At 36.0% G+C, this 72,089-nt stretch overlaps 1 non-coding gene and 1 pseudogene across 1 annotated transcript; both read right to left on the bottom strand.

The window, feature by feature from the left end:
- Positions 1–14,713: 14,713 nt before the first annotated feature.
- Positions 14,714–27,192, bottom strand: LOC131893815 (transmembrane emp24 domain-containing protein 10-like; annotated as a pseudogene).
- A 34,974-nt stretch (positions 27,193–62,166) lies between these two features.
- Positions 62,167–62,273, bottom strand: LOC131894000 (U6 spliceosomal RNA). The gene has a single exon (XR_009374791.1). It is a non-coding gene; the product is annotated as a U6 spliceosomal RNA (small nuclear RNA).
- Positions 62,274–72,089: the final 9,816 nt, after the last annotated feature.

Below are 72,089 nucleotides of genomic sequence, written 5' to 3'. Positions count from 1 at the left end.
AGTATGCTTAGAAAACCCAAGAAACCACAATGTCTGGGAGGTTTCAGTTTGATTGAACAGGAAGCTTTTAGGCTGGCCAATATCCTTGGTTTTGTATGTTTTGAGCAGGTGGTAGAAATGGTAAAAATTAGTTTATACTATCTCCAGATTCACTGGCAGCTTTAAATCAAGAGTTCAAGGAGCAGCAGGCCAGTAAAGTGCTTCTCATTAGCCCTCCACAAATGTTGCTCAGAGGTTTATTAAAATTGCAAAGGTGTCCAGCAGGGAAAGAAAATGGATTGATCTTGTCAGCTTTCAGCAGTATAATTGGATTATAGATTGAGCCTATGTCTTAACTAGTCACGGAATTAGGGAATCTTACCATAAAATTTAGGATGATTTCAAGAGGCAACAGCAAAGTCAGATGATGGGGAGATGGTATGTGATTGGCTGGCAGGAAAATCAGAACCGTCCATTGTATCATCTATATATTGGATCAGTTCCTGTGCTCATAAATGGCCATCAAACTATTTTTAAAATGATTTGTCTTTCTTTTTAAGCCACAAGAAAAGGTTAAATAAATTAAGATCACTCATCCTCTTCATTGGCTGCCATTTAATATCCTTCAGTAATTCTAACCATTTTAAACTGTAGATAAGAAATATAGAAAATATTTCTCTGTGAGCATCACTGTTTCATTACAATAAAGGTACTAGAATATGTAGAGAAATAAATAACATGTCAGTCTCTATGTAAATTTGCTAAAGCAATATTTACATAATTAGTTCTGGACTAAAAGATGAAAAAGAAAGCATATATGTTTCAGCTCCAGAACTTCCTCAATTTTGCTCCTTCATGGAATTTGACACAAGTTGTCTAGTTTAGCTCTTTGAAAAACATTTTATTAATTATTTGAGAATTCCACTCATTGTATTTTGCTCATGTTTATTTCCTTCAGCCGTGTCCTCCATGATCCATCCCCCACATTCTATACCTTCCCAATTTTATGTTCCCTACATTTTTGAAACCATATTCTTATCTCTTTCCCTGGACAAAACTCAAGCCACTCCCCCCATTAGATCAAGGACATCAACAAAAGACCTGATACCCTAAACATGATAAAAGAGAAAAGGTAGGGAGTATGTTTTGATTTACAGGCACAGGAAAGGACTTTCTGAACAGGAACCTGATAAAACAGACATTAAAACCAACAAATGACAATGTGGACGACAAGGAAGTATAAACCTTTTGTATAGCAAATGATATTGTCATTCAAGTAAAGAGGCAGCCTATAGACTAGAAAAAGTGTATCATATATACATTTGACAGAGGGTTAATATCTAGAATATACAATGAATTTAGTAAACTAAGTATCAAGAAAACAAACAACCCAATTTAAAATTTTAAGCATGGGAACTCAACAAGGAGTTCTCAAAAGATGAAATGCAAATGACTTAAAAATATTTTCAAAGTGTTTGAATCATTAGACATCAAGGAAATGCAAACTAACACTACTTCGAGAATTCAAGTTACCCTTGTCAGAATGGCTAAGACAAAAATTAATAATAAATAATGTTGTCAACATGAGAAAAGAGGAACAATTATTCACTGATGGTGGGTGTGAAAACTGGCGATGCCCATTTAAAAGAAAGCATATATGTTTCTTTTAAATGTGAAATCATTGTGGATGTTCCTCAAAAAGCTAGAATCAGATCTACCAGAGATCCAACTATACCACTCAGGCATATACCTCAAAACTCTATATTCTCTATACAGATAACTCCTAATCCATATTCATTGCTGCTCTACAATATCCAGGAAATAGGAACAGCCTAGATGTCCATGTATAGTTGAATGAATAATTAAGATGTGGTACATTCATATAATAAAGTATTAGTCAGGCCTTAAGAAAAATGAAATTCACTATTAAATAGATGGAGCTAGGAAGAATCATTCTGAGTAGGGTAACTCAGGCCCAGAAAAAAAATTAAATGTTTCCTTTCGTTTGTGGATGTTATGTGTTATTTGGAATATGCAGAAATTAGAATTAATATTGGAATATGCAGAAATTAGAATTAATAGGGGGCCATGGGGAATTCCAAAGACTAGAAATGGAATACAATGATATAAATGGGGAAAGGAGACTAATGGAATAGGAAGGGTTAAATGGAGTGGGCGGTGGGGACAGTAATGAAGGAAAAACAGGGAGACATGACTGACACTAAGACCTGAGGAATTCATATGAGAAACTACTTCTACAAAGCCTTCCTGAAATAATGTATTTAGATTAGTTTAAGACATTTTTGTAATTTTAACTTTAAATGGCAATTTTAAATGCGAAACTATCTAAGCCTACATCTATCTTAACATAGGTCATCATTTGAGATTATGTTCAGTTTCAATATTTTATAATGTATATATATACATAGGATATTATATGATTTTAGTCTTCAAATTTTTTTACTTCAAAATAGTCAAAATCATAGATTATGTTATGTATTTTAGATATGACTTTGTTTCTAATTTTGAAGTATAGTTCTTAATTGATAAGAGTTCTCCATTCATTTTAAAATTTGTTTCAATATTAACATGCATATCAAATGGGAAAACTCAGAGAATCCTCATTAAATGCATATAGTCCATAGCAGATGCACAGAAAATTTAGTTTCATATTCTTTTAAACAAAGAAACTTATTCATAAATATTGCAGAAATTCCTTCACAGCAGTGCAATGCATAAATAACTTTGTAAACACATGAAAATGATGGAAGCTGGAATTTTCACTACTGAAATTGCTTTTTGAGCTTTAAAGTTTATTTCAAATTATTTTTATAAAAGGCATATTTCTAATATTGTTGTCTAATGGCTATCTTAAACTATTAAGAGAATTTTTTTTTCTTAAATGTCCAAATAATGACAAGTATTTTTCATAATCTTCCTTAATTATTTATCCAACAAATATTATTTTGGTCTTCAAATCATTAAAGTTTATTTTCATGAGACGACAACTTCTTATTTGGCCGTAAAGGGGACACAGTCTCATTTAGCCTAGGGTGACCTTGATGTTTCTATGTACCTAGGAACGACCTTCAATTTATTCTCCTTTTGCCTGTATCTTCAGAGCTCTGGGGTTGTAATCATGCACGTGTGGCTTATGGAGTGCTGGTTGAGGAACCTAGGGTTGCGCATGCTAGGCAAGCACTCCACCTATGGAGCTAACTATATACCTGACCCCGAGAGCAAACTTTTAAAAGAGACAAAATAGAAAGGGACATGGGGATATCATGATGGTTTGTGGAAAATATCGATGCTACCTTATACCTTTTTTGATTCAATTCATTTTACTATATTGGCAGAAAATTTAGACAGTCTTCCTAGACCATCACAAATCTACAATATTTGATTAACTCATGTCAAGAATTTTCTGTTTCCCTGGCATTACTGTGAAGTTTGGTGAGCCAACCATTTTCCTGTTCTGGGGATTCTTTCAGTTGCTTGGCACTCCAGGCTCTGTTTTCCATACGTGTGGTGTAGACATCTTTCAGGCCAGAGATTCTCTGTGGGGCTTTGCCATATCACACAACCTTCTCCAGTTAAATGATTCACAATCCGCCATAACACACAACCCTTTCCAATTACAGGTTTCACAAGTTTTCTCCCAGTTCAACTGCCAGAACAGAGCCATGACAATCTGTCCCCTCTTTCTCACTCTGTGAGCTGAAGAAGTATTCTTCATTACATCAAGTTGAAAACATCTTCCTCTCCATTATTCACCTCTGCTTGTTCTGACTAAGGTATTTCAAACCACGTTCTGCATCTTGTTCCTCTGCTAAGTCATCGAATTTAGAATGGAAAAGGCATGGCAATCCACACACTTAATCTCTGTCATTACATCATCTTTATTCTTATGTTTTTTCATGGTGGGCTGATAAAGCCTTTGTCCAAGGAATGAGATGGGTATAAATATGAGAATGAAAAATAATCTCTCATGAAACCTGGACACAGAATTTAAATTTACAAATATTTAAAAAGAAGACATTCAGAAAGCCATTGTAACCTTTGAGGTAGATAATACATTTTGAAGTATTATGATGCAGCTTGATCCGCAAAACAAGAAAGAGCACATTGTATCAAAATAAATATTAGAATTTTTTTAGTCTGTGATTAGTTTTGTTAAAAGATGTAATCAAAAGCTATAAGCAGCTATTTAAATATATTTCTTAGAAAAATGATAATTTAGTACGCAGAAATGCACTGATATTACTACTAATAAAAAATAGAGAGTAAGCCGGGCGGTGGTGGCGCACGCCTTTAATCCCAGCACTCGGGAAGCAGAGCCAGGTGGATCTCTGTGAGTTCAAGTCCAGCCTGGACTACCAAGTGAGTTCCAGGAAAGGCGCAAAGCTACACAGAGAAACCTTGTCTCGAAAAACCAAAAAAAAAAAAAAAAAAAAAAAAAAAATAGAGAGTAAACTAGAATAAAACAACCAAACACAGTGCCAACTAAAATATTTGGCTGACAAATAAAGGTAAGATAACCAAAATAAATATTATTTGAAAAAATATATAATCAAGATGGTGCAAACTTGAAGAAAACAAAAATATAAACTCATTTTGCTAAATTAACACCACATGTTGCGTGTTCTCATGTTTCAGACATTCTGTTAAAGAAAATGCCGAAGATGGTGAAAAATATTGCGCTTTTCAGAGATCTGGCATGTGCAAACAAAGGGGGAAGAAGATGAATTTCTAAAGTGTAGTGAATATTTGATTGATTTAAGGTTCTATTCATATTTCAGAAATCTAATGAAATTCTGCAGTATAAAAATTTTAAAAATAACCACCAAGGATAATGGCAAAACTCAAAATGCAATTCAAATGACAGAAATACGTTTATGAATTTGAGAATGTAACTATACTGAAAGAGTTGAGGTGGAGAAATGAAAATCTAACTCGTGTTTTATTGGAAAATACTCTGGAAAGAGAACACAAAGTGAAAAATGAAGAGTACAAATTTGCTTGCAATAGAGCTTAGATCATATAGTATCCCAGATACTGGTTTCTGATTTTTTTTTTTATCAGAAAAGAAGTGAGAGGTCCTTGGAGAAACAGGGTAATTCCAAACCTCAGAGAAGAAAATTCTTCAAGGAGTCTGAGAAAACGCTAATATATAAATAAGTAATGAACAATGAAGCCTGGGATGTAAAATGAAATGAAACAATAAAATAATGTCACTGTTGATTTATGAACTAGAGAATATTTCATTAGTCTATACTGATACAAACAATAGAATAAATGCCCAAGAATTGACAGACTTCCCTTAAGAAATTATTCAAATATTTAAGTGTTGAAAGTATGAAAGATATTTAAAAATAAAGCCTCCAAAAGACCCGTAGTAATAACTATTTGTAAACAGGCTCATTAATTCAAACAATTTTTAATAATCAGAATATTAAGGAAAATTAGGGTATTTGCAGAGTTATGAATGACTTACTGCAGGATACGATATGCATTTATGCCATTGGGATAATAGTCATTGCTTTAGTGAAGCAACATGACAGAGACCGTGTTAACCAGTAGCTAAGGATGACATCACTATAAGAAGACATTTAACCATGTGATGTTGAAATGCATATATCCCTTCTGTGGTGAATGTGTCAATATAAAAACACAATATAAAAAGATATTTAACAAGTAATGTTATATGGACATATCTCTTTAGTGTTATATATATATCAAAAATTCAAAGCTCTTTATTATATATATAATCACTATATATATCACTATATATATATACATATATATATCAGGGAAGTTGGAATAGGAAAGCATCCTACAAAACATCAGATATGTTGTGCTTCAAAAGTGTCAAGGAAATGGGAGATAAACACTAAGGAACTGTCACAGGTGGGAAGAAGTTAAGAGGAAATGGCCACAAAGCAACATGAAACACAGGTACATATTCCTAAGCAGAATGGGGCATTGATGGAAAAATAAATACAATCTGAAGAGAGCCCAGAGATTAGATAGTAGAGCAGTACCATTGGTGATTTCTTTTTTTAATAAAGGCCATACTGGTATTTTGCTTGACGTCAGTATTAGAGAAGTCAGATACAGAGCACATTGGAACTCTTCTAATTTTTGACAATTATAAATCTAAAATTATTACAGAGTAAGTTAAAGTTTGCGTTAGCATCTTTATCAGTAGAAACGTTTGTTTGGGAAGCAACTCTATGGGAACCTGGTGTCTATTCATATATAAATCATTAATGTAGCATATGTAATGTGTATTTTTGTAAATATCAAATATGTCCTGAGCATCACATGATTATTTTCTGCACCAGAAAGAAAGAAGGTAGAAAGAAATATACTTAGGAATTCTAAGCAAAATTATAGCATTTCTTGATCTAAATGACATATAGAAAGGGAAGCTGATAAAAGTAAAACTGATTTTCAGAGTTTGACTCCTCATAATATACAGATATTAATGGTATCATAAATTATAAGTAAGAATAACTACATCATATAAAACATGAAATTAGTTCAATACCAGAGATATTTATTCAATGCAATTATAGGATATCCAAAAATATCCTAGAGAAACATGAAATATCAGATTATAGTAACAGGAATATATAAAGTTAAGAGTGATTATATCATCCTCACCCAGCTAGAAACTATGGATCAAATTCCATCCAGTTTGTCTAGAGTTAGTAAATGATAATCTCCTATAGTTAATACAGAAACACTAAAACAACATTCCAGATGAATGGGCTGCTTTTCGGTGATGAGCTGGTTACCCCAAATCTACAAAATCTCCAGTAGAATCTACTAAAATACAGGTAATCATATCTACAGGGGACAGCCAATGCCTATTACCCTCCTGCCCAACTAAAAGAATTAGTGACACATGGGTGGAAATAAAAGTTCAATTATATAAGAATACAGTTTCTGTGAACTTTCTAACAAGATATTTTATCTGAAATTAAAGGTTAATTTAATATTTTTCCAGACCTTCACTTTTTCTGGATTGCTATATGCTCTGCCATTATGTATTAGTAGGACTAACAATAGCAGGAGAGTATTAATTTATACCTAATGAATATTATAGCCCTGTCCACATTTACAGAGAGTACCTAGGACCACGATGAAGGTATTTCACAACTTCTAGAAATATAAGTTAGAATGTTTTTTGTTGGAAGAAAAACACAAAGGAAGTCTTGCTTTTTGTTCTAATTAGTATTTTTTTTTTGTCTTAACAATGGATAAGACCCTGTTGAAATGAATTATGACATATTCCCTATGTGTTCAACATTCATGGCTTGAGCCAAGACATTCATTCTCTTTCAACTTCAAACTCAGGTGAAGGCTTCCTCATGGATATTGGGAAAAAAAATATTTTGTCTCTGTTGAAATTATTAAAGTTTCTGAATGGCAACGAGTGGCCTTAGAAAAAAAGATTTTTATGAGGCATGCTGCTTAGAAAATGTTGATATGGCCAGGTGGTGGTGGCGCATGCCTTTAATCACAGCACTCGGGAGGCAGAGCCAGGTGGATCTCTGTGAGTTCGAGGCCAGCCTGGGCTACAGAGCGAGATCCAGGAAAGGCACAAAGCTACACAGAGAAACCCTGTCTCGAAAAATCCAAAAAAAAAAAAAAAAAGAAAGAAAAGAAAAGAAAATGTTGATATGCATCTTTTATTTTAAAATAATGTTGGAAAATATACAGATACAAGGAAGAAAAATATATAAAGAGACAAAAAAGTGAAAATTGCCTAGACCCTCTCTTAAAGGAAGGAGCTTTTTGGTGTCCCTATGTCCCTATCCATTACCATGCAAACTGAGCCCCAAAGTTTAGCAGTACTTAACAGAAGTGAGATGTCACCACTGTATCTTCATTTTTTGGGGGAGGGGGTGTCGAGACAGGTTTCTTTGTGTAGTTTTGGCGCCTGTCCTATATTTAAGTGCTTACACACTTGCATACACATGAGTATGTATGTCACATGTGCACAAAGAAGTAATTTAAAAAATAAAATAGAACCACTTAGGAATAAATGTAGGGAAAAAAAGAAAGCAAAACATACTTTAAACATTATACAACTCAAGGAAAAAATTACAGGAGAATTAAATAATTGGAATAGTACCCAGATCCATCAATCAGAGGGCTGGACATCATGAAAAGGTATATTCCATGGACTGATGTACAGATTCAATGCAAGGCTCCTCATATCCTACATAATGTCTTTACAGAAATTGCCACCTGATACTAAAATTCTTGTGGAATTTAAGGGACTCAGAACAGCCAAAATCATCTTTTAAAAGACCAAGAAAGGGAATAGAACACTTCCTGATTTCAGAACTTGCTCCAAAGTCATAGGGATGAAGAGGGTGGATTTAGGGAAGGGTAAACACACAAGTCATTAGAAGGTGACTAGAGTATCCAGAGAGAAATACTCATATGTTAAGTAATTAATTTTCTTCTCTCTCATTTTTTCAACTTAGCATGCAGAGAAGGGGCTTCTTCGCATCATCTTCAGATAAGCATCACTTTCTTAGATGTCGCTTACTTCCCCCAAATCCTTTCTTGACACCACTCTTCCTGCTCCCTGCTCTCAGAAGCCCACTGTGAGGCTCATGTCACATGTGCTCAGTTGGTTCTTTTCACTGTTCCTCCCATGTTGAGATCTCTTTTTACTTTCTCTTGGCCACCTTTCTAGTGTCGTGACTGACTCTCTCCCTCTCCTCTCCCTCTCTGTCTTTCTCTCTGTCTCTCTGTCTCTCTGTCTCTCTCTCTCTCTCTCACACACACACACACACACACACACACACACAAATGCACACACACACACAATGTTAAATTATAAGAGAAAATAATATACTTGTCTTTTTGACTGTGTCTTAATTTTGCTTGACATAATAAATAAATTCCCAGTTCCACTAATTTCTTGCAAGTGTCATGATCTCATATTTTCTTTGTTTCTAACTAAAATTTTTATTTAATTAAAATTATAATTTGTGGCTAGATAGATGGCTCAGTGGTTAAGAACACCACCAGTTCTTCCAAAAGACCAAAGTTGAATTCCCAACACTCATCTGGTGGCTCAAAACTGTTTGTAACTTCACTTCCAAGATATCTGATTCCCTCTTCTGGTCTCCATGGTTACCAGTTGCGCACATGGTGCATACACACACACATAAACACACAGTGGCAATCATTTTTACACATCAAATAATTAGGCAAATTAAAATATATATAATTATATCACTTCTCTTCCCTTCTTCTCCCTCTAGCTACTCCAGCTACTTCTATGTTTCCTTATTAGCCTCTGTCAAATCAAATTGATATTCTCTTTTTTTAAATTATTTAAATTACATACACATACATATGTGTTAGTGTGTATTACATATTCATATATATACAAATATATATGTAAATATGTATGTATAAAAAATGGGATGTGTTTAACAATATACATATATGTGTAAGTAACAAACATATGTATATATGCATAAATATACAAACACAACCTGCTGTATATATTGAGTATAGGTGGTATGTTCATGATTTCAGGGCTTTGTCAAGATCATATTTTTAAGAGTTGATTAAAATTTCATTGTGCACATTTACCACATTTTCTTTACACATAAGTGATGACACATAGTTGGTTTCCATTTCTTAGCAATTGTGAACAATGCCAAAGTAAATATGGATATAGCAAAAATTAGATTCCTTTGAGAATATCCCCAGGGATGTTATAACTTCTTCATATGTTCAGTTTATTTTTAGCTGTGAGACTTTCACTCTGATTTCCTGCACTGGTTTGTACTTCCACCAGCAGTGAATAAGTCTATCCTTAAGCCTGCTTACATGTCCCATTACATTTATTGATTGTGTATGTTGAAAACACTGTATTCTTGGGATGACCCCAATTTTGTCATAATGTATGATCTTACTGTGTTTTTGAATTCTGTTTGTGTTTTGTTGAGAGCTTTTACATGTATGTTCATCAAAGGACTGGTCAATTTTTGCTATTGTTGTGTATTTAACTGGCTTTCCTATCAGAGTAATAATGGGCTTATAAAATAAGTTGGAAGGAATCCTGTTACATAGAAGACAAAGAAAATATACTTAGAAATCAAGTTACTGGTACATGTCAGAGAATCACCAAAAAAATAAATATTATATTCTAAAATGTGAGATGCCTGTGTACTAACAAGATGTCCTTAGGTAGAGACTAGTTTCAAAAGACAGAAAAATCATTTCCACCACCCGACAAAAAACTGTGTGAGCTGATAAGATATGCTCAGCATGCCACAGTGGCTCAAATTCTGAGAGTAACCAACTTCTTTCTTAACTGGATTTAAGGCCCTCTCTGTAAGACAGAACTCATCCCTGGCACTGTTAATGCAGGTAAGAATCCTTGACTAGATATGTCCTGGGCCATAGGGGGCAACCTATGACTAATATTCTGAAAAATGTACATAGTACTAATCTGCTTCATAAATACTTATATATACACTCATATATTAGTGCCTCTCTCTTCCCTTAGCAGAGAAGATTCTTTTTTGCAAGTTGATGATCAACACAGAGCCGCCACAACCAATCAACGTGTAGAAAATATGAGACTGTAGAGTGTTCAGCAGCAAAAGGGACCCCTTTCCTCAAATCTCAGGGATCATCACAGAAGAAAAGTCTAAAAGATTATAACAGGCAGAGGTAGTAGGTGGCTTGCAGAACTCATGTTTGGGGGACACATTAGGCAGTTGCACATATGAACTCACAATGGCTGTGACTCTGCACATTATAAATTCCCAGCTATAAAAAATAGACAGGACAGGAGTCCTGAAGTCACATCCCAAGCTAAGAAGCTATTGGCGACTATGGTTACTGGGAGAGGAACATCACTTCTCTTCAGCAATGAAGCTATTGAGAAGTTATCCATGCTCCAGGAGACTGTTCTATAAGCATGCACATACACGTAGCTGCTTAATGCTATCATTTGCTACCAACTAATTCTTAATATGTCAGAAAATAAGCATGTCAAAATTGTAAATATAACATATACAATCTGTAAACTCAATGAAGTATTTTCACAAAGTATGCAAGTGAAAGACAGGCCTAATTTCAAACAAATACAGTATTGAATGATATCGTATGTGAATATAATAGATGTCCTAATAACATAGTTAAATTTCATCTGTGCTTAAAGTAACCTTTCCCTTCTTCAGTATAATAATTACTAATTACAAAATAAATCCTTTTAAACTATGTAACACCACAGTGAGTATGCAGAATTTGATGTTCTGTCATGCATGTTTAACTCAAACCTGTAAGAACCTCTTCTATAATGTACCCATGAAGGGAACACCTAGCACATAAGTTTTAGTGGCCAGTACTTTTCTTAAGCATTGGCCACTCTTGAATCACAATACCCTCCTACAAACTCTGTAGGTGCCATTATGGCCTAAGAAAACACAAATTTAGTTCTTTCACTCTGAGTTTTGCTTTTGGGATTATACCAAAAGGAAAACAGTGCCACCTAATGTTAGCTATCATGGCAATAGCTCTGAAAGTTTACGTAATAACAACAAAAAAAGTACACTTTTCAGAAATAGATTTCTCAACAAATTTTATGACCAATTAAACCACAGTTTGAGATTCACATGAAAGGGAAATTTTTTATTTGAGGATATATTTCAGTAACAGTTAGAATGGCTTTAGTGGCATTGTTATCAAGCCATTTGTCTAACATTTGATACAGTTTAACTACTGCATTAAATCCGAGAGTAAAGATGGAGGGCAATTCCCATCCCTTGTCCTGAACAGATATGTTGATTAAACATTTTGTATGTTGAACTTTCCTATATAATATAACTGGTAACACACAGTATTTAAATGACAAACACATTTAAAGATAATAAAATGATCAAAAGAGGAAATAGTCTACTGCTGTTTGTCTTGCTGAGACAAGATTTTATATATTCTAAGCTGTCCTTTTAAAGTCACAGAATTGCAAAGAATGACCATGAACTCCTGACCCTCATGTCTCCACCTCCCAAGTGCTAGAATTACAGACAATGACTGGTGATGGGAATGGAATGTAAGCCAGGGCTTCCGGAATGTGAAGTAACACTCTGAAAATGTAGCCACACCCCCTACCTCAATGCTTCTTTTTACGGTATAAAGAAGATACATCATAATTATAGAAGACTGAAAGACTTTCAAAGAACAGAGGGACAAATAAATGGCATCAATGAAAAATAATTACTGTTCATTTCAAGACCATTTGTTCTTTAAAATTTTTTTATATTCCTGGGTTTTTGCCTTTGGGCATGTATGTGCACCACATGATTGCCTGGTGCCCATGGAGGCCAGAATAAAAGAGTAGATCCCTGAAAAAAATGGAGTTATAAAAAATCCTTAGCTACCATGAGAGTCTGGAAATTGAAAGAAAGTCTTATTGAAGAGCAACCATTGCTCTTACTGCTGGACCATCTCTCCTGTGCCTAGGCTATTTGTTTTCTTAAGACAAAGTCTTCATAGAAAGCATCAACTACCTTCAAACTTGACTCCCCTGCATTCTCCATGTGGAATGCTGCAATTACGGCCAAATATCACCATTGTTTGGTTGTGTTCCTTGCTTCTCTCGTTTATGTGGCAAAATATATGTCAAAACTAAGGGTTTGTTGTGACTAAGAGTTTGGGGATACAGTGTGCCGTGAGAGGGAGGTCATGGTGATTGTAGCATGTGGCAACTGGACACATGGCATCCATAGTAAGGAAGCAGAGTACTGAATGCTGGTGCTCAGCTCACTTGCTCATTTTCATTCACTCCAGAACACAAGCCAATGAGGATATGCACCTCTCATTCAGGGTAACTCTTTCTAGCCACTGCCTCTCACCTCCTAGATGATTCCAGATCAAGTCAAGCTGGCATAGAGATTAACTAACAAACTGGTCTGGTTTGGAACTATTTCTTTAGGAGTTTTTGTAGATGTAGTTTATAATGCTTGATAGATGATTCTGCAAAGTTTACTCTCAATCTCAAAATAGAACTTGTTCTTTTTTCAATCTAGCCATCATAAACATTTACATTTTATTTTAAATTTTTGAGCAGTCATCTACTTGTCTTGTATTTATTCAAATGAAGTAGTGTCTTTGATTTGCCCAGTTCACCTTGTTTGGATACTTAGGATGTATTGCATCTAATATGCTTACACAAGCATATATTTATGGCTGGAGAGATGGCTCAGTAGTTAAGAGCACATGCTGCTCTTCTTGGTGACCTGGGTTCCATTCCCAGAACTTTCACGGTGGTATACAACAACCTCTAACTCTGGTTCTAGAGGTTCTGATGCCCTTTCCTGGCCTCAACATCAAGAATGCATACTGTGCACAGACATACATGCAGGCAAAACACTTATATATGCTAAATAAAAATTAAGAAAACATATTTAATATATAAAATTATACACATAATGATTTTTTTCTGATATATCGTTTGAAATTTTATTGTGTGTGTATGTGTATGTGCATGATGAGTGGGGATGACACATGCAAATATACTATATCACACATGTTGAGGTCAGAGGACAACCTTTTGAAATCCAATTCTCTCCTTCTGGCTTTATGTACATTCTGGAGTTATAACTCCGAGAGCCAAACCTGCACAGCAAACAACTTTACCCCTGAGCTACCCTACCCTATCTTCTTTTAAAATATATTTTTTAGTAAATTTTACATCCGGAGTGAATTCTCCTAATTCTGAAAAGTAGCTGGTGCTTTAAATTGTCCAATTTATAACATTTTCTTCACAAAGTTAAGATAATAGGAAAAAACCCCTCAATATTTGATATGTTTTGAGCACAAACATTTTAATTGTTTAAAATGAGGTTTTCTTTTATCAGATTATCTACAGTTCAAAGCTCACTTTTTTTATGTGTCCCATCTGTGTTCCTTTTAAGAGACACAAAATTATGAAGGACATCAACAGAAGCTATGTAAACATTTCATCTAAGGCAGTGGTTCTCAACCTGTTGGTTGGGACCCCCACAGAGGTTGCCTTTCAGATATCCTGCATATCAGATATTTACATTACAATTCATAACAGTAGCAAAATTTATAAGAAGGAGCAGTGAGATAATTTTGTGGTTGGGGTTCACCACAACATGAGGACCTGTATTAAAGGGTCAAGCATTAGGAAGGTTTAGAACCACTGATCTAAGGGCCAAGAGAAAGTTCAAGATGTTTTTACAAGGAAATGGGAAGAGGACAAATGGTTTGAGACAAGCTGATGACAGTCGTGGGAATCTTAGGAGAAGAGCTATAGTGAAAGACTATGGTGATGAGTAAGTGGGAGAAAGAGAGAAAACAGCTCAAACAGATCCTATGAGGAAACCCAGGAAAAATTCTGGCCTTGTCATTATCTAGGTAACCTCTGTGTTTGTTTGTTTGTTGGTTGGTTGGTTGGTTTCCCATAGGTGACTTTAACAAATTTTTAACAAATTTGTTATAAGATCAGTCCAAATCCTACTACCTTAAAAGGAAGTCCTCATTGAATTGTTGGGTGTAGATGGTGGCCAGTGTTCTCTCACACCAAAAGAAATCAGTTCTGGTAAGAAAACTCTACTATGTTCTGATGGTACCATTGGTAGGACGGCCTTGGGTTAAGCCATGAATGTCCCAGCAATGTTATGCTGGCTGAGATACAAGGGGAAAGAAGACTGGAACCCCATTAGTCTATAAAATTCGTGGACCTGAAGAAGTGACCCAGGTAGAAGAAGACCTGCCTGGTGGCTAGTCCAGTGAGACAGAACATCGAAAAGATGCTAAAGTATAGGACCTGGGTGTCATGTATTCATTGGTGTCACACATCTTCTGCTTCTTTATGTACCCAAAACCATAAATGATTGTTTCTCCAAGATCCTCTAAGCATCGTAACTCCATTTTCAATGGTTTGAGTTTCTTACATTTGAAAACTCTTCCTAATTCTTCATCTCCACTCCATGCTTTATGTCTAGAATCATGAGTTGGTCAGCTATCTGCCCTCTTTCCTTGCTCTCAAAACATAGTAAGGGCAAACTTCTTCATAGTTGCGTCATTCATGATGCACAGAATATGAATAGCAGAATCTGTGATCTTGAATTGAATGTACAAACTGCCAATGCCCCCAGACTGGCCAATGATCTTGTACAGGCACATCTCTGACAAGTCCTTGTGAATCTCCTTGCAGAGACACTTGCACAAGTTCATGGGCAGATGGAAGGAGACAGCAAGAACTGAGCTTGGGCTGACCCAAACAGGAACAAAAAGAGCAAAATGGATGGGCAGGGCCAGGCCAAGATGGTGGGTCAAACAAACCAGACACGGTGCTGGAGCCTCATTCACCACCTGGGGCTTCTAATATTTTATATTTTAATTCAATGAATGTCAGAACCTCCAAGTTCCTATTAATTATTAATCTAATTAGAATGCAGCACTTTGTTTATAAATTGAATGATATCATAATGTGTCTTCCAATGTATTCTTTAAAATATGCTTTAGATTTTCTACATTTTCTTAGAATTGAATATGGCTTGAAAACTTTTGACAGGGTTTGGTTTTATGGTTTAGTTTTAAAGGAAATTTAGCCTTCTTTCATTTTGTACCATAATGAAATAAATTTAAATTAGCATATTGGAAACCTGAATGCCTGCTGCTACTTGATTAAAGGGTATGAACCATTCATTTTCTTAAGACCATCCTTTCCCCCATGGAACTATATGTACTGATCAGAAATACTTCATGAATCGCTTGATGAATTTTCACAAGGTAAAATATATTTCTAGCCAGAAGCTAGTTTGAAAGAGAACAGCATTAGCTATTCAGAACACTCACTCATTCTGAACTCTCTGTTCAGACTTCCTACATAGACTGTTGCTAATCAACCCCCTGAAATATCACACACACACACACACACACACACACACACACACACACACACACACACCACATTCACCAGGGGAAACTATTTTTCTGAATTACAGTACCACAGATGGCCACTTAATTTATAGAATCATACAATTCAAATATTTACATGGCTGGTTTCTTTAAAAGAAATATAAGAGATTCATCCATGTTGATCATGTAGTTATCATCTCTTTGTGGTTTCTAATATCCACTGTTTAAATAAGCAAAATTTATTTATCTATGCCACAGAAAGGGAAAGGAGCTTTTTGACCAACTCCAATAGGTCACCTGTTTTTTCGATCAAACTATATTGAAATACAACTATGCAAACGTATTTACAGATTTTCAAGGCTTGCTTTTACACTATAAAGTCAGAACTGAGTATTTGTGCAGAGACCACATGGCCTACAGAACCTAAATAGTTTACTATCCAATCTCCTTCAAAGGGTGGCTGCTTTTTGCTCTCTCCTGCATGAGATGGGTATTTGGTCTGCTTCAGTTTCTGCCTTTTATGAACAGCATTGCATTAGACATTATTATAGATCTCTTTCGTAAATATATGGACAAGATTCTACTTCACTATTTGTGGATATGTTCAATTATATAAGTATGAACTTTATCAACTTATATTTCCTGCAGCCAAGCAAGAGTGTTCCATTGATATCTCCGTATTGAGGTGGGGTTGGGCATGTCATTTTCATTTGGAACATTTTATTGGGTATGTGATAGTGTTACATTGTGATCTTGGTTCTATGTGTCTTCAATAACTAATAACTAGGGTTTTAGCCTCTCAATTATCTTCCTTTGTAGAGGGCATGTTCTAGTCTTTTATATTTCCTGATTGAGTGATCTTCATTTCCCTTTTTAATGCAAAAAGCATTTGATTCCATCGTAGATGTGTTTATCACAACATATTGTCCCCAAGACTACAACTTTCTTTCTCACTCCATGAATTATATCTGAAAATAATAAAGATAATTAATTTCACTACAGACTTCTTTGCTCAGCTAAGATCACTCAGATATTTGGAAACATTGGTATCCTCTTTAAGAAATGTTTGCCTACTTCAACTTTTTCTAGCAAGACTCTTATACATTTTCCTTTAAGTGGTCTGTATGTTATCTAAGCAAATAGATATCAAATGTACATGAAAGTGAGGGTTACACTCAATGAAAGAAGAAGCGTCATCATTTTACTCAGCATAAAAATTAAATTCATCCAATAGTATTGAATGAAGACAGAATTCTTTCCTCTGATACATTGTGATGTTATCTATACCATGTTCAAGGTTAATTCATTCATTTTACTCATTCATCTTCCTTACATGTGCAGACTGATTTAGGGTCTTTCATAGGTAGCTATTAATTAATTAATTAATTTGTAATTCTGGGGATAGAACCTTGGTCCTTGAACAGGCTGGTGCTCTAATACTGAGCTAAAGCCTCACTCAAAGTTCTCAATTAGATTCAATTGCTACTTACATTAGCTTGATAAATTTTATTACCCATATGGTAAGTAACCTCCCACAATTCCATAAAATGGTCTAAATGTTTCATAAAATAGTATTTTGTTTTGTGTGTGAGTGTTTTGCTTATATGTACGCATGTATACATGTGCACAACTTATATTCCTGGTGCCCAGGAAGACCACATGATGATATCAGAACCCTTGGAATGGAGTGATCAATGGCTGTGAGCCATCACATGGGTCCTGGGATTTGAACCCATGTTCACTAGAAGTACATCAAGCTCTCTTAACTATTGAGCCCTCTCTCCAGCCCCATCTTAGAGGTTTTTATAGAGATATTAATTCCAATGTTTCCTGTACTGATATATATATATATATATATATATATATATATATATATATATATATATATATATACCTCTATGACTCTAGGCAAGGTCATATGACCTGATCTTTGTGATCAGGCTTCAGACTCAATTGTACTTTCTCAGCTAAAGCAATTGAAGAAAAAAGAGAAAAGTATTAGCCAGGCAGTGGTGGCTCACACCTTTAATCCCAGCACTCAGGATGCAGAGCCGGGCAGATCTCTGTGAGTTTGAGCCCAGCCTGGGCTACAGAATGAGTTCCAGGACAAGCACCAAAACTACACAGAGAAACCTTGTCTTGAAAAAAAAAAAGGATAAAAGTATTGTAAGTCTTCCCTTCACCTGTCTTGATTGCAGAGTTGAAGGAACAACAAGCATTTATAAACCTTTATTCCTAAGCCACCCCAAAATACTACCTGGCGTCACCAAACCTAACTGACTTTAAGCACATAAGAAAATGTGAAAGAGGACAAAGATCACCGAGATTTCTTAGAGTAATACAGCTCCCATACCATTATCCTGTGTTCCTTTGACTAATTCAATTATTCCCGGTAGTGATTTATTTCTAAGAGAAAAGTGTCACTATCCATTGAAGTCTAATTATATTCTAGCCAGAAAAGTAGATGCCTTATTTATGACAATAGCTATTTCCCTTCAATAGATTATGCTGTCACTTGTGTGAAAAACCAATGCTGGTAGATAAAGATAATATATGCATAAAGAGCAAATGTACTCAGCTTGTCAGATTTTTTACAAAGTATTATAACATTCATTTCACATAGATGCTCAGGCTTTTAGCACTCCATGAACATCTCTGCCTCAGGGTCCTTGTGACCCCTTGACTGACCATAAATTAGACAGAATCATAGGTAGATATTGCTTGCTATTTCTGCCAGGATATTTTCTTTCCCTTCTCCTGAGTTAATAAAACCCTAATGAACTCAGCATTAGAGTTCTGCACAAATGATTTTCATTGAAATATTCTGTAATCCTCTTGGCCTTCACCATTCACTATCACATCTTCTGCCATATTGAGCAGGATACTCTACAAATAGTCAGAGTTTATTTTTCCTGGGATACTTCTGTTCTTGGCATTCCAGGAACAGTATTGGAAATGTTGTTGAACTCTCACCCATGTATTTTTGTCTTCTTTTTTATATGAAATAGTAATAGTGCACTGGTGGGCTAATTTGGTGAGTCTCACTGTATATAAAAATACTATGCACATCATTCCTTCTAACTACTTTTGGGATAAGAGGAGCTATTGAAGTTCAGAGAATATATTGTTGATCTTAATGTGCTGTGATATGGACCAGTCAAAGAAGCATTAAAATAATTTTGAGGAACAAAGCATCTACCTTCTGCAATCTCTTCTTAATTAATATCAAATATCAGTGTGATTACTAATACTATAATGCCTCTTGTATTATTTGTAACAATTATTTTCTTGGGGAAAAGTACTGGAACATAAGTGACAGTTGTCAGGTGAAACTCATGATATACAATAGGGAAGACAAGTTAGTACATGTATACTCACATAGGATGTTCAAGAGGAGGCCCAATGAGGGTTCAGTATCAATAGTGTAGCAGAGACCAGAGGCCTCAAACCAGACCAAAGACTCATTGCAATGAACACTTTCAAGTAAGATGAATACACTAAAGGGTATACTGTGTGAGCCACTTTGTCACACTACAGCTTCCAGGATGAGATTTTTCTTTTGTTATTTTTTTCTTCTTTCTTTTTTTTAAATTTTATTTTTTTTTATCGTGGGGGCAGAAGGTTGTAAGGGTATAGAGCAGATGTGAGGGGGTGGAGAGATGAGTGGGACCAAGATGCATGATGTGAAATCCACAAGGAAACAGTAAAAAGTTAAATTAAAAAAAAAGAATTAAGTAATCTGGAATATGTGGTTCCATATTTTAAAAAAGATTAATTTTTCCTTTTAAAAAGAAAGGAAGGAAGAAAAAATACAATTTTAAGAATAAGCTTGGACCAAGTGATAACTTAGGAAGGGCAACCTCACTGTTACTATAGAAACCTACACAGGGAGAGACGTCTCTCTTTGTGCTTTTATCCTATTGTTTTCAAATTCCAAGAACGTTTGGGCACAGAGCTTTAAATTAGTTTCCAGTCACCATGGTTATATAGTCTGAGGATCAGTAATGAAATCGGGGGCTGGACTTGACCACTGATCCGTGCCCCATACTGAGACCCCACAGCAAGTGAAGGCAGCAGGTGAGGAGAAAACAGGTTTCTAAGAGTTGAACTGTAAATTAATGATAATAATTTAAAAAATGGAAGAAAACCCAACATATGCTGCACCTGAGATACTGGCCAAACTGTTCGTCCACCTCCTCTAAACCATCCTACAATGACTCATAAAGAATGAAGACGTCATTAAAAAGAAACTTAGAGAATGAGCCTTTCAGGAAAAAAATGATAATTATATGAACTGGTACCCAGGGATTCCCTATGCTTCTGTCAGACACTTAAGGAAAATCATGAAAAGCCCAGAAACTCAGAAAGTTTAATAGCACCAGCCAATGAGGAGGGGAGCACAAAGATCAGAGGAAATTACTTTTAAGATTGCTTTACACTAGACTGCAGAGATAGTTCAGTCCTTAAGAGCACTTCCTCTTCTTGTAAGACCTGAGTTTGTTTCCCAACACCCATATTGCAACTCATAACTCATTGTAACTCTAGTTACAGAGGATCCAATGCCCTCTTCTGATCTCCAGGGGCTCATGCATGTATGTGGTATACAGGCATACACTCAGACACACACACACACACACACAAACACACACACACATAAACATACACACACACATACACACAAACACACACACATACACATAAAATAATAAATATTTTAAAAATAAGATTTCTTTAGAGAATATTATATGTAACATAAATATATAAACATGTGCTTGTATGCATTTTATATGTAAATTTTATACTTATCAGAAAACATTCCTCTAAGTTTCATGAATATTGTTGTATTGATCTTGTTCTAGAAATAAATATGTGAGACATGTTTATACATTAATTACTTGATTATTATTCATATTGATTCTGAAGTTTCCTGTGTTACTCCCAGGTATACATAGACAGATGTTTTGATATTTCCTCTAGTATTCAACACTGCAGTAACATGTATCTGGGATCTTTTGGGTAAATTGTGAAGTTAGTCTAAGGCAGAACATAATACCATACAGATGAAGTGACCCTGTATGGACACTCCCTGATCATTTGTACCTTAAACACACAATTAGGTTCTGTTGCTGTGGACTTCATTACACGTATCTGTAGTTAAACGTGTCTTAGGACAACCAAGGAAGGTGTCTATGTGTAGATGGAGATGTAAAAACCTCAGGATGCCTAACTCAGTGTGTAATTCTAATTAGATTTATCTATATCTCATTATTATATACCAAATATGACATATGTTCCAATTCTGAAATGGATAAATTTTTAGTTAATGTATTATTGTCCTGGTAAGCATTCCTTTTATTTTCATTTCTGCATTTTTAAATTGAGAATTTCACCCATATATACAAGTTTTGATCAAATCTCCCTAACTCTCCCTCCACTGTAATTCATTTCCAATCTCCCTTTTTACTCTTCCTTCCCAAGTCCATGTGCTCTGCTTTTCAATCCACTTAGTGCTGCCAATACATGCACGAGTATAGGCTCATCTAGCATGTGAATCCTCACAGAACTGACATGCTGGAAGACAACTGACCCTTCCTCCCCTGGTCTATCAATAGCCTATAGATCTCAGGTACAGGGTGGGACTCCATGAGTACTTCCCATATCCATCCTGACATTTGGGCTGGCTTGATCTGGAACAGGTCTCCTCTATTCAGCCATAGCCATTGTGAGTCTACAGTCCCAGAAAGGTCTATCCATCTACACTACTGATGGAAAAAAAGTGATCAATAGTCTTATTTAGCTGTGAACCCTGTGAGATAGAATAATTACCGTTTGGCAAGAAATGTTCACTGGTACAATAGGGGCATGAATTTTATGGGAATAACCAATAACTTTCTGGATTTTAAGGCCTATTCTGCAAAAAGTAACTCAGAATTCACGTCTGCGACCATTAACTGAGACAAAATGCCTGGCTATGTCATAGGTCTTGGGGGAGTACCTAATAGACATCCATTATTTAAGGAATATAACAAATAATTTCATTTGTACAAAGGGTCTGAATTTGTGCCAAAGTTACATACAGATTTAAGAACAAAGCTCTGAGGAGGAGAGAGGTTCCAATGAAATCCATTTCAGCATGTCAATAATTATAGGCAAATATTTCAAAGGTACACATTCCTTCCACCTAGCCCTCTCGCTCCATGATTGGATCTCTTCACTTCTTCAATGAAAAATGAATAATAGAAATGATTTATGGACATTTATTTCCCCATGTTTTCAATAAATATCAAGGAAACAAAACTATGATTGGTACTTCAATTCTTCCTCTGAATTTGAGAAATGCTTTATTTTGTCAATAAAATCATATTATTTCCTTCCTAGCAGACCAGAGCCCTTTCTTGATTTTACATCATTTCCATTTAATACAGCCACTGTACCATGAAAAGGAAAAGAGGAATGAAAGTTGAGTCAGTCTTTTTATATTAAAAGGTTAAGTCTTCAGATCTCTTCAGAGTTTTTTGACTGAGAATTAAACACTTTTCATCTAGAACATCTGTCCATGAGCAACCCTGACCCCAAAGTGGCATTGGCATCATTGGGTTTTATAGCCAGCAAGTGTAGAACAGAACACTACAACTGATCCTGAAACTGGAATGCAAACAAGCTCAGAACAGCTAAGGCTTTCCTTGTTTGTGTTGATACTGTTCCATTTCTACTGCTTTATCAACAAGGAAATCTCTTCAAGAAGGGCTGTAAAATCTCCTGATCTCATGAAACAGAAGCAAGATACTTTTACTAAGGCCTGTTGCACACCAAGTTGCTAATGTTGAAGCTGAAAAAAAATTAAAGCATGGAAAACTCAACTAGTTTATTTTCCTATTTTTGAGATTTCTTAAAAATTAATATTTATATAAGAAGTATTATGAATCACAAATGTCATGAGGCTTAATTTCTTGTGAAAAGATGTCCTTACAATTGGCATAAAAGAATTTTAAATCCAGAGTATTTTGTTTTTGAGAGAAATGCTCGTATAAGTATCTGATAATTCTCATTTGTGAAGTTACTCTGACATGAGAAGAATATCTTCAATTAGACAGTATTGCCCGGAACTGGAACAAACCACATACATTATCATTTCCAGATACTACTGCCAACATTTACAATCTGTTCAGGCTAAATCTCCAATCCATTTTGAAGTTCAAGGTAAATCAAAAATATTATGGCACTTCATGTTAAGATTTATTAACAGTAAAATCAAATCTGAAATTAATGTAGTTTTAAATAATGCATAAAAATTAGCTATATATCTAGAATTACATAGCTAAAGTCTTTATGCATTTTTCTGTACAACCTTATAAATGTATACTTTCCTATGATACATATATTTACATGTATGATACAATTATGTGTATATATCACACCTATGCAAAAATGACACCTGATACACAAATACATATTTGTGGATGCAATACATCTATATGTATATACAATTAAAATGTAAAATTACTTGTGTGCCTGCAAAACATGAATTAGTGGTTGAGTCTGAATGCTGGTGATAAAAATAATAGGTACTAGACTCAAGAAGAAATAAATATACTTAATAATCAAAATAGCACTGTAAGGTTATAGATGCTCTGCATAGGTAGAAAATTCCCACTAATGTACTGCTTCTGTAACCTCAGTAATTAAGCAGTTTGTAAAATTTGACCTTGTTTCCGTTCTCACAATGAATTAGAGTTAAGCTAAGCAGTCATCTGAACTTGGTAAATCAGTGTGTTCTCTAATTTAGATTCTAAGGAAGGACTAAATAGATTCCATAATTCCAAAAAAACAAGTATGGATACTAAAAATAATTATATCTTCATTTGCAGGTTCCCTCCAATCCTATTGTTATTTACAAATATAAATTAATTACAAACCCTATATTCATATATGCAATAAATCCCCAAATATTTCCCTGTGACATGGAAATGATTTCTTTATAATCAGTATTAAGAACTGATACAATTCATGATACAATGGTAGAATGATAACATGATACAACTAAATCATGGCCTCTTGGAAGAAATGTGGGTTCAAGGAGGTTAAATAATTTCCCCCAAGTCACACTGATGGAAGTTAATGGTATCATTTGAACTCCAATCTGATGGCAGAGTCAATGTATTCTAACTTTTATGCCAAGATCAGACATTTATTTTTAAGTGGTCCAGGTAAGGATCAATGGGAAATTTAATGAACATTTACAATGTTTCTCTATTTTCCCATAGTTCTACAATAGCCATGTCTTTATGATTGAAAGCATAAATTCAAAAATTACCTAAGACACACAGAGTAGGGAGATATTCTGTTACTGACTAGTGAGTTTGAGCACAAAGAGGGAGTCTAGAGTAGGAAAAAGAATTGGTAACTTCTGAGGGGAAGACAAGGAGTGAAATTTGAAGACAGATAAGCAGGCTTTGTTTTTGTAAACTCAGTTCTTCTGTTTTATATTAAATGAGATACACCCCCTGTTAAAGGTCCTGATTTGTATATGTATGCATTCATTAACCACATCCGATCATCTTTACTCATCACAGTCTTGTGTTGGCTTATACTACTAAATACTAAGGAAAGTGTAAAATCTTCCACTTGAATATTTAATATTAGAAACAGACATGTGCATGCTTGATATGTTTTCTACATATTACAAAGCTTTATCTTTATAAAGTGGTCCCAATTTTCTCTATTTATGTTTTTGTGTCAAAGTATTATTTGGCCATATTTTTATAGATAAAATTCTCTTTAGATTAAAATTTTAGTACTATTTTTAAAATTAATTTACTTTTAAGAGATTTGTTTTTATTTATGTGTATGTGTACATGTGTGCCCATGTACACATGTGTGCAGTATCTTTGGAGGCCAAAACAGGGTGATATTATAGGTGTTTGTGAGCTGCCTGATACAATTCCATTCTTCTGCAAGTGGAGCAAGCAGTCTTAGCTCCTGAGCCATCCACCCAGCCCTTATTTATTTGTCTTCTAAGACAAGGTCTCCATCTGTCAAACAGGCTACATGCACAATCCTACACTTCCTCTGGTGTTTAAGGATTATACATCTCAAAACTACATTCAGCTGTATTTTTTAAAAGTTTTGTGTCATTAAAAGCTAGGCTTGCTGTTTTTATTACTATAGCTCTATAATAGAGCTTGAAGTCAAGGATGGTGATGCCTCCAGAAGTTACTTTATTGTAAAGATTGTTTCAGTTATCCAGGTTTTTTTGTTTTACCATATGAAGCTGAGTATTGTGAAGAATTGTGTTGGGATTTTGATGGTGATTGCATTGAATCTGTAGATTGCTTTTGGTAAGATTGCCGTTTTTATTATGTTGGTTCTACCTATCCATGAGCATGGGAGAGCTTTCCATTTTCTGATATCTTCTTCAGTTTCTTTCTTCAAGGACTTTAAGTTATTGTCATACAGGCATTTCATTTGTTTGGTTAGAATTACCCCAAGGTATTATATATTATTTGTGGCTAATGTAAAGGGCAGTGTTTCTGTGATTTCTTTCTCAGCCTGTTTATCATTTGTATATAGGAGGGCTACTGATTTTTTTTAAGTTAATCTTGAAATGTGCCACACTACTGAAGGTGTTTATCAATTGTAGGAATTTCCTGGTAGAATTTTTGGAGTCACATGTATACTATCATATCATCTGCAAATAAGGAAAATTTTACTTCTTCCTTTCCAATTTTTATCCCCTTGATCTCCTTTTTTTGTCTTATTGCTCTAGCTAGAACTTCAAGTACTATATTGAATAGATATGGGGAGAGTGGACAGCCTTTTCTTGTTCCTGATTTTAGTGGAATCGCTTGGAGTATCTCTCCATTTAATTTGATGTTGGCTGTTGGCTTGCTATAAATTGCCTTTATTATGTTTAGGTATTTTCCTTGTATTCCTGATCTCTCCAAGACCTTTAGCAAGAAAGGGTGTTGGATTTTGTTAAAGGCATTTTCAGCATCTAATGAGATGATCATGTTGGTTTTTTTTCCAGTTTGTTTATATAATGGATTACAATGACAGATTTTTGTATGTTGAACCATCCCTGCATCTCTGGGATGAAGCCCACTTGATCATAGTGGATTTTTTTTTGTGATCTTGGATTCTGTTTGTCAGTATTTTATTGAGTATTTTTGCATCAATGTTCATGAGGGAGATTGGTCTGTAATTTTCTTTCTTTGTTGCATCTTTGTGTGGTTTGGGTATGAAGGTAACTGTAGCCTCACAGAAAGAGTTTGGCAATGTTCATTATGTTGCTATTATGTGGAACAATTTGAGGAGTATTGGTATTAGCTCTTCTTTGAAATTATGGTAGAATTATGTACTGAATCCATCTGGCCTTGAACTTTTTTTTTTTTTTGGTTGGGATACTTTTAATGACTGTTTCTATTTCCATAGGATGTATAGGTCTATTTAAATTGTTTATCTGGCCTTGATTTCATTTGGGTATGTGGTACCTGTCCAGAAAGCTCTCCATTTCTTTTAGATTTTCCAATTTTGTGGAGTACAGATTTTTGAAGTGTGAACTGACGATCCTCTGGATTTCTTCATTGTCAGTCATTATGTCTCCCTTTTCATTTCTGACTTTGTTAATTTGGATGCTCTCTCTCTGCCTTTTGGTTAGTTTAGATATGGCTTTGTCTATCTTGTTGATTTTCTCAAAGAACCTACTCTTTGTTTCATTGATTCTTTGTATTGTTCTCTTTGTTTCTATTTTATTGATTTCAGCCCTCAGTGTAATTATTTCCTGGCATCTACTCCTTCTGAGCTTGCTGATAGAAAACCAAAACTTTAATATCAGATAATCTTTTATTTATTATTTGGCTTTTTGACCCCTTATCTCTCACTCTTAGATCAATGTATTTGAGAAAACTCAAATGTTTCTGGAGATTGCATTAATTTTGATACCTCTCTGCTCTCTCTTCTCTCGCCTTTTTCCAAGCTGATGACTAGTTAACGCTTCAATACTTGATGTTCTACAGGCTTGAGGTTGCTATTCTATTATCATTAATGAATTCCCTAGGAGTTTCAAAATGTTTCTCAACCTTTCTAACTCTGACACTATTTTCCGACAAAATATGTATAAGCATATACAAAAACAAAAGTTCAGATGTACTAACTTGAAGTTAAAACATGCATTCCTATGGGCCAAATTGGAGGAGTTTCCTCTTACCCAAAGAACCCCTTCAGTGCATGATTAATGCCATCTGATGAAAGAGCATTTTCCTTAGCTCTGCTCATGTTCATCTACCTAAAATGTCTGTATAATTTGTTTATTCCTTGATATTTCTCCATTCCATTTCTCTCTCCATCTTGCCATCTCTCTCCTCCTTTCTTCTTGAAATTAAAGTCCAATAGCTCAATGACAATTGTGTCATTGCTTAAAATTTTGGAAGATGCTGGGTGGTGGTAGTGCAGGCCTTTTAATCCCAGCACTCCGGAGGCAGAGGCAGGTGGATCTCTGTGAGTTCCAGGCCAGCCTGGTCTACTGAGTGAGTTCCAGGACACCCAAGGATACACAGAGAAATCTTGTCTTGAAAAGAACAAAAGAAAAAAAAAACCTAAAAAAGGTTTTAGGGCCTTGAGAGATTGCTCAGTGGTTAAGAGCACTGAGTGCTCTTCCAGAGGAACCGGGTTCAGTTCCCAGCAAGCACATGGGAGCTCACAACTGTCTGTAACTCCAGTTCCAGGGGCCCTGACACCCATGGCAAAACAATGCACATAAAGTAAAAAGAAATAACTTAAAATATTGGAAGACAATTTCCTCATTTTTTTCTCATACAAGCTAATAGTTTAATTCTTCATGGAGACCATGCTTATTCTCATGTTGTTGGTTTCTTTGCTTTTGATTATCCTCAGCTGTACTCTGATGATCCCAGACTTGGGCAGCTCATTTTCTCTGCTAAAGGTCTATAGGGCATCTTGAAATTTCAATTAAAGTCTTTCAATATTTGTAAGTTTCAACAATATGTGTCATTCATTGTTTTCAGCCTGTTATTTTCTCTTTTCTTGCTATGATTTAAATTTTACATGCCAGATCATTATGCAGCACAACACACTGTGTTGAATTTTAGTTTTTATTGTATTTTCTTGTTGCCTGTTTTTCCACGAGTCATATGGATAATTTTTTCATATATCCTGCATATTTTTCCACATCACTCATTTTTTTTCATTTCAAAATTATAATAAACGTATAAGAAATTATAATTAATAATATAAAACCATCTTGTGTACTCTTGGCCTAGGTTCTCCCAAAGGGTCAAACTTGGAAAACCACAGAGCATCACAACCAGGATTTCAACATTTCTTACAAGGATTTTTATTATGGTAAGAATACCACACATTGTTAAATACATTTTTGTCCATTTCCTCCCCCTTTATTTCATGAAAAGTAATCAGTTTTCATTCACACAGACATTAATAACAATCAGTTTTCATTCCTACAATTTTTTGATGTAAAAAATGTCACAAAAATGAAAGCAGAGTCTACGTTTGCTTTTTAAATTTCTTATCTAGTAATATGTGAAAAGTCATCAATTTGTTGGATGCATCAATAAAAGGTTCTCAACTTTATAAGATTCCTGAATAGCATCTAATGATTTGGATATGCCAACTGTCTGTAACAGTTCTCATGGTAAAGTTACTTGATTTACTTCAGGGTTTTAGTATATGAGTAAAATGATTGGCTGGGATATAGTGTTTGCTAACATACATGAGGTCTTAGTATCAATGCTCAGTATTCTAAAAATAAGCAAATGAATAAAGAGATAAAATATCTATACTATAAATACATATACACATGCTATGAACATAAGTTTTGATTACTCTGAGATACGAGAAGTCTCCTCATCCTTCCTCCTCTTCTTTGGATCTGACTCTTCAGTCTTGTATTTTGTTTCTTAACTGTCTTTTCAATTTTTTTTGGTCTTCCTAGAATTAGTTATTTATTTTACTGATTTTTCACTATGGCAGTTTTATTTTTATTTTCAAGTTTCTTATTTCCCTATTTTTCCCTTGATGTTTGTTTTTCAGTTTATTTACTCTTTTTTTTTCCCCAAAGTTGAGGACCGAACCCAGGGCCTTGTGCTTGCTAGGCAAGCACTCTATCATTGAGCAAAATCTCCAATCCCCAAATTATTTACTCTTATATCCCAAGGTTTTATGGAGTAATCACTCCTCTATTCCTCTCAAATATACTCTCAGGAATTGACAATACACAAACTTTTCTCTTCTCTGAACCTCCAAGAAACACACCTCCTGGTGGGGAAGATATCTCTAGTGACAATGAAATCATTTAGTGATTTAAACAAATGTTTATACACCATTTCTCAAAAGGGAGTGGGAACACTGTGTCGCATAGCTTGTGTGTGAGAGATTGGTGGAAGGTTGCCTGAGGGATGGTTAGTGTTGGACAGTCCTGAATAGCCTACAACTTCTCCTTTATGTACTATCCTATCCTCAACTACAAATAGCATGGGCTTGTTCAGTCATGGTCATAAGGTCTTAAGAAAAGGAAGAAAATGCTGGAACTCCTTTGAAATCTAGGCTCAGAACTGGCACATTGTGGTGGCTGCCAAATGCCTTTGATCAAGATAAATGTAAGGCCAGCATCTGTGTAGGGACTGATTAGATTCCTCTGGTGAGAAATCAAAGACTCATGTTGAAAGGGTACTTACATGGAGAGACAGGAAGATCACAAAAGGTATAAAAACAGACAGATAGGAAGCCTGGGACAATTTTTATAATTGCTCTACTGTACCTGGGCATATTTATGAACATATTCTAATCTCTGTTACTATTAAGTGGTTATTTGGGAAAATAATATCTAGATTTTAATATCTAGATTCACTAGCTATACTCAGAAGGATAGTAGACCTAGTTTACTTAGTCTAGTAATAATGTTGAAAGGAAGTCATTTTTCTTTGTGTGGCTCTTTACTGTGCAGATTGGTTCAGCTATGAATGAGAAGTGTGTGTGTGTGTGTGAGAGAGAGAGAGAGAGAGAGAGAGAGAGAGAGAGAGAGAGAGAGAGAGAGAGATTAGGCAGTAATACCCATTCACAGCTGCAGAAACTCTATGACTAGGAGGTCAGGCAGTTGTTTAGTGATACCCATTTATCTCCAAAGCATTCCTGTATCAGCAGACTTCTTTGTGCTCGCTTCAAGTGGATATGTCATGTAAATTTATTCCTTGACATGCAATTTAGGAAATTGAGTCTCTTTTATAGAGTTCACTGATTGTAAAGTCCATGAACAGTTTATTGGGTAGTTTCCACTCAATCAGGCTGCCTGGTATAATTTTTCCCAAGGGACTGAAGCCCCATGTTGTTATTTCCTTCCCAAGTAGCTCTACTTGCCTTGCAGTCCTGGGGAACTCATGATTACCATCTGCGGTGACTTTCACAGACTTGTTATTAAATGGTTGTTTCTCTTTTTTGAATCTCTTAGCTGCAACTCCAGAATATATATATATATATATAAAAACAACTTGTAAATGAAAGAAGATTGTTTAGTGTATGCTTCATTAAACACAGAACCATCAGGAATATTTCTTGTTATTTTTCTTGTATTCCACATCAGAAAAAAAAAAAAAGGCAAAATTGTAATTTGGTACCAAGTTTCTATTCTTTCTCTTTCACAACACAGCCTCCTCAAACATTAAGTCAATCAAATTGAGCACAGGTTAAGACACTACACAAATGCTTCAGAAATCTACTTAAATGGTGAACTGTGCTACATTCAAAGGCTATGTGGTATTATTCGGTACACTTAGGCTTTATACTTTTTAATATATCATTTCATAAATCTGATTGACTAACAGATCAGTCAGTATTCATTAGTCTGCTTCTTTATGACTTGTGCTGAACTCTTCACAATCAGGAATATAGCTAAAAATGTTAACGAGGTCTCTCATAAGAAGATCAGGATTATGTCAATGGTTCAGATACATAAATTTCATGTGTATTTATTTTTGCAATTTTTATCCAGGAAGGCCATGTCCCAAGATTTCCTTTCTGGAAAATGGGTAGAACTCTATTTGTCTTATTTTTGAAACTATAAGTATACCATTTCCCCCTTCACATTCCTCCCTCCAAACACTGTCTTAAATACCTCTTTGTTCTCTTTCAAATTTGTGGCCTGTTTGTTCACTCATTGTTGTTACATGAATCTATATGTATTTGTATGTACATATGCATTTCTGAATAAACCTACTTATTCTACCTAATGTTACTTGTATGTATGTTTTCAGGGCACCAGTGGGTATTGGATAACTACTGGGTGTGTTCATCACTGGAGGAAATGATTTCTCTAGATTGAAGCATTCCTTTGTTGCTTCTAGTTCTTTGTGTAGGTTCGAGGCCTCCTGGCCTTTCCTCTGCCCACATTAGCATGTCTATTGTTATTGCTATTGTTCATCTCATATTTAGGCAGCCATGTTGGTGTGACTCTGTGGGTGTACCCTCTGACATTACCAGGATACGCAGTCTTAATCAAATGCCCGGATGCTCTGGCTTTTACAGTCTTTCCATCCCTATTTTCACAGTGTTCTCTGAGCTTTAGGTACAGGAGTGTTTTCTAGATGCATCCACTGGGACTAGGTTGGACAACTCTGAATTTTGATTGGTTGTGCTTTTTTGTAATAGTCTATTTTGTAAAGAGAAGTTTTCTTGATGGGTGAAGACTACATTTAGCTATGGGAATAAGGACAAATATTTAGAATGTTGTTAGGGATTATTCTGGTTTAGGAAAGTTGAGGTTATAGGTTCTCCTCCAAGATGAATGACTTCACTATTCTTGGGTAGTTAGCTAGGTTTTCAGTACCAGGCATGATTTCTCTCTCATTGAGTGAGTCTTAAGTCCAACTAGAGACCTCTTCCTTACCACCAAAATATTTTTGCCTCTACTTTACCTTTAGGCATATTATGTCATTCTGGTCATTGATGTGGTTCATGGGTGCCATAGTGGAACAAGACTGTTGGTTGCTTCCCTCTTTTAGAAGCCTGCATGAGCCTTCTGGTACCAGGAAAGCTAGTCTCCACAGAGGAGGCATTCCAATCAGTCAGTTCCAGCTCAGAGTCCTCTGAGCCCTGTGTCTAAAGTACATAAAGACTTCAGTAATAGGGACTTGCCTTCCCTGTCTACAGGGCAGCCAAGAGCAATAGCAATAGTCTATAATATTGGAGACTTTCTTGGACACCCCTAAAAACAACTCAAAAGAGGGGTATTGTGTCTGCTGTTGGGTTTGTATCATTAGGTGTCATTAGCTTCTGAAGGGATCATTGTCAGCCCAAATGAGGAAATTTCATTTATATTGGTGAAATTATTAAGGCAACTCCACGTAGTTAAAAGGGAGGTTTATTTTTATGGGGTAACTCACAAATGAAGGGATAGGTAACAGGGTCTGGGAAAGGTGTAGAGCAGTCCGGCAGTGTTCTCTGGAGAACTCTGCTCGGTCTACCTCCAGCGTCCAGGGTCCAGGAACCAAGAGAGCTGGCACATCCAGATCTTCGGTTTTCAGGGTCCTCTCTCGGCCCCGCCTTGTAGGCGTGACAGTTACTGAAGCCTCAATGGGGGTTGGAACTTCCAGATCAAAGCTGGAATGGCTACCCACTACACATTTAAACTCCATAGTATAACTTTTTAAGGAGATAGTTAAGAGCATGTGTAATTCTTTATGATTTTTCAGACATCCTTACTGTTATTTTACCTTTCTCCCTCCTTTTCTGTCTTTACCTCTCTCTACCCAACCCTTTTTTTCATTTCTTCAATCAGATCACAGGTACAGTGTTATTCCCTTCTCTATGTCTCCCCTACCCTCATGCCCCAACAATGATCCTCATTTACTTTCCCGGTTTCTGAAGTTACCCTAGTATATGTACTCATATCTGAAGATTTGTAGCCAGGAGCCTCCAATGAGAGACAGAGAGAATACATGCAACATTAGTCTTCATGATTCTGAATTATCTGACTCAACATGATTTGGTCTATTCCATGTATTTACCTCCAAAGTTTGTGATTTTGTTTTTCTTTACAGTGGAACAGTATTTTATGTGTATATGTGTCACATTTTCAGTATTTTATAGTGTTTATGTGTCACATGTTCATTATCCATTCATCAGTTGTAGGGCACTTAGGTTGTTTCTATTTCCTAGATACTGTGAATAGAAAAGCATTGAATATAACTGAGCAAGTATCTGTGAAATAGGATGTTGAGTGTTTGGGTATTACGCCAAGGAGTTGTATAACTGGGTCATGTGGTAGTTTTATTTTTGGCCTTTTAGGATTTCTCCACACTGATTTCCAAAGTAGCTACACCCACTGGCAATCTTACCAACAGTGAATAAAGGTTCTCTTTTCCCCACACCCCCTCTAGCATTTTTTTTTGGGGGGGGAGTGTTATGTTGAGCTTTGCCATTATGACTGGGGTAAAATGAAATCACAATGTTGTTTTGATTTGCATTTTCCTAATTCATAAGGATGAGGAAATTTTTTGACATATTTCCTAGGCATTTATTTCAAGGATAAAGCCAACTTGATCATAGTGGATAATCTTTTTAATTCCTATATTCTGTTTGTGAGAATTTTATTGAAAATTTTTAAGTCCCCCCAATCCCGGCCAGCATGGCCAAGAAGGGGACCCCTTAAGACCTGGGATGGGTATATGCTCACTCTCTCTTGGTTATCTGGTAGTCTTGGATACTGGTGCTGTGGATCGAGGCAGAGTTCTCCAGAGAACCTCATTGGACCGTGCCCCACCCCTCCTGGATCCCGTGATCAACTCCTTTATGCTTGTTTTGAGTTAACCCAGAATAAATACACAGACTCTGTGGAGCTTCCTCATTATCCTGCACCCAGCATCCGGGGCCAATGCCCTTAGCCTCTGTAGCTACTATGGCACACTTTCCATGCTTTCTTGTCTCTTTTAAAATTCCTGCCCCTCCTAGGGACCCAGAACTTACCCATTCAGCTAACAATCACTGGGGTACTGCCCCTTTGCTCCCTCTTTCCCAGCTCACTGGCACCAGTTCCCTAATTGAGCTAGCTACACCCTGCCAGGTCTCGTATAGCCTTTTTAAAACCTATATCAAACTTAACTTCATGGGAATTTTACACACACACACACACACACACACACACACACACACACACAAATATATATAAATTATAAAAATTCTATGAGAGAAGAGATGAGAATAATTTCTATGCCAATAGATTATGCCAAGATCCGTAGTTATAGCAGAAAATCCAAAATAAATTATATAAATGAAAACCAGACAGATTAGACTTCCTATCACATTCTAAGATTTCTTGTCTTCATGTGAAACTGTTTTAAAATGAAAACAAGAGCCATGGGTTATTTTAAAGTAAATGTAGAGTATTTGTCTGCTACATGTGTTATTTGGGGAACGTTTATGCACAACTCTCTAACTTCAACCGTAAAACAAGTAACCCAATAAAAATAGATCAAACACTTAACGACTAAGAAAAGAAACTTCACGAAGAAAATGCATATGGGTGACAAATTAGAAAATAAAAGGATATTCGACACTTTGTCACTAGAAAATGTGATTTAAAACCTCAGTGAAAGCTGCAAGTTTGTGTAAAGCCAGCTGAAATGAAGCAATTGATCATAATAGAGTGCTTGACAAAGGTGTTGGGAGTTGTAACTCTGAGGGAAATATGAATATCATTCAGCAGCAGGCACTCCATGCTAACCCAAAGGCCACTTCTGTCAGGAAGCAGGTAGACTATCTACAGATCTTCATCTCTCCTTCTGGTCCTCCAAATCCAATGCCCCAGTCTCATCTCTAGCTCTGCAATGGAACACCTGCCCTATCTGCCATGGATCCCAGAGATCTACCCCTCCTAACCCCCATTTCCCCAACTCATTACTCTACACCATCCCCCAACTCCAGCAACAAACCCTGATGACTCAAAGGTTGTGCCTCTCAGGGAAGCAGGTAGCCTGCCTACAGACTTTCCCTTCTTTGTGTAGGCACTTTACTAGAGCTGGTTCTCTCTCTCTTCTGAGGTTTGGGGATCATTTTAAAGTTCTTTGTTTCTGTCCTGTGTTTTCACAGTAGCTCTGGTTCCTTCATCTTCCTTTCATGGTAGAATAGGGCAAGTGTACTAAGAGTTGACACTGGTCAAAAATAGAATAGGGCAAGATTTTGAGCTATTGCTGGTATTACACACACACACAAACACACACACACACACACACACACACACACACACACACACACACAGTATCACCAGCTCTTCTTTTGCTGTGGTAACTCTGTGATGACCCAAGCCTAGGTATCTTTAGATACAGCAAAGCGTGTGCTGGGCTTGTATTTATCCTTCATTTGAGCTCTGACTGAGGCCTGGCAGCCATGTTGTTACCTGTGTCTGCAGACTGAATGACTGCGGGTCTCATCTGTATCTTCTATTTTAGGAGCTACTTGGCTCTGTCAAGACTAAAGGGAATGGTAAAATAACTCAACACAAGCTATGCAATCACTAAAGAGTCAGCCAAGATGATCAGACAAAATATATGGCACCTGCATCTTATTGGCCAAATTACTATGTCACAAAGCCCTAAATCAATGAAATAAGGATGCAGTTCCCAAAAGACACATGGGTGGATCACATGGCAATGGATAAAGTGATTTAATTCTGTTATAGGGTAAGTACTAATAGTTGGAGACAGTAGTATGGTTACAGACAGCAATTTTTTTGAGGACAGTTTTCTCAGTGCTAGTTAAGTAACATTTTAAGGGACAAGTTCTGCTTTGGAGAACATAAGAAAAAATTATATCACTTAAAATCATATCAAGGATTTAGTTATTACCATGTTGCCTCTGAGCTGAAACCACTTCATGCTGTAATTTATGGGATATATTCAACATTCTTCATATATAGACAGACAAAGTGTATTCTCTTGGCTACAAACTATCCAACTTCCTCTGATTCCATTCTCCTCTGACACAAAAAAATTTGATCCCACATTTAGTGCTAAACATAAAAACCGTCTCTAAGGAGATAATATCGGACTCTGCCACTCTGATGTGCATTCAAATGTTACAAACACCAGCTCTGCATGATATTTCTAACTCCCCTCTGGCAATGTCATTTCCTGTGTGATAGTCATGTAACTGCAACTGATCCACCCCTCTCTGCACAGATTTTCGAATTTGTATGTAACTACAAATCAGCATCTATAAAAGTAATTATTCCAAAACATTTGAAATATCTGGATTACTCAAAAAAAAATTAAGCTTAATTTAACAAATCAGAATTTGTGAGGTTGAAGTTCTACATTAGAATTCAAATGGGATTCTACCATGTGATTCAAATGTACTTTTGAGGTTGTGGAACACTTCTAGGGGAAAAAATACTTTTGCTATCACCAGTTGACCGCCCTTTGTGAAGGAATACATTCACCCTAGGGGAAATGTTGGCTTGTTCCATCAATGCTCATCTACGGAGCCTAAGATTAACTTTGTCCAGCTCAGTGTGAATCCAGCTTCACTTCTCTCTGTGGCACCTGGAAGAGTCAATCACCCTTCACATGTTCCACAGATGACTCCAGAATACATTTCCAAGGCATTTAAGAGAAGCTGCTGAGCCTAACTGCTTTTCTAAGATCTTACAATAAATAAATAACCATAACTTTCTCTTTTCTCTTTTTTTATCTTTCCTGTGAGTACCAACCCCCAAATTTTATATCCAGAAAAGTTTAGAGTTCATATCCTCAAGGAATTCAATGTCTATTATAGGTTTTGAAAATTAGCCAAGCAGTGGTGGTGCAAGCCTTTAATCCCAGCACTCCGGAGGCAGAGCCAGGTGAATTTCTGTGAGTTCGAGGCCAGCCTGGTCTACAGATTGAGATCTAGGACAGGCACCAAAACTACACAGAGAAACCCTGTCTCAAAAAAAAAAAAAAAAAGAAAAAGAAAATTAAAAGGAAAAAATACATCTCTAAGGTACTAGATACTTTTAAATCATGACTTATTAAGATACTTTAAGTTAGTTGATAGGTTAAGATTTATAATACTATTAAAATTTAACCATTAAGTTGTAATATTAATTGAGTTACTCATTTTGGGTGAAAGCTTACATTTTGAAATTATAAATAATGATCTGAGGGACAGACAACAGGTTTATTGTAAAAATAGAAGTTTAGATATTTTGTGTCCAAAATATCTTTTGTCAAATTTATTCAATAAAGAATTAACACTAACCTCCTCATAAAATTAGCTTCTTTACTTAGGATGCATGATCTGTTATTGTACATTTTTGTACTCATTTTGTAATTATTAGTTAGACCCATGCTGAATATCTTACTATTATTTTTCTTGACATTTTCCATAAAACAATTAAATGTGTAGATGTTTTACTGAAGTGACCCTTAGGATACAGTATGATTTTACTTGATACATGATAAGATCAACATCAAAATGTTACATGAATAAGGCCTAGATTTGCACCTGTGTCCAAAGAACATGCTCTTCTCCCTACAAGTTCTGAAAGATATTTCAGAAAGGCTAACCCTGTGTGAGACAAAAGTATTATATACTCAAGAAGCCATTTTCTTAGAATTCTAACCCTGTAAACTGTTAGGCATTTTCTTGATTCACGATTGATGTGAATTGAATCAATCCCACAGAAGATAGTGACAACACCAGGCAGGTGCTCTGGAGTTATAGAAGAGGCTGAGCAAACCACATGAAGCAAGCCAATAGACAGCAGCCCTTCATGATCTCTACTTCAGTTCCTGCCCTCCAGGTCCTTGCATTGAGTTCCTACACTGACTTCCTGTCATCTTGGACTGTGATCAGGGCATGTTAGATGAGGTAAATCCTTTAAAGTGTGTGTGTGTGTGTGTGTGTGTGTGTGTGTGTGTGTGTGTAAAGATAACTTCAGTTGCTTACTATGCAATGGACATCTTGGAGTCAGATATTGGAAAGTATCTGTGAACTTACTAATTTCTGTGAGATTTTCACTTCCCTTTGTTATGAGTGATGTAGTAGTTGTAATGGGAATTTATCTCATACAGAAACATTTCAGTCAATCTGGATTTTCTATTTCCCCAAAGCATGAACTTAATGTATCCTTAGTGATGCTGCCATTCATAATCAATTTATGCTGCAAATAAATATTCATTAGTGATTAAAAATAAGACAATGCATAGCAAAAAAGTCATGCAAATGACCCCACTTTGCCTGAAATAGTCTCATCTGTTTCTGAGTGTAGTGTTGAGGACAAAACATTCAGCCACATTTTATCTTGTCATTCTAAATGCCATTTGGTTGCTCGCTAAAATTATAGCTAAGTCTAAAGCTATTAAAGATAGATTTCTAAAGCCTATTTGAAAAAAAAGTGCCTGTAAAATCATAGTAGTATTATAATGATAACAGCAGAAATTTCACTTGTGTGGATTTTCAGATTTTTGGTGTTTCCTCTAGGCATCTAAGTCCCTGACCATTTGATATACAAATCACACCACTGCTGAGTGTTTCACAGGTTGAGCTAATAATTTTTTTCCTGGTCGGTGCTAACACTGCTTAGGTAGATCCACATAGAGTCTCTTACTATTATAAATGTTGCCATCAAAGGTAAATAACTGAAAAACAATAGAAAGAAGCCCAGGAAAGTAGAAAAGAGAAAAATAGATGAAGGTGCCTGATCATATTCTTTCACAAACAGCAGAAGAGAGAAATGAAAAATAGCCATGAACAAGAATTCTGAAGATTGTTTGACTAATAGCCAACTCTGGGTTGATTCAGATCATTTATCTTTTTCTGATCACTGATTTTTTTTAACTTTAAAATAGAATCTATCTTCCATGTCTTCCTTATATTACTCTTCAGACTTTCCCATGGGTTTCAGTAAGTTATACATGGTATTGTTCGACAGAAGTGTAAAATATTTTTAATGCACTGTTATGATTGTGTATATGGGATGTGTGTATTCCAAGTCCAAACTAGCTGCCTAGAAAATAGTTTAAAAATACTTTCAACATTGGCTGATAGAATCATGGCCTTTGACTATCCTTCCTTACCCCCAAGGGAAAAAAGTCTGTTCTCACTGAACAGAAGTACAATAGCCTAAGAAGTACATAGTTGTTGCAGCTAAGTCTCAGTCTACTGTATTAGGCTCAGTACTCCAGTACCCCAGTGTGGGCCGTCTACAATATTAGGCTTAGTACTCCAGTACACCAGTGTGGACAGTATACTTTATTAGGCTCAGTACTCCCAGTACCCCAGTGTGGACAGTCTACATATTAGGCTCAGTACCCCAGTGTGAGCAGTCTACTTTATTAGGTTAAGTAACCCCAATGTGGGCAGTCTACTTTACTGGGCTCAGTACTCCAGTACCCCAGTGTGGGCATGGACTCACAAACAACAAAAACAAAAAACCCACATATATTACAAAATATTATGTGTAAATTATGGTCTCTAATAATATAAAGCAGTTGTTAACACATCCTGCTCCTCTATTAGACCGATATTATCATGTTTCAGCATTCTTAGCATTTAAAAATAACTTTTTAAAAGGTTGAGAAGACACAATTTCAGCCTCAGAGGTCTTGTACAGACTGAATAGAAATTCCAGAATATTTGTGAAGGAAGTTTCTACATGACCTGTAAAACAGCTAAAAGATTCCATGAGCTGTTGAAGCATGGGAATATGGAGTGCCTGCACAATTCCTTGCAATTGCAAGACAGAAGACAGATGTATTTTTTCGATAGTAAAATAATATGAAACCTTGCTATCGACTAAAAGGAACATTTTCCAAACACAACTAAATGGGCAGCAGCACCTTTCTTTCTTGTTACCTTTCTGTGGAGAACAGATTAATTTTTGCATAATAGCGTAAGAGGTTGCAGAAGGATCGGTTAAATTAGGAAGGCTTGTAGCTGCAGAGATACCATGGCTGATAAAGCAACAACTACATAATGGAAAAGCTTTTCAGTCTATTCATAACAGGCAGTTTTTATGGCTCCTGTCATTTGTCTACAGGGCTAAAAGAAAACGAAAATCAAAGCATTACAATGCTCGTGAAAAAAATCATTATATCAACTGCCTTCATTGGGAGGATAACATTTCCCTTTCAATAACTGACTATGTTAGTACAAAGCTTACATTTCCATATATTCTAGAAAATATTATGTGCATAAATATATTTTACATACTAGCCTGTTTTCGTTTCTTTCTTAAATATTTTACTTCTCTAATCTCATCAACATATTAATGAATGGGTATGTTGTCCTGAAAACACTTATATTGTGTATGTTCCTTGCTGTATCTAACTCAAGGAACATTCATGAAGTGACATAATCATGTTTGATGGTGAAATATGGAAGTGGAGAAGGTAGGAATGGCTACTGTTTTCATTGCTACTGTGTACAGTGTAGACAATTCGACCAACATAGTCAGGTAAGAAATAAAAACAACTCCCACTATTGTTTATTACATTTAACCTTATTTTCTAATCATACATCCTCCTTACAACTCTTTACCAGTAATCTTACATAGACTCTTCCCCTACTATCACCAAGTATTTTTTCATATTATTTCAAAATACTATCAGATTTACAAAGAAAAATCTTGAGTTGTGCAAGTGAAATTTATATTACATATCCTTAGGCCTGTGAGATGGCTCAGTAGCTACAGTAGTCTGCTGCCAAGCCTCATGACCTGAGTTCTATTCCCGGGACCTGAATGTAGAAAGAGAAAAGTGACTCCCACTTTTCTGTGCTCTGTCTTCCACTTGTCCACAATTGCCTGTGCATACACACACAATAAATGAAAATGCAATTAAATTATTTTTATGAAGACTACACATTCAGAAATTTAGACTTCTTTCTCTCCATGTAAAAAGGCAAAACTCATAATATTTAAGGGAAAAGTATCTGAATGGCATAACCAAAAGAATTTGATAAATTACTAGAAAAGAATAATGCAACAAAGATCAACACAGAGAAACTTGAGAGTAGGCTTGAGGAAGAGACAATCTTCTAAGTCACATTAAATATCTGGTTTAATTCATCTTCATATTGCTTTCTGCTGAGTCTTTTCCTTCAAGTTTAAATATGATGTATTTTTTAACATAGTGTTGAATAAGTTTTGGAGCAAAATGAATTTAAGGTTCATAGGGAGCGTTAATCTGGGAAATCATAACACATTTGAAACCTGAAAATATTTTCATGACATAATACAGAGAAATATTGAATCTATTAAAACTATGTTTGCAGCTAGAATTTTCCTGATCCTGTCTGGCCCGCAGTCAGGACAAGTCTCTCTCACCTGCCAGTCCCACAGCAGCTCAGACCCAACCAAGTAAACACACAGAGACTTATATTACTTAAACTGTTTGGCCTAATGGCTCAGGCTTCTTGCTAGCTGTTCTTATATCTTAAATGAACCCATATCTATTAGTCTATAAATTGCCACGTGGCTCGTGGCTTACCTGTACCTTACATCTCACTTTTCATGGTGGGCGGCTGGCAGCGTCTCTGCCTCAGCCTTCCACTTCCCAGAATTCTCTTCTCTTCTTGACCCACCTACACTTCTTGCCTAGCTACTGGCCAATCAGTGTTTTATTTATTAACCAATCAGAGCAACCCATTTAACATACAGAATATCCCACAGTGTTTACTTGGTTGGGTCTGAGCGGCTGCAGGACTGGAGGGTGAGAAAGATTTGTCCTGACCATGGGCCAGGCAGGACCAGAAAAATTCTAGCTACATATGTTCTTTAATATTTTGAAAATTTTACATGTTTTTTCAGTACTGAGCTTATAATAAAAACAAATAAGATCAAGTAATTTGTGACTTGTACTTGAGTTTATATAATCTTATCCATTCTTCCGATTACTGAATGTAAAATCACTTTGGTAGGAGGTTCCTGAGGCAAGCAATTTTATTAGTTCTTTATGCAGAGTTGAACATAAATAAAATGTAGAAGATTTAGATATAAGTGAATAGGATGGAACACATACTCAACATTGTTATAGCTTGTGTTCTAGTTCTCTGAGTAACATGTGACTAATTCTAATAGCTTGACAGCAAAACAAGAAAGCTTGCAAGTAAAGGTAAATTAGACACCATTTGTATTAATTATTCAAATGCCAATTAGTACCTCACTGCTATTTAAAAAAAATTGAAAACATACAGAAGAAAACGCAGAGGCTTCCCTGGGAAGATACGTGGGAGTAAATTCCAGGGTAGCACCCCCAACTTTTAAACTGGTCATTTCTGCTTAGAGAAATCATTTCTGAGAATTCGATTCCTATACACTGATCTCACATCAAACTCTATTCTGGAGAGAGCATATTTTCAGAACACTTTTCAAATATGGCCTTTCATCTTCATTGAGGAACTCTTCATCTCTAATTTCTCAGAGAATTTCATCCCAGCAGTTGAAGAAGAACCATCTCAGAACTCACTGGTACCTAGCAGGCAGCTAAGAGAGTAGTTCCCAGATAGACAGCATCGAGGTGGCTTATTGAAGATCTCCTGGGATTTACTAAGAATATTCTACACACCAACCTTGTTCTGCAACCCACCATGAGCTTCACCATCAGGGTCATTTTGTCTCTCCCAATAGGTCTCTGTCAGTCTTCTGGAGGACTGCCTTCTGGTGACATGTTCCTTTCTTGAAGGATCTCCCTCCACATAAGGACAAGGGAACTTCCCCAAGCCCTGAATTCATAAGCATTCATTTCACTCTTTGTAGCTAGTGCCGTCGATCCATGTCGTCACTCTTTCTCTTTTTAAAAAAGATTCATTTCCCCTAATTGGTTATCCAATACAAAATGGTCAGCCTAAAAATCATACACACAAAAACAGACTCAGAAAGTATTATTTATACAGTTCTGGATATATATGTGTGTATGTGGAACAATAATCAAAGAAAATAAGGACATTATTTCAAGAGTGAGTGGGGGGCTCAGGAGAGGGGTTAGAAGGGAGAAAGTGATGCAGATCTATTTTATTAAAACACATTTTTAAATGAAATTTTTAAAGATTAATTTTTATTTATGTGTGTGTACCACATGTGTGTATGTGTCCAATGGAGTTCAGAAGAGAGCATCAGCGCCCCCCTTCAAGCTGAAGTTACAGGTCATTGTAAGCTGCCCGACGTAGGTGTTGGGAAACAAACTCATGTCTTCCAGAAGAACAACAAGTGCTCTCAGTGGCTGACCCATCTCTCTATATCCCCTAGTAATCCTGTTTTATTAATTTTCCAAATCACTGATGTGGTTTCATCCTCGTGGAATCATGGCTGATAAATCTAAAAAAATGGTGGGGGATTTGGACACCACCAGACTTCATGAATGGCATGATCTCATCTTCAGTAAAATTCTTCTCTAGCCTGGAACTTGTTGATTTTCAAGACTGGTTTTGAAAATTATTTAAGCCATCATATGTTATTTTAATAAAAGAGATTTTTACTACATATGTAATTCATCAACATTTCAGAAAGCTACATCTTAATTTCGCACAGTCATTTTCTAAACATGGCTCTCTTTTTCAATTTTTCTTAATTTTGCAGAAAATTTACACAGAGATTTGATGTAATGATTGTGATTGGTAATTTGGCTTATATAGTATCTTTTATAGAACTGATCTTGATTAGTACAAATAATTTGAATTATCTCTTAAGGTTGATGATTTAGATAATTCCATATAAAATAAAATTTTTATTTGTACAATTTTTTGAAATATTCTGGATATATTTCTTCTATTTATAACATAATAAAACATAATTTATTTCAGTAGGTTTAATGCAATGTGTTTTGACTACTTCTTTTTAGCTTTATAATCTATATAAGACTATACCACTTTTATTCCATTTTTTCTTTTTTTAACTTTTTACTTATTCTTTGTGTCTTTTACATCATGAGTCTTCATCCCATTCATTTCCCTTCATATCCACCCTCTGCCCTTGCAACCTCCTCCTCAAAATAAAATAAAATAAAACTTAAGAGGAAAAAAAATAAGAAAAAGAGGAAAAAAAAGAAGGAAAAATCAATCTCACCATGGGAACTGTAGAGTGACACAATGGGTCACACAGTAAACTCTTTTATTCAAATATCTTTACTTGCAAGTGTTCATTGCAAAGAATTACTTCTCTGTTTTGAGGCCTCTGGTTTCTACTACACTATGGATGCTTGGCCCTCACTGTAACTCCACTTGATTATCCTGCTGTTGCCCTGTGTTGTGGAAATCCTACAGCTCTGAGTCTGCAGGACCGGTTCTGCAGATCACCAATGTGGTGGTGTTGGGGTGGGCCAACACATTACCCTGGTTCTGGGCCTAGGTAGTTGCAGGGTTAGTCAGTTTGCCAGCTCTTCCTTGTCCTCACCACCAGGGTGAGCTGTCCTGCATTGCTTTGGCAAGTTCACCCCTTGCATCTATGAGCAAGTGGTGGGGCCAGTTGTGCTTTCATGTTCTCAGGGTTGGGTCTCCCACACTTAGACCTCCTGGGCCAGCTCTATTGTGTTGATCAGGTGTGGCATAGGGGCCACTGTCCTGAGTGCTGCAGATGATGAGGGGCAGGGACTGCTCTCCTGCCCTTATGACCTGAGGTCAAGGCCAGCTCTCCTACTTGCCTCAGGCATTGATGGGCAGGGGTGGGTGGGTGGGGAGCATCTCTCCCCTACCTATGCTGCCACATGACAGATGAGTAATGGGGACAACACATCCACGCTCACAACATCGGGGTTGGCTCACCCACACCTCTGCCAATGGATTTGCCTCTATAGTGCTTCCTGGGCAGGGCCTGCTCTCCCAAGTGTTGCAGCAGGTAACAGGCAGGGGCAGCTTTCCTGCTCTTATGGTCTCAGGGCCAGCTCTCCCACCTACCTCATGCATTGATGGGTGGGGCAAGGGAAGGGTATCTCAATCCCACCTGTCTCTTTATTTGAACTATGAAGACTGGCCTATAATTTATGTTTTCAACTATTTAACATACTTGTTTATTCATGTAAGTGCAATTTACTTTCAGTTGATACATGAAATAGAAAACGTTTAAATACATGGGGCTGGAGTGATAGCTCAGTGGTTAAAATGTTTACTGCTCTTTTAGAATACTTAAGTTCAGTCCACAAGTCTACATACTGGTGCATAACCATCTGTAACTCCAGTTTCAAAAGACATGGTACCCTGTTCTGACCTCCACAGGTACTAGACAAGCACATGGTTTACATATATGCAAACAAGAAAACACTCATATACACAAAATTAAAATAAAATCTTTAATAAATCATGGGTTAACTTTATGTTTATGTATATACATTCCAGGTACAGTGTTTGGATCAAGTTAGGTACATCTATTTCCTCAAACATTTATGAGTTCTTTATCATGAATACTCTAGATAAAAGCAGACAGAAGAAAAGAAAATTATCTTATTTGAACTATGAGCATTTTTATCAGTTTGACACGAAATCCATACCAAACCACAACACTGTGGATATTGATTTTGTGCACTTTAATTATCTTCATTCATCTCCCTTTTTGATGCATTTTCCCCTCCCCTCACTCTTTGCAGAAATCATCTCAATTCCCTGTCTCATAATTCATTCCCCACACTCCTATCAATGAAACTACAGAAAGTTTAATAATCTTCAAGAGATTTAGGGGCAAGATGGCCACTGGCTGTGATCCCCAGCTAATAAGTGAAATATAAAGTCGAATGTGTTGAAAAAGTGAGTAATAGAGCAGACCAGACGGTAACAACAATCAGCACACAGTAGGCTTCCAACTTCTAAATTGAAGTATAAATCCAGATTTTTAAGGATTATGTGGGTTCAGTAATTTAATCATAGATTACAGAAAATATATCCACAGCACAAAAAAGAAATTAAAGAATTTTAAAGGCCAACTTTCGATGAAGATGAGATCCATTATTCTCTTTCCTGATGTCTTTCTTTTCATATTTTCCTTTTTTCAAGTCCTTTATCTATATGCTTATGTTCTTTAAAATACCATATGTTGATATTTTAAAAAATAAATACTAAGAGGAACCAAGTAATGGCAGGATAGTGAACACTGTAGACAAGGTCCCCTGAAGCTAACACAAAACTTGTTTAGATTTTTCAAACCCAAACATTTATGAGAAAAACCTTCCTCTAAAATCAGAGGCCTGTGTGAAGCATCAGATGAATATATTCCTACAGTAGAAAGCAAAACAAAACAAATAACATCCTCTGTGGAGAAAGAATGGAGAAGTGATAAATTCTCCCAGGGAAATGGCAACCAAATTCCCTCTGCATCTCAGACTTGCAGGGAAATGTTTTAACTAGTTCTGGAGCAATCAAGACACCCCCAGTTATATGTATAAAATAAATATATTTGTCACAGAAGAGTAAATGCATTTAAGTAAATCAAAAATAGGATCTAAAATTAACAAAATAGAAGCCTTATATACTGTTCAAAAAACTCCAGAAATGTGATTTAAAGAATGGGGTAGGTGGGGTGCTGTTAGCAAATTATAGTGCAATTGAAGTTCTCCCGGAGTGAGCAGTAAGGAGTTGTTGATTGCAAATCTTCCCAAATGGTGAGAATAAGAGAGACACCCAGCTATGAAGTCGAAACACTGAACAGAAGGGAGCTAATGGGAGATTTCATTTTCGGTTCCTTGGAAAGAGTCTGCATGAATCTGGAAAATTCACTTAGTGTCTGGGGATCTCCCTCAGGTTATCTATAGAATGAGACTTAGACTGAAGGGTTCCAGACTCATTCAACCTGCCGTTTATAAAATGAATATACATTTTCTACAAAAGAATATGTGAAATGTTGAAAGATCAATTTTTTAATGTCTTTATATGTAAAGTGGGGCATTCTACCAGAGAGATATTAACATTATTCTGTCACAGTTAATTTTGATGCATTGACCAGGTTCCACGCAACAACTGACAAGATAAACCAAGGTATCATTATTTCTTGTAGAAGGCTATTTTCGTCATCACTTCTTTCTACAAGTTTACAAGCTCTGTGCTCTCTTATCCATTTTCCAGAATATGTGTTATCTATCAGCAACAATGTTCCTTTTATATAGGATGCATCTCTTCACTCTCCATTAACAAAGTCTTATAATTTTTTTTAATAATTGCTTTTGGAATTAATATTGAAAATTACTCAAATGTTTCACAGCTAAAATGTATGTGTGTATGGACATCTTTCCTTTGAATTATATTAAAATAAGCAAATTAACATATCTTATACATTAACAACAAACTTAAAATCTCTTGTCATAACAGAGCAAAATTATTGTTATTTTGAGATAATTTCCAAAAAAATATTTAAATGATAATGAATAACTCAGAGCAAGTTCTCACCTTATTTAATGTTTATTAAAATATTTACAAGTTAAATTTGCAGAAACTACAATTTCTTTATAAATAAGAACAAAGAAAAAGAATTACATTAAATTTCCAGCTCTTGCCGGGTGGTGGTGGTGCACGCCTTTAATCCCAGCACTCGGGAGGCAGAGGCAGGCGGATCTCTGTGAGTTTGAGGCCAGCCTGGTCTACAGAGTGAGTTCCAGGAAAGGCGCAAAACTACACAGAGAAACCCTGTCTCAAAAAAAAAAATTTCCAGCTCATCTTCTAAAGCAGATGTGTGAAATTAAAATTTCAACTCTGGTCTTTTTAACTCTAAATAAACCCTGAATACTTCAACATACTGTTATTGATTTAGTGAGAGGAATTTTAAAGATGAGTTTTTTTAAAAAAAAATTATATGTAATCTGAGATGCTTTTCCCTACTACAAATTGCCCATGCGTACAAAGACTCACAGCTGCCCAAAAGGCAGAAAATAAGTGAGGGCTTTGTGCCCAGCCTTAATAAGACATCTCTATATTACTCTATTTAAGGCTCAGGTAACATGGCAGAAGAGAGTGGGGGAAGTACGTAAGAGAATGAAGATAGGCGAAGGACTACAGAGCTCTATTCTCTGGAATTGATAGAACTGTCATGATTATTAACTCACAACTGTGTTTACCTGTACTGAACCAACACCAGGCCAGCCTTATTAACAGTAAAACAAGATGGGGAAAAGATCCATGGATTCAGTCTCTAGACCCTTTCTCTTTCCCTGTCTCTACTCCCTGTACACCATGAGGTGACCAACCTCTACCTCTACCCCATGCTCAAGTCACCATGGTATTCTGCTTCACCACATAAGGATCCAGAAACATCAAGTCAAGTGACCATGATGAAATCCTTTGAAACCATGAGCAAAAACAAAAAGTATTATTTCTGCTTCTCATAGCTAGAGTCAGCTGTCAACTCAACCAACTCAGAATCACCTGGGAAGACAGAACCTAAACAGAGGTACTGCCTACATCAGATTGGCTGTGGAATATTCATGGGACATTTTTTGATTGCTAATTGATGGCACTGCCATCCCTGAATAGGAAGGTTTGTGTTTATGAAAAAGATAACTAGGCAAGGGGAAGCAAGTCAGTCATCAAAGTTTCTGCCTTGCATTTTCTCGATGATAGACTGTAACCATTTATCCCCAAGCTGCTTTAATTTTCCAGAGAGAGGCCCATTAAAACAAGCTCATGGGGTGTTTCCTCCTCTAACTCAGTGGCGGTGATGAGAAGTAACTAGTGAATAGAGCTTTTCTTAGTTTCATGTCCCTAACTTTAAAATAAGCCAGATATCAATAGTAAAAGAAATACATGATACTAGTTTTAGGATGTTAAAAAGGTTTTGAACAGAGAAAGAAAATGTTAAATAGTTTGAATAAAAAACAGACCTGGTTGACCATGAACAAAATCATCCTACAAACAGTGAAATGATTATAATTCTCTTGCTACACTTGGTAACTGTTAAAAAGCTACTAGCAAGACCAGTGAGTTGTTCCTCAGTGAATGAGTACAATATGGCCAGCATTTCACAGAGTGAACATATTGTCAATCATGGAATCTGCAAGTGTAGAGTAATTAAAGGAGAGAGGTAAATTATATGAATAAAATGATGGACAGTGAAAATTACATAAAGGGCAGTCATTGAGACAGATGGTCCATATGCCTGCCCAAATCCCTTCAAGACAAAAGTGTCATTTCATGGCTAATGAAGAGCACTATTTGTACTAGATTCCTGCCACTGCAGCAGAAAATCTAAGAAAAACAAATTAAGAGAGGGAAGATTGATTTGGGCTCACAGTTTCAGATGTTTCAGTCCACGGTTGGTTTGCAGGCACCATTGCTGTGGGCTAATAGCAAGGTAGACCAGAATGGTGGGGAGGGTGTTTAATACTTGAGATGGCCTAATGGCAGGCAGGATGCAGAGAGAGAGAGAGAGAGACAGACAGACAGACAGACAGACAGACAGACAATAAATAATATATCCTCAGAAGGCATAGCCCCAGTGATACGTTTCCTCAAGCTAAGACTCCTCTGAAAATTCTCTCACCCTCATAATGCCATTGGGCTCTAAATTCACCATCAGTAATTCATTGGTGATGCCAAGTCTTCAGGAGCCAAATCACTTCCTTAAACTCTACCTCTGAACATGGTTACACCATGAGCCAATGCTTCACCCCACAAGGCTTTTAAATGTCTTCATATCCAAGCCGTAACAGTGTTAGTCCATGGCTATGTCAACATTTATTCCAAAAAAAACCACTCCATGGTCCATTTCAATGATAGTTACGATTTCTAGCTTCATAAGTACAAATGAGATTTTTTAAGAAATGCATCTCATTTGAGAGATTTATTAAAACCGAATGCAGTAAGTAGTTTTCAGAAGGAGCAAGGTTTCCATATTTTTTCAGAATAACTTTGATTCATGAAATCATACGTGAACTAAATGAATTACATATTAGTTTTAGATTACCTATTATAGGATATATTTTTTCAAATAATCACAATATGAAATTTGGTAATTTAATACATATATTTACATTTTAGAAAAAAATATATATGTGCTAAAACTGATTGCAACAGCATAAAAGGCTACAATTATAATTTAAAACTATTTAAGTTATTATGAATACTCACAGTAGGAAAAACAATGGTGATAATCTGATGTCAGATAGTCAATTCATGAATATTTTTATGGCAAGATTAGATTCATGAATTTAAGAATATTTATTTATATGCAAGGATGAATGGATAGATGATAGATAGATATTGCTCTCTCTCTCTCTCTCTCTCTCTCTCTCTCTCTCTCTCTCTCTCTCTCTCTGAAAAAGTGTCATTACTTAAGGACATCCTATTTGATGGAGGACTATGTCCTGCCATTTCTATGTGAATCTCTTCCAATTTCTCTTTTGTCTTGATTTAATAAACTGATTACCAAATTTACTTGTCACAAGAACTTTCCTATCCAAGTATAATAAACTATTTTTAAAACTTGAAAAATCATTAAATGCTCATTTATAAATTCAACAAAAAATATCATTAAAGTGTTTAAAATTTGTTTTCCCCTTTATATTATGATGAAAAATGCTGTATAATTCTCTTTAATTTCATTACAGACAGATAGATAGACAAGCAACCGGAAGCAGATCAAGAGCAGACAGACAAATATTCCTATTTGTGTTTGCTTCTACCTTTTGGAAAATAAACTCTGAGGGTTTTTTACACTAATATTTGAAAACAATAGATTGTAAAATTAATAGAAAAAGTTATCTACTACATGAAAACTGTGATTAAAATGAAAAATATTATTGCAAATTAAAAATTTGGTTGAAAGGAAATGTTTGAACGTGTGGATGGAGAGGAAGGCAGTCTGAGAGCTTTGTGTTTGTTTTCTCGCTGCGAAGTTTGTGGAAAATAAACATGGAAAGAAAAATCAGAATTTTCTTAATGCAAGAAAATACACTAGCCGGGCAGTGATGGCACATGCCTTTAATCCCAGCTCTCAGGAGGCAGAGGCAGGTATATTTCTGTGAGTTTCCAGGCCAGCCTGGTCTACAGAGTGAGTTTCAGGACAGCCAGGGCGACACAGTGAAATCTTGTCTCAAAAAATAAAAAATAAGAAGAAAAATTAGAAACTCTTTCCCTTATAGGTGTCCTGAAATTGAAAACACCCACCACCACTGCTGTGTATGTGTGGAGCAGTTCCATTGACAGTCACAAACTTTGCAGAATGGTGTCATCACTGGCAGGTTCTCCTGAGGACTGACTTCAGAGTATCCCACTCAATTTAGAGGCAACTTAAGAGATAGCTGTATGTCTTCACTCTAACTAATAAACTCTTATAGGGGAGTCAAACATGTGATAGAGAGAATATGGGCTGCTTACAGCTAAACATTGTTCCTAAGGTTTTGAACTATCTAGAGAATTTCTGAGTCATTCTGAATTCTGCATGTTCATAATCACTCTTGACAACACCTAAAGTACACATAATCAAACCTCAACATCCAAGAAAATGATGAACTTTCATGATTCATGTTAATAATTGATCATAGCACCACTCAGAAGAAATGGCAGGGTTATAAAATGCAAGAGAGAAATAAAATCCTACTTTTATTTCATGAAAATATTTGACCATACGGTCAGCAAAAAAAATAAATAAATAAAACAAAAAACATTTAATTTTCATGAGAAATAGCATGACTCACTTCCCCCTTCATTCCCAATGTGATTTTCATGAAATAAAGTTACTCTATATTATAAATGTTACTCTACATTCCAAATGACAGAGACTCCCAGTCACAAAGAATTGAGTCAAAAATACTTTAACAAAAGCTTTAAAACCTAGCTATTAAAAATGTATCATGGAGTGGCCTTAAACTTCACAGTTCTAACACTGAACAAGAATTAACCAGCTCTATAGTCTTCAAAATTATAGTTAATTTCCTAGTGAGGAAAAATCATGCCAGAGTAAGATATGAGAAGTTCACCTTTGTCTATTAGAGTATATTCAGCCACTGAGCATATCTATAAGTACAATCCAGCTTACATTCTTTCACGAATAAAGAATTGCTACAGCTAAGCTACAGATGACATTTTTTCAGTACTGTTCTCAGATTTGGAGGGCGTTTTTCCCTTCAAGTGCTTTTATTTGGGGGTGGTAGAGGCTGGGATGATAGAAAAGCACTAGAGTACCTAGGTTTGATCATCAGCATCTGCACCAAAAAGCCAGCCAGGGTTTGTAAACCCAGCGCTAGGGATGGAGAGAGAGGTATGTTCCTGGGATTTGATTGACAGCTCCTTTAGCTAATCAGTGAGTAGCAGTTTCTAAGAGGAACACTGTCTCAAAGATGAAAGATGAAAAGTGATGGAGGAAAGACATCTGAAGTTCACTTTTACCCCTCATACACACACACACACACACACACACACACACACACACACACACATACACACATGCACATACATTTGCAGCTAGCTGTACATGAACACATACGTACGCATACAAGAAAGAATTTATTTCTTATGCTGGTTTATTATTCTGTCACAGCAACCTGAAACTTAACAGAGCCAAGTAAAATCCGGTAGAACAAACATTGCATCAATTCAATTATAAATCCTATCACAAATAGCCAATGATTTCCATCCTGAAACAGAATTTATTCCTAACTTGCTGCTATTTAATGAATGTATGATTTATTAATGGTTGACAGCAAAGCAAATGGTAATGAAGTTGAACGAATTTTAATGGTATCTGACAAAGTTTCAAGATTTAAGACATAAAATCACCTTCCCAAAAAAATGAACTGTCCTCATTTGCATTCAGAATGTCCTCTTTGAAACTCAAAGATGAACTGGGGAATGGGATAGTTTTATAATGATATTGCAAAGGTTTTTAGAAATTCTTAGGAGGTTATTGGCGTGAGGGGCCAGGAGATGGACTAATTAAAAGGGAACCTCTTATATAACTGTTTGGAGAACAGATTTGTCCCTCTTGGGATGGTCTTAAGATAAAAATTGGGGTCAAAAACAGAAAGGCTGCTGGTAGTCTGATCCTAAGTCTTGACCATTATAAGGATTTACTATAAAGAGTGTGACTTACTGTATTGCTATGGTAACTGTAGAAGTTCTGTCTAGATCCCTGGGATTCCTGTGATGCTTAGTGTAGGTCCACTTTATTGTATTCATGGCCTGGTCCCTGTTTGTATGGTTAGTTTCCAACACTTACTGAACTAGAGTGTATAATTAGTAATTGAAGTAGAGTTGTTTTTTTTTTTTTTTCTGGTTTTGAAATACAGTATATGGTGAATAAATGGTTTTATCTTACTTATGTATTTTTCTTAGCACTTTATGTGGAATTGTACTAACATTCATAGCAATATGATAGTGTACCTTTAACTAATGTTATAGAGTCCTGGATAAATCACAATTTAAGTTATGGCCTTCGGGAAATATACTAGAGAGGGATTTGATACCATTTCATATCAATAAATACAACTTGAAAATAACTCCAAGAATGTCTATGTCCTCAACTCACTACCTTCCATTTTGATCTTCTTTATAGCAGAGTTAGAACACTTTTGACAACGTTTGCATATACACAATAGCATGAATCATCTAGTTGTTTGTGACAGCTCAACAGGATTTCAAAATATTTATACCAGACCTGCTAATGTTCATAGACTGATATTATGCAGAAGGATAGGATGTATTCTGTGTATCTATAATCCATACTCTTAACAAACAATCAATGAAAAATTCCAGAGTAAAATACTTTTAAATTAAGACAATTATATTTATTGTTTTCCCTTCTCTAGATTTCTTATGCTAAAGATGCAAAATGCACAGCCCAAGATAAACAGATTTAAGATAGGAAAATGAAGTCTATTTCATTTGTTTTATATATTCATTTTCATCTCGATTATGGCTAAAATTTAATGCGATTTGTACTGAGTGGAAAAGATGCTTATCACAAAAATGGAGAACATCTGGCAATTGAAAGAAAAAGCAGGAGTTTTAAAGCAAGTAAATATCATTTACTTTGCACAGAGGAGAGAAAAGGAGAATATTCAGCAATGTTCTCTCAGGACTCCCAGTGCCAAGTGACACAATAATCTCACAGTATCTTCCAAGACTTCAATGCAGGAGCTGAAGGACATGACTTCATGGTACATAGTTCAGTAGAAAGAGGAGGATGACAGATGTGGGAGACTCAGACTATGAAATAATTATTCATGGGTTTTAACACTCAGAAAATGTTCTATAAGACAGTATCTTTGCTACATCTCACTAAAAATGAAAAAAATGACAGGAAACTTATATGATGTAGTCTTCCCTTCTTTCCTCTATGTCACTCTTTCTCTTTGCTTCTTTTCTTCCTTTCTTCCCTCCTTACATCCTTACGTACCTCATACTTACTCCCTTACTCTTTTATTTCTCTGTCTTTCTTTCCTTCCTTCCCTTCTTATTTGACCCATTAGACAACAAGCCCTGTTTTCAGTACTTGATAATCTCATGAGAGCAGAACACCGAAAGTCCTCCATCATTATATAGAGATGATAGACAGCCTCTGAAGAGCTTAGTTTTAAGGGAAAGTTAACATCCTGACTACTAATCAACACCTCTATGATTTTTTGAAAAAGTTCTCTGAAACTTTTAGAACCTCAGTTTCCTCCCTAACATGTGTAACCTAATGGTAGTCCCTTGTGGTTGTAAGATAAACATGTTTAACTCCTCTTGGGGGACTGAGGAGATAGCTGAGTGAGGAAAGTGACCACCCTGTTTGCACTGGGACCTCATTTGAATCCCCAGAACACACGGGGGAAAAACAGCTTGGAGACACATATGCTACCAGCAATGTGGAGGCAGAGAAGAGAAGGGCGGATTCCTAATATGTCCTATCAGCCTGCATAGTATACTGGACGAGTTACTTAGAAACCAGTGATAGAGCCTGTCTCAAAGGTAAAGAGGACTTGGGCAACTACATCTCAGGTTGTTCTCCATCCCTCAGAAATAAACTTGCATGCCCACACATAAATGTTCTTCCTCATTCCACAGAAACACAATTGCATCTAGGTATACATATACACACAAAGACAAAAACCTCTGCCTACGGATAGGAGCTCAAGATCTGTAACTGTTGCTCATATTCTCTTTCTCACTTAAAATTTTAAAAAAGATCAAAGTCATAGTTAAAAGCTAAAGGCATACTCCTCCTGATTTGAGCCAAGTTATCTTTTCCTCGTAATTTTGCTTTAAGCAAGTACATCCAAACTGTGCTTCTCTTTGTCAATAGTTTATTTTCATACATGCATTAGATGGAATAAAAAGAAAGCTTCTTCCTACAGAGAGTTTAAAGAGCATGATGTCATAAGGAAGTCCATAGCCCTCAAGGCCATGTTGACATAACAAGAAAAACCATATTTGATTTTCAAACTTTTGCCTTTTTGTTGTTGTTCATTCAAGTCAATGAGAGAAAACTCATCAATAGTACCACATTCCTGAGACAAGGGAACATACGAAAACTCTGATTGATGTTGTCTCAAAAATAGATGAAGAGAGATTATGAGCATTTGGGCCATTACTACTAAGCCATAGAAACTTCAAGTAACTGAATAATTAATTTGTGCCCTGCTCCTAGAATGAAGTTTCAGTGTGCATCCCAGGATATGACTGGGAATGTTGGAGATGTTTTTGTTTGCTATAAATGAAGAGTTAATACTGTCACATTGTGAATATACCCAACAATAACTACAAAGTCCAGATGATCTATAGGACAGAGAGGGGGAAACACTGTAGGAAAGAAATGTGAGATGAAGGGAACAAGAAATGATAGAAATCCCAATCAGCATAATGGAGTCATTTTTAATGGATAACATAATGAAAATTTGTACAAATACCCTTACCTATGCATTTTTCTCCTTCATCCATGTTTTCACTAATTGCAAATATAGAGACAGTTAAAGAACAGCTTCATGGCAATGAGCAAGGAAGGCAGCATCCAGATGACTATCACTTTCCATAAATGACCCAGACATGAATAGAATAATGAATTGTAGATACTTGTAAAGGGAGGGAGAAAGAGGAGGAGGAGAGAGAGAAGGAAAAGAGGAAGAGGAAGAGGGAGAAGAAGGAGGAAGAAGGAGGAGGAGGAGGAGGAGGAGGAGGAAGAGAATCATTTCAATTTCAGGCAATCTAAAATGATGATAACTGAAACCCTTCATGTACTTCCCCTAATGTACATTTTTATGCATTTAATATTTGGTTTTAGATAGAGGACAATAAAACTGGGGAAGTTGGATGAATCATCACCATTTACAGAGGAAACTGAAAAAATATTAGTAAAGCAGAATTATTTAAAGTTTGCTCATTTTCTCTTTTTCTTGCTGCTTCTGAATCATTTCCGTGTTAAATAAAGCAAGAACTTTCAAGCATGGTTGTCAGCAGCTTTGTTACCATCAGGATAAAAAAAAAGTTTTTAGTAAAGTACAAAAAAGTCCAAAATGTTTGCTGTGGTTGACACTTTACATTAGTCATGAACTCTGATGACTTCGGAAGAATATCAGATACTCAAAGGGCTACATCTGAGTCATTCAGAAATAAATGCTTCATTAATCATCACTATTTATCTTCTACCACAGTTCCTCAAGGTCTCACAAAGGCTTATGCCTCATTTATTGGGCTTTCATTTTGGTGTAATTTACATATGGTGCTTTTCATTCAAAGTCCCCTTTACATTAAACACAAATAGGCTTTATACTTGAAACAAAAAAAAAGCAAACAGTAAAAATCTGAGTTTCAACTTAAAGATCAATGTTTAGTAAACGATCAATGGGTGTTTAGTAGTATCTGTAACAACCATGTCTGACTATGGAAAACGAATGATTTTGGATTTTTTTTGTAGTGAATAAAAACATTAGTTATATTATAAGAGGTAGAATTGAGGTTATAATAAACATATCAACAGATGATCAACAATTTATAGGTATATGATAAATGGATGAATAGACATGAGTATAGCTATTCTGTAGAACTGAATGACAATTACTGAGGAAACATTAATATGTAAGTACAGATGCCAGAAATGATCATATGACCTCTCATTTAGCAATGCAAAGCATGGTTATGTTTCTATAAGGTGTTTTTCTTTTTAATGTGAAGAGGACAGAAATTGAAATGAACTTGCCTTGAATCTAACCCCACAGTTTCTGAGGAGGTGCTTAGAAAGCCCTGTAAAGAACTAATGGTGCTTTAGGACCTTTGAAGAGATGGTAGGACTAGAGATCGGAGTACCTGTCAGGGTGACTGAATACTAGCCAGAGCGTGGCCTGGAAAACCAACCAGAACTTATTGCCAGGAAACGCTGAAATATCTCTTACCCTTCAGGAAGAGTGATGTACATGTCAAGCATCCTGAGCATAGCACCTCCCATTTCATCACAGGAATATACAGCATCCTCACCCCCTGATCAAAGAGGAAGGACTACAATTTAGTATGTGGGGACCTATCATGCAACATTTCCAATAATAAATTAACTGTTATGACAACTTAACAATAAAAGTGCCTAATAATTCAAAACAATAAGAAAAACTATATTTATAAAAATACTGTAGTGAGATGTTTAAATATATCTCAGTCAATAAACATTAGTAAATATAAACATACAAATATGACATTCTGGATCCAGATCAGTATTGTATCCAGAAATTCAGGATATCTATTTCATTTTCAAGCACATGTAAAGCACTATTTTCCCAATATACGTTTGTAGATGCCAAAAAGGAAGACAAATCATTTCTGCAACCGACATCTTATTTAAGAAAGTGTGTAGAATATTAAACAAATAGAACAAAGCATTGTGGGATTGGAGGTAATATATAGTGTGAAACCAGCCACTATAACAGATCAAAGAAAAGAGCATACGATGTCCACCAGCAGCTTAATACAGTAGAGGAGTGGGCAGGGTTGGCCACTAAGATATAGCTTCCTAAATCACTCCATACTACAGTAAACACATAGTTTCTTGGGCTGTTATACATGCCAGTCAAGTAAAACCAAAATTGGATGAGAAAATGCTAACAAAGAGAAAAGTAAATTATCTCCCTCAAGTATATGAATGAAAAAACCCAATAATATGTATATGTGTATATGTTCAAAAAAACCAATGTGGCATTAAGGAAAATGAATACATAATAAAATAAAAAAATAAATTAATAAAATAAATTAAAAGCTACATTACTTTCTAAAATGTATTATAATAGAGGTTTGTACAAAAGTAACTAAGTCCATCTCAGGACAGAAAGTGCACCAGGTAGCCTACTGTGAAAAAAGAAAGTGAAGACATTGGTCAGACGCCTCTGGAGACACCAAGATGTCTGAAAGGACTAAGTTCCTAAGCACATTTTCCTCTCTGTTGAACTCAGATATTTTCCTTTCACTATGCAGGAATGATAGCAGTCATTGGTAATAAAAATACAGTTAAAAACAGTATTCCCACAAAATTGAGATTCTTTGCATCAAAAGTTGGATGAGATGGAACATATTAAGCTAATAATGAAGTAGTAAATTTATAGTATCTTAAGCTTTAACTAAATTATATACATTACTAACAATCATCATTGTGTAGATGATATAGCTCAATAAGATTTAAACAATAAAGCAGGCTGGAGATATGGCTCAGAGGTTAGAAGCACTGGCTGTTTTTCCAGAGGTCCTGAGTTCAAATCCCAGCAACCACATGGTGACTCACAACCATGTGTAATGAGATCTTGTGCCCTCTTCTGGTCTGCAGGGATACATGCAGACAGAACACTGTATACATAATAAGTAGATCTTAAATAAATAGATAGATAGATAAATAAATAAATAAATAAATAAATAAATAAATAAAGCAAGTCAGTCACAGTGGAACCACTGTCAAGTTCCCAAATGAACAAACAGAAACAATATGCACATGAAGGAAGTACTCAATATGATCTATGAAACATCACTTACAAGTTTAAACCTTCACCTCCTGGGGCCTCCAGACTTAACTGTTGTTTATATACATTCAGAGACACTGGGAGCATGTTAAATGATATGTGAATTGCAGTGGACAAATTCTCTTACATACATATAGAATGTAAAATATATTAAAATTTATAAAGAAAATGTACATATTACTATATTATAGTATAACAAATATATATAGTATAACAAATATGTATAGTATAACAATAGTATAACAAATATATAAAAATAAATTACAATATACCTTCACAAATATATCACAAAGGCAAAACTGAAAAACAAGGACTATAATTTAAAGAATTTTCTTTCTTTTTTATTTTCTTTTGGTTTTTCAAGACAGGGTTTCTCCATGTAGTTTTGGTGCCTGTCCTAGATCTCGCTCTGTAGACCTTTGCTGGCCTTGAACTCACAGAGATCCGCCTGGCTCTGCCTTCAGAGTGCTGGGATTAATGGTGCCCGGCTTGTTTAAAGGATTTTCTAAATCCCAAACAACATAATATACCATATGGTTATCATGTTATTAATTTCTGATTTGACCAAAATAGATGTAAAAGAAAAACAAAAATGTAAGAAACCTTAGATATTGACTGAAAATATGTGTGTATCGAGAAGTTATTATACCAAGTAAGAGCTGCTCCTGCAAAGGACCTGGGTTTGATCCCAAGCACCCACAGGCAGACGACGGCCTGTAACTCCATTTTGAGAGGATCTTGCTTCTGAAGGCAATGCACACACATGGGTATTTTTAGACAGATATACTGAAGGCAATGCACCAATGTTCATAAGACAAAAATAAATACATATTTTTAAAAAAAAATAAGTTATTTACAAGATGGAGAAATAAGCTAACAGTTAAAAATACTTGTTTCTGTTTCAGAGGTGAGTTCTCTTCACAGTATCTACATTGAACGTTTCATATCTTCTTATTAACCCCAGCTCCAGGGACTTCAACACATGATTCTGGCCTCCGGGGACACTCACACACAAATACTAATAAAAATTAAAAATAAAATATCTAGATTTTTTATTTTATCGATAAAATTAGATATGGTGATGTACTATATGTTTGAAAAATCAGCCTATTTTATTGACAATTGCTATCATATCTATGGGTATAATTTTATGCTATATGAATGTGGGAGACCAGCCCCCACATTTACTTACCCCTGGGACTGTTAAGGAACGAGGGATAAGAGACTTAGTTAGAAATAAAGATGGGAGAGAAAACATAGACTCAGGTGGGCCTGGATCCTTATTCAAATGGGCCTAGAACTTTATTTCAAAGGTCTATTTTATAACAACTCCAAGGGGTGGAGCAAAAGACCTCCTCCTTGCTAATTACCATCACCTTGTACCCAGGCTTGTGGTCCAATCAACATCTTACACAGTCCTGCTGGGTACAGCCACTAGGAAACCTAGTGGGCTACAACATATGAATATCTGTTAGAGTGGGGTTACATACCAAATAAAACTGACCATGAATTGGTCTTAAGTTATATATACTTTGTGTGCATGTCAAGGCCATACCAGAGGAAACAATGTAGCCTAAGGTTCACACATAAAATATGAAAATGTGTCCAGAGTGTTCACTCTGAAATTTTAGGCAAAGGATGTCAAACAAAATTTCCTAAAAATGCAAGAAAGTAGTTAATAAAATAAAATGGAGGGATACAATAAAGAGACTAATTATGTCTTAGAAAAAAATCAAATTGATATAATATGGATCTATGAACACTCTGAGCCAAATACAAGAAAAGCTGCAAATGACAAAAATTCCTGTCACAAGTAAAGGTGTGATAAGATAAATGAAGGTGTTAGAACAGAATTTGCACATTGTACAATAAAAGGAATGTAAAAACATTCCCATAATTTTTTATTAAAATACACTCAATTCATTTAAATGGATAATTTTCAAGAGAAATAAAAACCTTGTAATTATGACACATGAAGGAAAAGCTCATGAGCCCCATTTGTTAAACACTGAATTCATAATTTCAAATCTTTTGCAAGCTTTGGTGAGGAGCCATATCAATTACTCAAAATGTTTTACAGTCAATATTACTTAAGTTTGCCACAGACAATTGAGACTGGGGGAGAGTGACTAGCTTGTCTTTAATTTTTATCAATCCAGAATAAAATATATTAAACAGAGACTATTAAGAATTTAAAATCGCCGGGCGATGGTGGCGCATGCCTTTAATCCCAGTACTCGGGAGGCAGAGCCAGGTGGATCTCTGTGAGTTCGAGGCCAGCCTGGGCTACCAAGTGAGTTCCAGGAAAGGCGCAAAGCTACACAGAGAAACCCTGTTTCAAAAAACCAAAAAAAAAAAAAAAGAATTTAAAATCATTTGACTTTGCCGTCTTGAAATTGTAGCAAAGATCTTTACTTCAACATTCAAAAATACACATTGTACTATGCTGCCTCTGTACATGAAAGACACACAGGTCAGGGGACCAGGAAAGAGAAAGCCCAGGAGGTTAAGGTGCTGGCCACTAAGCCCAAAGCCATTGGAATCTGCAAAGTTTGAAGAACTGAGTGGGCTTCCACATGCCCTTTGACCTCCAAACACTTGTCATTGCACAATGCACATATGCACACACACACACACACACACACACACACAATATGTGTAATAAAGTATTTAAAGCACACATGGTACAATGATTTCATTAGACGCAAGTAAAGCAGTTGATAAAGATTGCCATCCAGTTTTAATAACACAAAACTTGGAAAAGAAGGCAATGTTTTTGGAATGATACCACATATTTTTTTTTTTTTTTTATTTTGCAATACAATTCAGTTCTACATATCAGCCACAGATTCCCTTGTTCTCCCCCCTCCCGCCCCCCCTCACCTTCCCCCCAGCCCGCCCCCCATTCCAATCTCCTCCAGGGCAAAGCCTTCCCCACAGACTGAGATCAACCTGGTGGACTCAGTCCAGGTAGGTCCAGTCCCCTCCTCCCATGCTGAGCCAAGGGACCCTGCATAGGCCCCAGGTTTCAAACAGCCAACTCATGCAATGAGCACAGGACCCGGTCCCACTGCCTGGATGCCTCCCAAACAGATCAAGCCAATCAACTGTCTCACCCACTCAGAGGGCCTGATCCAGTTGGTGACCCCTCAGCCATTGGTTCATATTTCATGTGTTTCCGTTTGTTTGGCTATTTGTCTCTGTGCTTTATCCGACCTTGGTCTCAACAATTCTCTCTCATATAAACCCTCCTCATTCTCGCTAATTGGACTCCCAGAGATCCACCTGGGGCCTAGTCATGGATCTCTGCCTCCAGGTCCATCAGTAGTTGGATGAGGTTTCTAGCACGACAATTAGGGTGTTTGGCAAAAATATGGAACGCTTCACGAATTTGCGTGTCATCCTTGCGCAGGGGCCATGCTAATCTTCTCTGTATCGTTCCAATTTTAGTATATGTGCTGCCGAAGCGAGCACTGATACCACATATTTTCACAAACTGTAAAGCAGAGGCTATGGTGAAACATCCAAAGCTTTCTGCACTCTGGAACATCTCCCAGTCAGGTGAAGGCAGCTACTGCTCAATTCCATCCAGCACATTCAGTTGCCAAAGGGTCTCTCCTGCTGCTGGAGCTGTTGTTGCTCCTGTACTTAGCCAGATTTGCCAGGGACTGAATGACTAGAGAGGACTGGCAGGTTTAGAGCACCCTGTGAGCCCATGGGTGGACCCACTGGGAGAGAGGCATGTGTCCCACAATGCACCTCACAGAGGAGGTTGTCATTCTTCTTTACTGGCTATTCTACCTGTCCTCCTTTCCCCACTTCCTTCAACTATTAGCACTTCAATCCTTGTCTCAGTGTGCTTCTGAAGGAGCCAAACTAATTCATAGCATAATTCATGAAGACCATTCATTTTCACATAATAAATCCTTACCTAAAAATAACATCCATAATGTTTAATTAATGTTTCTCTGCTGAGCTTTCTATTAATCATTGGAAAACAACAAAATTCCTAATATACTCATTAAGTTAGTAACAATACCCTGTTTTACTGCATTATTTTGGTGCTAGATTCGAGTCATTTATTGTCATAGAAACAAAATAGGCAAATTTGAATGGAAGCTCATGTGTTTGTTTGATTGATATCAGAAACTATTACCACCTCAAAATTGAAATCAGAGAGGGATTGGAGAGATGGCTGAGAAGTAAAGAGTATTTACTTCTCATCTAAAGAACGAGTTCGGTTCCCAACACCCATGTCAGACAACTCTGCACTCTGGAACCAACAATAGTTCCAGCTTGTTGGGATGAACAGATGAATGGATGGATAGATAGATAGATAGATAGATAGATAGATAGATAGATAGATAGATAGATAGATAGATAGATAGATAGATCTATAGATGATAGATCTATAGATGATAGATAGAGCTATAGATGATAGATAGATCTATAGATAGATGGATAGATCTATAGATAGATTGATAGATAGAGAGATAGATAGATAGATCTAAAGCAATCTGAAGGGGATAAAAGTAAAATAATGTTTGTGCTGAATCCTCACAGCTTACTGATTATTTCCACTTGGAGAAAAGACTTATGTCCAATATTTAGGAGAAAGAATTCATACTCACCAGCTCACCAGCTTTCCCTTTGGTACTAGCCTTTTCACAATGCTTGAGGCTTCCTCTCCAGCAAAGCCTTGGAGAATTTGCACTCCAAATGCCAGAATGGTGATGCCTGCTGGTTTGGAGCCGAGTCTGAGTCATCCTCCTAACATCAATTTGTATCTGTATTCTTAGTAATGCTGTCAGCCCAAAACAATATTTCCATCCCAATCTGTTCAATTCCTACATGTATCTCTAAATTCATTTTGAACTAAGAAGGAAAGGAGTGCTATGCATTGAAGCCCTAAAATAACAAACCATTTAAGAAATATCTATCAAAGTGAATCTGAGTCTTTTACATTAACAAGCTCTGCAGATAATTCTCATATACCCTAAATTTTCACATTCTTTGTCAATTATATGAGTACACCTATAGCTCTGTTGTAAATATTATTGTGTTGAAACCTTACCTTTTTAATTTTGAAGGCTCCATTTAAATTTTTATTAAGTGTACAAAAGGATTTCTAAGAATCACTGTTTTATCCATGTCATTGACAGAAATTTTTATCATTTGATTTCTTGAAGACAGCCATAATGACTATTGGTGGTAATGTAAACTGATACAACCACTGTGGAAATTAGTGTGAAGGTGCCTTTAATAAAGGTAGAAATGGAACTAGCATAGCATCCTGTTCTATTATTCCCTGGTATGTACTCAGTTTTGGATGGCAGAGTGACAGAGTATATACCTTTACTGTTATTCATCCATGTTCATTGCCGCTGTGTTCTCAATAGCCAGGGAATGGAACCAGCCTAGCTGTCCATCAACTAATAAATGGATAATGAAAATGTATGTATTCACAGTGGAATTTTGTTCAGCTGTAAGAAAATGAATTATAAAAATTAATTGTAAAAATTAATGGGATTGCCTAACATACTTCCATACACCATCTAATTATGCCTTCTACTCCTGAATCCCTATTTTCTCTCTTCCTCTCCCTTAAAAATCTCTTTGATTCCAACAAGGTTGACTTACTGGGCTACTGAAATGCATGACAATGTAGTGTTTGACTTCCTGTGTCTGGCTTGAGTCAACACGATGTCGCATCAATATTAAGACAAATGGTGAACTGCCTTCCTTTTATGGCTGAGTGGAATTTTATTGTGTAAACACACTACATTTTCTTCATTCATCTGCTAAAGGACATCTGCACCAGTTATACAATATGGTTATCAAGTGCTGCCATGGTAAACATGATGAGCAAACATCTTTTTTGGCATCAAAACTTCATCTCTGGATGTATACACAGTGAGGGAATTGCTGTGCCAGATGGTGGTTCTATTTTTTGTTTTGTTGAGGAATCACCACTCAATTTGCTATGATGGTCACACCAAACTACATGACCCACTGGCAGTATATAAAGTATCCTTTTCTCCACGTCCTTAATAGCATTTTTATTTATCTCTTGTCTTTTGTATGATAACCAATCAAAATGCAATGGATTTAATTTGCATTTCTCTGGTAGTTACTGAAATACCCATTTGCATGGGTTTGCTAGCCATTTCTACACCATTTTAATAACTGCTTGCTTAGTTTTTGGCCCATTTTAAAAATGGAATTGCTTCTCCTGTGTTCATGTTTTTCTTTGTTTGTTTCCTCTGTTTTCTGCATGTCACATTTGTCAGGCACACCATTTACAAATAATCTCCCACATTCTGCAAATTGTACTTAATCCCGGTGATTATGCCTTTTGCTATGTTGGAATAAAATTAATTTTAATCTCTATATTTGATGCTTCAGTAGGGACTTACCTGCTCCATATTGCCTCCAGACAAATTCAAATCACTTTCATTACTGATCTAAAATTCATACAATTATATTTCAGGAGATATTTTGACATAATACTAGTCATCATAAAAGTGGGTGCAAACCTTCCATAACCTTGTACTTTAATCAACACACTACTTAGAAATGTAAAAGTTAAGCTAGAATTGGAGGCACTGTCATTACCTGATTTCCTTAATTTATTTTTCATTTTTGGAAATCACTAAGTTTGATTTCACTTTCCAGAAAGAAAGGCTAAAAGGGGTGCAAGTAATAACTGAGATCTTCAAATTTTAATTTCACAAGAACAGAAAAACATACTGTTTGCTTTGAAGGATGAATTTCCTTTAACTAAGAATGCCATCTGTAAATGTGGCCCTACATGCCATCAAGGTAAGCTCCATGCATAGCAGCAATGAAGCCAAGGTTTGCCTTTTGGGAAAAGGAAGCCACTTTAATTTGCTAAAAGCAAGCAGAGGAAACTCGCTAAAACCAGGTAAGTGGAACCTTCCACACATATTGTTATCTCCCATATGGATTTTTACTATAAATAGCAGACATTTAAAATCTCTGACAAGAGGGTGTGTTTGAATTCCAGAGTAAAACAATGCATTAGCAACACAGCACTGAAACAAAACTCATTAGGAGAAGTGCACCCAGAATCAGCATTTCTCTAACATGAGAACACCCAAATGCCTAGTAATAGTTACAAACACCATTATAAGAAGATACATGTAAAAAAAAAAAAAAAAAAAAAAAAAAAAAAAACAAAACTGTATTTCACTGACGTAATTATTATTAGCTAGGACGAACTAAACATAGTCATATACACTCTACCATAAAATAATGAGTTTCTATACAGATTTGTATCCAAGCATATCACTGCAAAGACACAGCCACTTCAGTGAACATGTCTCCTCATTTCAGAAATGATTCTATCCTAAAATCCCGTATGAGTCACTCTTTGACTTATGCAGACCACACATACATAAACTCAGTATTCTTCTCTCACTCTCTCTAAACATGTAAGACAGGCACCAACGCAGTGTTCCAATTCTGCTATCACACACAACTTCACCTGTTAAATTGGGGAGAGGTAGATCAATGGTGCAACTCTGGCCCAGACGAATCACAATGATCCTGTGTTACTTGAATTTTCCTGACTTTGCATACAATGTCACTGTCCCCCTGATGTTTTTCTACAGATGCAGTAACTGAACTGAAAAATAACTTGGTATCATAAGAAGCAATTTATAGTACAATTGTTAGACATACGTTTAACAAAAGAATAGGGTTTCTGTTGATCTCCTTAGGAAATATCCAGATTTAGTTTTTGAAATAGGGGAGATGAAAGAAATATTCAGATAGACTTTGTAGATTATAGATTATTCAGTGTTTTATAAATTGATGAAAGTAACAGATATTAAACTTAGCTGAGAAATTTCATAATTTAATAAATTTAATATTTTCAACCCCGTACTTAATACAATTTAGATCTTAGATTCAGCTCCAGGTTTATATTGCTTTCTCATTTGACTTCCTGTGTGCTCTGTCCCTCAGTTTAATGATGAACCATTTTACTCTATTCTGAATGACCATGACTAGTCTCTTTATTTGTATTAATTGCTCTCAATTTGCTACCTTGCCATGGTCTCTGTTGTGGTGATATTTTATTTGTATGTTAATAAATAAAGTTTGCCTGGAGATCAGAGGTCATACTCAGCCATAAACAGAAGTCAGGTGGTGGTAGCTCATACTCTTAGTCCAATCACATGGCAGGCAGAGTCTCCGTTTGTTCAAGAACACAGCCAAGCGTGGTGACACATGCCTTTAATCCCAGTACCAACCATAGAGACCTGGAGGTCTGTACAGACAGGCAGTGATGAGGAAGTGATGTGGCTGGACTTAGAGCCAATAGGAAGGCAATAAAGGTGCAGGTTAGACAGGAAGAGGCTCTCTTGGGAAGCGACAGCAGTGTGGTGAGGTAAGGTTAGTTTGGTGGCTATCACTATTGCTCTGATCTCTACGGCTTGCCTTTTTTACCTCTTTAAAAAAAAGAAATGATTCTAATTAAAATGTCCTACATAAACAGTTTTATATGTGTATATGTAAACATATATATATATATATATATATATATTCCTAAATATAACCTGTTTAGTTTTTATCATGTCATGTGTATGTATGTTTTTAGAGCTGACCATTTGGAATTGGATAAGAATAATGAACTAGGAGGCCATGAATTTGAAAGAGAGCATGAGGGAGTATATGGGAGGATTTGTAAGAAGGAAAGGGAAGGCAGAGATATTGTAATTATATCATAACCTCAAACAAAGAAGAGGCCATGAACTTGAGGGAGGGGGCATAAGAAAGATTTAAAGGAAAAAAGGGAAGGGGAAAATTATGCAATTATATTTTAATTTTTGAAAAAAAAAAGTGTTGCAAAATTTTTTGCTTGTTTGTTTTGTTGTTGTTGCTGTTTTCTATTTTTTTTTTACAGTGGTAGGAACAGCCCTTGTAAATCCTAAATTAAGAAAAATCCTTATCCCAAGACCAATCAGAAAACCCAGACTGTCTTTTCCTTCGAGATGTGTGCACCTGTGCTCCCATGTTCCTTATATAAACTCAGAAGACAGTGGATTGTGCTGGGGATTCCCAACCAGTGTCCCCGAGATTCTGAGTGGACACCAAGACTTGTAAGTTATGAACAGGAAAGGATATCCATCCTGTTAGAATAGAGTGGCATGTGTTTTTCATTTTCACTAAGTCTATGACTACCACAACTCAGACATTAAGGGCTCTGAACTGAAGGAGTTTTCAAAATAGCTCACTCCCTGTAGGCTTTGTCACCAATAGCATGTTAATCTCTTTCTATCCTAATTAATAACCAATGGTATAACTTCATTAATAGGATAGATTCGGGACATAAGAAAACCTGTCATCCCCTATACAATGATTTGTCCCTTTTATCACATACACACAAATATATATGTTGTTGATATATTGTGCACCCCAATAAATTTATCTGGGGGTCAGAGAACAGAACAGCCACTATATTAAACATAGAGGTTAGGCAGTGGTAGCACATGCCTTTAATCCTAGCATTCTGGAGGCAGAGATCCATCTGGATCTCTGTGAGTTCAAGGCCACACTGAAAACAGTCAAGCATGGTGCCACACACCTTTAATCACAGCACTTTTGATCTCATGTCTTTCTTGGGAAAGACAAATACCTTTAATCCCAAGAAAGTGATGGCAGGAAGCAGAAAGGTACATAAGGTGTGAGGACCAGGAACTAGAGGCTTTTAGGCTTTTAGCCTTTTAGCAGCAGTTCAGCTGAGATCCATTTGGATGAGGACGCAGAGGCTTCTACTTTGAGGAAACAGGATCGGCTGAGAAGTTGGCAAGGTGAGGTTATCTGTGGCTTGTTCTGCATCTCTGATCTTTCAGAATTTACCCCAATACCTGCCTCTGGGTTTGTTTTTATTAATATGACCTTGTAAGATTCATGTAACATATATATGAATACTATGCTTTATATATAAATTTTGTAAGTCATATGTGTACATTTTATAATTAACACATTATATGTATACAGAGAGAGCACACTTCACTGTGCAGTCCTGGCTCACCTGGAACTCTCTTTGCTATAGACCTAGGTGCTCAACCTTGCAGGCTCCTCCAGTCTCTGCCTCCATAGTGCTTTTATTACAGATGTGTAATGCCATCCTTGCTAAGGACACTTGTTAGTAGAGCAATATCAGAAACTTCTTCAACATTTTCTAAATACTTATCTCTAAAAAAAAAAAAAAAAAACCTCAGTATTTTAACCTATGGAAACAAAGGTGGTGAAAGAGTTTGGATTATCTCCTATGTGAAGATGGAAACATATCATCTGTATATACAACGTTGGCACCAAAAAGGTTCAGAGTAGAAATTCTAGAGGAAAACCATTTTGGCTTTGTCAACAAGCCAAAATTTGTAGGGAAAACTTGATAAAAATTTAAAAATACCACAAATCTATTTTCACTTTGATTTACACAAATATAAAATAGAGATGGGTGACTTTGAATTCTAATATGTATAAAATGTCTGATAATAAAAATAAGTTTTAATATAGGTATTATTATGGTGATTATAAAACATGTATCTTTCAAAGAGTTGGGTCTGACTGCATGAGTATAGAATTTGACTTGCAATCAGAAAGCCCTTAATTTGCTATCTAGTGCTACCTAAATCTGATACAGTGACCTACTCCTGTAGTCCCACAACTTGGAAAGTAGAGGTAGGAGAATTAGAATTTCAAAGCTATCCTTGGCTACCCAGTGATTAGAGACTAGCTGGGATTACCAAAATCCTGTCTCAAATACAGCAATTAATGAATTAATTATCTTTTAGCAATCAAGTGGAAAATGTGGGGAAAATTGTATGATGTCAGAGATATTTCAATGTGTTATAAAAAAAAAAGGAAGACAACTAAAATTATAGAAGTTTTAGGATTAGTGGGCTAGAATCAGTCATAGTTGAGTGATATAGTTATGAAAATGTGTCTTAGCTAGTGAGATGCCTCAGAGGGTAAAGGTGCTTACTATTAAGCCCAATTACCCAACCTTAATTCCTGAGATCCACATGGTAAAGGGAAAGAATCAATACTCATGAATTGTCTTCTGACTCCTACAGGCATGCTGTGTCATGCATGTGTGTGAGTGCACATACACACATGCACACACCCACTAAATAATGTAAAAAATAAACAAATAAAGTCACCTGCTATTCCTCTTTCTATTGCTCCCATCCCTACTCCGGCAATGGTACCTTTCTACTTTCCTGGTTTTGCTGTGTAGGCTATGTATTCACATCTGAAAATTTGGAGCTAGGATCCTCCAATAAGAGAAAACATGTGACATCTGTCTTTCTAGGTTTAAGTTAACCTCATCCAATGTGATCTTTCCTAATTCAATACATTTACATGCAAGTTTCATGATTTCATTCTTCTTTACAGTTGAATAGTATCTCATAGTATATTTTACCACATTTCCATCTGTCAGTTGAAGGACATTTAGATTGTTTCCATTTCCTAGCTGCTGTGAAAGAGCATCAGTGGACATGTCTGAGAAAGCGTCTGTGGAGTAAGATATTGAATCTGATCTCATTACACATGGTTGTGAGCCACCATGTGGGTGCTGGGAAATTGAACCTGGGACCTCTGGAAGAGCAGTCAGTGCTCTTAACCTCTGAGCCATCTCCAACCTCCTTCACCTAAGGTTCATGAAGTACTACAGAAGAGGGGAGAAAAGACTGTCAGAGCCTGAGGATCAGGCAGTTTGCTGTGAGACTGTGTCTCCTTGGATTGTCACAAGTCACACCTATAGCATTTCACAAACACAACTTCTTAAGCATGAGCTGCAATGGTACCAACCACAGACATGTTAAGGTGGATGAGGGAAAGCCCATGAGGCTTCCACCCTACATAAAGAACTACAGGCAATTAAGAAATGCTGAGAATGGGAGAAAATCTTTCCCAGGAAAGAACCCACCAACTAGTTATCCAACACCAACTGGTCAGCCCTAAAAATATACGTATGTGTAAGATTATACAGACCAAGCAGATTATATTTAGGAATATTTATGTATAAACATGTACAGCTATATCATATACCTATACATCATAAACATATACATGTCTGTATACATATATGCAATAAACAACAATTAATGGAAAAATGGGCCATGAATTTTAAAGAGAAAGAGGGGTATATGGGAGGGTTCAGAGGAAGGAAATGGAAGTAGAGATGATGTAAGCATATTATAATCTCAGAAAAGAGAAGTATTTTTTTAAATGAAGTGCATCTGAGTGTGCTTTTTACTTTTAAGTTATTTTCAAGTTTTTATAATTGAGAACAAACTGAATAAATACACCCAAGATTATTTCCAAAGCTGCTAACCCAAGACTTCTACACTGAACCTGACCGGCACAGATGCATCTGGAACCCAGTGCTCTTTTAAATAGAACCTGAGATTACTACTGCAGTGCTTTGAAATAAAAGTCTCTCATACTTCCTTATATGTGAACATTTGGCTCACAGTTTGTGGTGCAGTTTGTAGAGATTAGGGAACACTGAGGGGGTAGTGTCTTAATGGAGGAAATGTGCCACTGGGGTTGCACATTGAGGGTTTTTAGCTCTCTTGTTCACTTTCTTGATTTCTTTACTGTGTGCAGATGAAAATGTGATGAGTCTGCTTCCTACTCTGGCCATCAAGCTTTTCCTGCCTGCTGCCATACCTTCCCTGCCATAATGGACTCTCTGCGCTGGAATCATAGCCAAAATAAACCCATCCTTGAGTTGCTTTTAGTCACGGTATTTTATGAGAGCAACAGAAAAAGTCACAAATACAAACACTTACATCAAATGCATATGCTTGTGTTAGTGCTATTTAATTACTTATATATAGATCATAGGAAGCCCATGTTTGATGATTTATGTAAGTAATTAAAGAAGCTGGGTATGTTTTCATTTCACAGAATGAAAATCTCATTTTGACAAATTGCATTGATGCTTATGATTGTATGAACCAGATAATAGAAATTAAGATTTTAAACTTGTATTTTCATGCAATACACTTCTGACAATTGTTTTATTTCTAAAATATTATAATAAAGACTTGAGAAAAACTAGTTTACATGAATCTAAGAAATCTAATGGGAAAAGACAGAAAATTTAAAGATTCACTTATACAGGTAAGCAAATATGCATATTAGAAGTTTTAAAGGAAGAAAGTAATACCCAAGAATTTGATGGAATGTTTTGAGAGAATATAATAATTTTCACACACCAAACCCATAATTAAAACCTGGCAACTT

The sequence above is a fragment of the Peromyscus eremicus genome, chromosome 16_21 (genome assembly GCF_949786415.1).
Source record: "Peromyscus eremicus chromosome 16_21, PerEre_H2_v1, whole genome shotgun sequence".
NCBI lineage: Eukaryota > Metazoa > Chordata > Mammalia > Rodentia > Cricetidae > Peromyscus > Peromyscus eremicus.
The sequence above is the reverse complement of the archived record's forward strand: the minus strand, read 5'-3'. Positions and strand labels throughout refer to the sequence as shown.